The sequence below is a fragment of the Empidonax traillii genome, unplaced genomic scaffold, assembly GCF_003031625.1.
Source record: "Empidonax traillii isolate 1590-97213 ecotype Southwest subspecies unplaced genomic scaffold, ASM303162v1 scaffold609:size479882, whole genome shotgun sequence".
NCBI lineage: Eukaryota > Metazoa > Chordata > Aves > Passeriformes > Tyrannidae > Empidonax > Empidonax traillii.
In genome coordinates, this window is record NW_020955802.1 from 127988 (window position 1) to 199517 (window position 71530).

The window sequence follows — 71530 nt, forward strand, 5'->3', positions numbered from 1 at the left end:
GAAAAGGCAAAAAAAAAAAAACACAAAAGGAAGAAAAAAATTGCTGTTACTCAGCTGAAATCTTTATTTGCTATGTGGCAATTCAACAGCTGCAATTTCCTTCCCTCCTCTGAGGGAATCTGATGGGAAGGTTTTCACCACTTATGGGCAGCTGTGATTTTCAGGTGTGAGTTCCCTGGAGCTGTGGAATTGTTTTGCTTGCAAAGCCAAATGCTTTGATTTCGTGTCTTTCTTCTATCGGTGATTCGGGCATCACTACCATGCTGTGCCCTTCCATGGGACAGAGAGAAGAAGCATCCCTGCTCTGAGGACACAGAATAGGCTGGGGCAAAAGGCAGGAGTGAGTGGTTTTCTCTGGGGGAAACAGGGACTAAAGATGGAGGATGAGCCTGTTGGCTCATCTCTGGAGCTGGGCCTTCTTCCCAGCTGCTTTTGCTGAAATGGGGCAAGAGGAAGGCAAATGGTCTAACCAGGGAGCCAGCAGCCCCATAGATTTATTTCCAGCTCAAAAACTAGCTTAAAGGGCAAATTAATTATTGGAAAGCATGGTTTGGGAGCGCTGCCTCCATCCTTCCCCTTTTGCAGCACTTCACATCCCAAATCTTACCCATACATTCCTCAAGGGAGGCTGGTGCAGGGGCTGGTGGAGCAAGACTTTTTTCTGAATTTTATCCTGATTTTTTTTTTTTTTTTTATCAGTTTGACTATGGGGAATTGCATCTCTGTCCTTCAAGTTTCCCCACCCAGAAAATGACAGTAACCCCACCAGCCTCAGCTGTCAGGCACCTGAATTCTGTTCATTTCTCATCAGGAGAGTGGTAAGAACTGGTTATTTTTAAAATAAATTAATATTATCAGTAGAGAAGAAGCAGTTACCACAAAAAGCACTCATCAGCTATTGAAAGACCCTGGAAGATCAATGGTTTAGTTAATATCATTCTCACCAAGTACTAGCCTGGAGAGATCAGAGCTGCCAGAAGCAAAGTCAGGTAGATTAATGTCCTGATCTGGTCCAGGTTTCCTGCTGAGCCTGACTGATCCTGGCAAAAGCTCATGTGCCTAGAAACATACTCTGAGATCAGCATGCTTACAGAGTAACTAATTTCCTTCAAATTAAATCAAAGTGAAGGTAATCTCATAAACAGTGGGCAGGGATCAGACAGATAAAACTGGCGTGGCAGCCAAGGGGTCCCTGAGGGGCTTGGAGCAGAAAGCAGGGAGCAGGAACACAGATACAAGGGTGCTTTGGCTACAAGGGCTTGGGGTGCCGTGCAACAACCCTGAGCTGCCAGAAACACCCACAGCTGCCCCAGCAGGCAGGTCCTCCATCATCCCCCCTAGGTCCCTCCTACCCACCCCAGAAAGAAAGGAACATCAAATTACAGCATCCCAAAGGAGACTGTGCAGCTCATGGATGCTCACAGGGAGGCAGCAGGTGTGTCCTAAAGGCTGGTGTGATAAACACCTCAGGGGGTGCCACCAGGCATGTATTCAATGAATACATAAATGATGGCTCCTCTTATTTCTCCTCCATCTTCCCATTTCCTACCAGTTGCCCTGGAAACTTCCCCGTCACGGCACTTACAGGAGCAAAGTCCAAGAGAAGAAAAAAAACAGCTGCAAAGCCTTCGTGATGTAAAAGCTCGTGGCCAAGCAATTCCAGAGGAAGATTTCGGAGAGAGCTGTCCCTGTACCAACCTGCCTCCCTCCCACACACTGCACAGCTTGGCCCTGTGTGATGGGCACAGACCCCCTCCCCGGAATAAGCCCCACACCCCACACAGAGCCCTCGGGGCATCCTCGGCGGGATCACCATGGATCCTCCCGCCCGTTCTTCACACAAAAGGCTGCACAGACGATCCCTCCTACGCAGACACTGTTGCAATCCACAGAGAATTGGCTGATATACAAAAAAACAGAGGGGTGAATGACCTCCCAGGAGACCCGGGTGCTTTTCCAACCGGGATTCAAGCAGCCACACCCAGAGGCTTGTAATTAATTCCCCATTAGGATAAACTCCAATTTGGCTGAGGTAGGAGGAAAGTGTACAAGATGTCTTGTTCTTCTGCAGAGAGCACCTGCAATTCATGGTGGAATAAAAAAAAAAAAAAGAAAAGAGAGTTAAAAAATACAATCCCAATCCTCAGTTCTACTGAAGGAATTAAAAGGCACTGGAACAGCAGAGCCAGCCTGTCCTGAGGATGCCAGGCCGTGCTGGAGGTGTCTCTGGAGCGTTTTGCCCCAGCGAACGCTGTGACCTCGGAGGGAGATGCAATGTCCACACCTCGTGTCCAAGCCCCATCATCCAGGACTGGAGCAGCTGATGTTCTGTGTGACCCACACTAGAAATTTCTGTCTCTGCTCTGAAGCGAGATGCCCTCAGTAGGCAGAGAGGGGCACGACTGTGCTCAACATGCTTCCTGTCCCCTCTGGTTTCACAGGCTCTGCCATCTAGGACTGCCACCTCAGAACCCAAATCTAACTCCTCTTGCCTGTCCCGAGGTGGGGACACCACACAAGGAGCAAACACCATAACTGAGCGAGGCCAAGCAAGGGGCAAATCCCACCTCTCACTTGCAGTGCATGCTCAGATATATGTTTAATGTAGATTTTGTATAGAATGCATTTTTTATGGATATTGCATGTATTTATAAAGATCTTTATATTCACACCTTTACCCTGCTTAGCCAAAGATCGACCCATTTGAGTTGCACATCACAGCTGGTTCTGCACAGTGCACAGTTTGTGCATTGCCCACAGTGCCTTGAATAAGCCCACGATGAGAACAAACCCAGTCTACCCTCCCATGGAGTTTTGCCTCCAGGTCATGAACCCATCGATCCCACCTGCCTGGTTTATTTTCTTAAGGCTCAAGAGAGCTGGCTCAGAGGAAGGGTGGGGGCACAGGCCTTGTGGCTCCTCACACCTCCCACGTGTCCAGGAAATACCCTGCCCGTATGTGGGGCTCAGCTGCTCTCAGACACTTCCCCTGCACACCCCCAGAGAAAGAAAATATTTATATATTATACACCTGTAAAAATACATAGCAACAATATAGGAAAGATATGTAAATATATAAATAGCATAATATAAAAAAGCTTATGTTGTGTATACAAACATATGTTTATAAAAATACATAACAAATAAATATATTTCACACGCATACACACGCATACAGCAAAAGACTGAAAATCTGAAATGATGGAGCCAGGGAGAAGGCCCAACATCCAGGTGCAAACAGAGGAGAGAGCAATGCTGGAAGAGTGTGCACAGCACAGATGGAGCCAAGGATTGCCCCAATCCTGGCCTGTTCCACAACTTGCCATCAAGATAAGTTAAATGCAACCCACAGCTTCCTTGTGCTTCTTTGGCATCTCCTGACCAAGGCACCTTCTCAACATGCCTGCTTTGTGGTGTCTCTTCAGCTGACTCTTCAGTCCTTCCCAGGACTGTTTTTCTTTTCGCTTTTCCTTCAAATCCCATCAGAAAATGTGAGCAGCTGCCAGGATGGGAAGCAGAGCTGCAGGATAGGGCTGGTGGTTCCCTGGCAGGGTGGTCTGGTGGCTCTACTGCTTTAGCTGGGAGAACCTGGCCCACCAAAAAAGGACAAATTCTTAATTTCCCAGCTGGACTTGATCCCAAAGCCTGGAAAGGATAATTTAAAGCCAGCTATCGAATGAGCCCACAATTGCACACGTTCCCTCCCCGTATCAGTTCTTGCTCAGGTGGATTGACAGCCACCAACACAGCTCCCAACATGGAGCCCAGCTCGTACTGGGCTCCACCTCAGCATACAGCTTTTAGCAACCCAGTCTATGCCAGGCACATGAGCCACACTCACTATTTCTTTGTGATGCTTTGAAGACACATTGCAGGCACCAAATGTTCAATGCTTCATTGCCAGCAAGGGAAAACTCCAGAACTCCCAATAAAGGCTCTTGCTATTTCACACTATATTTCATCTGTCCATGTGTTGAAGAGTTTTAATCCTGCACCTATGTATAGTCCTGTACCAGCAATTTCCAACGCCAGCCAGAAAGAAAACACAGCACCCTAGTTAACTGAAAAGACTCTGGAGCCAAGTAAACAAAATGACAGTCTTATAAACCAGAAGCATTTGTCCCATTAAGGGTTCCCATTTGTAGACAGAATAACAAGGGATGAGTTCTCTGGAAGCAGAGACTTTTAAGGACATGGGTAATGTAACAGCAATAGAAATGCTGTAACTGCAAGACCTTCGCTCAGGAGTGACTCAGCACAGCAGCTGCATCCTGGAAAATTAATACTTCAGCCTCCCCAAAATGCCTGCAAAGCCTTTGAGAGCTTGCAAAAACCAACCCTGGAAGCCCCATCAGCCATCTGATCTGGCACAGCTATGGGGATTAACACACATCCCCACCCTGGCGCAGGGCGGGGACCTGCAGAGAGCTCCAACAGCAACCGTGGGGACTCAAGGCACTGCTGTCAACAGAAAGCAATCATATCTTGGAGTCAAAGCTAAAGGAAACAACCCCTTCACCACCCCCAAACCTCCAAAATGTCTCTCATCACCCTACCATGGGCCCCCTGCTCCAAACCCAGGGGTCCCCAAGCAGAAGCAGCTGTTAAGGAGGTTAACGCAGAATCATGTCAAATAACAAACACCTAGTATTTATTAATAAATTAGTACACTGGAAGGCAATTTTTCAATTCATTTCCCTCTTCCCCCACTCCCACCCCCTTCCCACGGGGCAGCTCATGCCACCCTCGTATCATTACTTCTTCAGATTGAGCGTAGTACAGACTGTTCGTTACGGGAGCATAATAATTGCAAATATAATCAGACAGACTTCTTACAATGCAGCTTTTCCTCCCCCCTCCCCCCCCCAAAACCTCTTTTAATAAAAAGTGAAGTGTGATTCGAAGAGACTATTAGAGACCACGTAAGGTCTTCGAAGAACTTATCGGCCACGTCTGTATAAAAAACAAGAGACACGAGTGTAAAAGCAGAGCTTGGTTTAAGTCTTACAGCAAGAGGAGAGCGGGACCACCGGTGGCCACCTTCGCCTCCCCACATCCAGCACCGGCTCCTTTGGGGGCCCCACCATTCCCACAAGGCAAGATAACTCCTTACATTCGACTGGAGGCAAAGGACCTTTCCATCACCTCGGAGGCTGGTGGGGCTCGACCCTTTTTTCTTTTGCGGTTAAAGCGCTTCTGCTGTAGCGTAATAGGAGCGCGATGCATTGTCCGGGTTAAAACCATACAATAAATAACCGTGCTAGTAAAATCTCAGCAATGGATATGAGCCAAACAATAGTACATTAATAAAAAAGTCAGCTCGGGTGGGAAGCTTAGCTGCGTTAAGAGACAGTAACCAGCAACAATTGGGGGGGTTTTTTTTTGCGTGTTTTTGCCATTTACTGCTCCGAGGCGAAGGGAGGTGATGGGAGACGGTCACTCTGAGCGACAGCTTTGACAGAGGAAGGGGGTTACAGAGCAATCCCCAATTCCATGTCTTAAATTACACCAGATCCGTGGTCTTTTAGTTCATTATCTGTGGTTTTTTTTGTTGTGTTTCTTTTTTTTTTTTTTTTTTCTAAAGTGCATCGGCTGATCTGATTGGAATGAGAGAGGTTCGGGAAGGGGGCAGATACTTGGACTGAGAGCGATAGTTACGGTGGAGGGGTGCAACGCTGGCAAACTGCCCCCCCTCCAAAAACCAAGGACACCTCAACAAAAATACTGGCCATATATTCTACAACAAAACCTGCCTGCGTATTGTCGTTCATCTTAACGAGTGCCAAGCTAGCTCTAGCAGATATTCGGAGAGTGTGTGGTGACCCAGTGCCTACAGTAAATCGGGAAGGTGGCTATAGACAGAGTCCAGGAGGGTCTGGCTGGCTTCCTGGCTTTTGACTCCGGCGATCTCAAATAGCCTGTCCAGCTTGTCTTCGGCCTGCGGGATCTCCTCTATCACGTGGAGCTCCTCGGGATTGAGGATGTGCAGCATGTCGTCAAAGATGGGCTGCAGGTCGCAAGGGTCCAAGCGCACCTGGCGCAGGACAGTGTCCTTCTTTTCTGTGGGAGGAAAGGAGAGGGTGGTCAAGAAAACTCCTTAAGGAACCTCTGCTAACCCAGCATTTGTTCTCCTCGGACCATCCTCTCGCGCCACCTCTGGAGAGGGACACGGCACAAGGAGAACTGAGGGAAAAGGTGGAGAATGATTGGGAGGAGAGAAGATGGAGAAGCCAGGGCTGCTGAGGCACCTCAGCCAGGATCCTGCAAGAGCAAACACAGCACTTGTAAATGCTGAATGGCCAATGCAGAAAAGTGAGGGCAGGAGGGGAGCCAAAAAAGCTGAATTCTGCTCTTTCAAGTTGTTTTCGTTGGGTCAGCTTTATTTACGCAACCAAGTATAAATTCGGTAGATTGACTGAGCTCAGTGTTTCACCTTCATCAGAAGTTAAAGACTGATTAAATGCAGCAGGTTAAATACAGTAAATTAAGCCCTCTGAAAAAAAGGGGGGGTGGCTAATGGTACTTTACATACCAAGTCAAATGCTGCAACAAACAGGACAAAGAGTGAAAAAAATTAAAAAAAAAAAGCAGTCTTGAAATTACAAATTACATTCTCTGGTTTCAACTCCTAAAGTAACACACAGGCCAATGCAATAGCAAAAGTCAGGAGAGATGTCCAAGGATGCTACCACTTTAAATATGTTTTTTAGTCTGAAATCTTCATCCTCTTTGCCAACAGGATACTCTGGTCTAGAATGCGGATGTGATAAACATATCCTGGAGGGCCAGTTCTTCTAGTTATTTGTTTAATGATATCGTACATTGAGCAGCTTTACAACATGTGCTGACCACATGGGACATGTCGTGGCAACCCTTCAGTCCTCCCATTCCCCGCCAGGCTGATTTTGGTACCTTTGGTAATAAAAGAGCCTGTCCGGCTGAGCGCGGAGGAGCCGCTGGAGGTGGAGTCGCACCGCAGGAGGGGCTCTGCTTCATCCACGAAGAAGCATTTCTTCTCAGAAGGAGAGGGCTCCACGGTGAGCACGGCAGCCTCTGGGGGCTTGGGGCTGGGGGTGGGCGCGGGGCTCACCGGGCTGGGGCTCACCGGCAGCTCCAGCTTGTCACCTTCCAGCTTTGGGGGGAGGAAACGGAGGGAAAATTAACTTGGGGGGGATGCCATGCAACAGACCCACACTCAAAAACAGCTGCACTCTGGCTTCCAACACGCCCCAGCACACCCTCAGCGAGTGGTCCCCATATTTGGTGGCTGCCTCATCCCAGGGGACCTGGAGTCCCAGAACAGGCACTGGAGATGACCTGGGGTGGACATCAGCACTGGCATTCGGCACATCAGGAGGGTCAACACAACCCGCGCCCTTGGTACCTTGGGTAGGACCAACCACTGCACCAGGATGGTGCCTGCAAGCACAGTAGAGCATTTTAGCTCAGTTTTCCTTCTCATCCTCAGTTTGTTAAAGCTCAAAAGCACAGCTCTCGGGGGCAAAGGGCGATGATGCCCAAGCAGGGAAGCTCTCGCCAAAACCTGCTCCACAGCTACTGTTTGGTTAAAAGCAAGGTACAGCCTGGATCCACAGCTCCAACCAGTGCCAAGGCTGCAGGGCAAGAGCTGTGTGACCCCTCAGTGATTCCCACTGCAGCACGTGGCTCTGACCAGCCACACCGGTCACACTTCGAGTTAATTATTTGTTTGCCCCTTTTGTCTGCCCTTGATCCCATGAGCACCCCGTTAAAGCCTGATGGAGAAGTCTGTTCCACCAGACTGTAAGTTCAGAGCAGGGAAGGACAGGCAGGTGATGGCACTGACCACAATGTCACTCAAGTGCCTTTGCTTTTTCCTACCCTGATGTGAGCCAAGGGCAAGCGTTTGGCTCCACAGTCCCAAAGACACAGGCACAGGCACTGCTGGGAAGCACTGCACTGGGAAGCAGCACCGTTTGACAAGTGACAGGTGACAAGTTACAGGACGAGAAGAAATGGCCCCAAGCTGTGCCAGGGGAGGCTTAGATTGGATATTAGGAACACTTTATTTACCAAAAGGGTGGTGAGGAATTGCAATAGGCTGCTCAGCAAAGAGATGGAATCACCATCCCTGAAGGCATTAAAAAACCTTGTGGATGTGGCCTTGAGGACATGATGCGGTGGGTGGGTTAACAATTGGACCTGATGACCTTTGAGGTCTTTCCAACCTTAACAATTCCATGATTCTATGATTGTGAATCCACTTCCTAATTTGACTCTACTCTGCATCTTCCTTCTTGGATCTCCTTCCCACCTGCATGGCAGCAGCCAACACTATCTACCCTCATCCACCTCCCAACATCCCCTCGAGGGGCAAATCTCAAGCACATCATTTCTTTGTTCCCATTCCCTGCAGGGATGAGGTGCCCTGGGCAGCATCCCTGCATCCCTGCCTGGCAGCTTGGGCACCTCTAAAGGTCACCAGGTCCTTCTGAGCAGGTTGCTTTAAGGGCCATCCAATATTTAACCATCTTCACAAACCCTGCGTCCCTGCTCGACCTGCCAGAGAACAGAATTTCAAGCCCTGTCCACATGCAGTTCCCTCTCCCAACAGCATTTTACATCCATTTTCTCCTTCTGCCGAGGAAAGACCAGGCTACTCCTGCTAACAAGCTTTTGCCTAGTACACAGGGATAAAATGCAAAATTGGGATTAAAGGCTGTGGGAAAGGGAGCTGCTGAGCCACCTCCGCACCGGCATGGATGTGCCTGAACATTCCTCATCCGTGTCGAGGAATTCAACACCCACAAATCACATGTCTGCTGGGACGCCCATTAGTTCACATTAAATTAACATTGAAGCCTGTTCCTGGTAGAATAAAAGGGTTTTTTTTTCTCCTCTCATTGAAAATAAACAGGGGAGGATTTGTTCTAGCTCAGCACATTACGCAATAGGCACGTTAAAAATAAAAGTCAGCTTTAATTTTTAATTAAAAGAATCTGCCTTCTCCTCTGAAACTCCCTTTCCAGAACAGTTCATCATGGAGAAATCAGCTACTGCCATTAAGGGGGAATATCAAGGGAAGGACCAGAACAGCAGCTGGCCGCTTTCCAAATAGTAATATGCTCTGATAGCCCCTTTAAAAATAACACAGGCTTTAAGGGTTAGTTTTTCCTTGTGCAGCTCATCTACTTAATATCCAACAACAAACCCATCTACTAATTCCCAAAAAGGGGCCTGATGACTGAGCAGCAATTGGCCAAGGGAGGGCAGGGAGCAGACAGCTGCCCTAGCTCTGTCTTCCCAGCAGAAGGGAAAAGCCCTTCCCCAAACCAACTCATTTGGAGTTTAATTAAACAGCTGCTAAAACAGGCTAGGAAAGACAAAATCACCCGAGGTTATTTGACTGTAGCTGTCCCGGGAGCCCAAGGCTTTCCAAATAGCTGAACAGTTGCGAGCTTGAGGCAAAGCAAACAGGATACTCGGATGTGTGTTAATATTTAAACCACGGGAAGAAAGCAAGTGGGAATGAGGGCTTTGAAAGACCAGGGAATGCAGGAGGTTGCTGAGAGGTGAAGCCTGTGGAATATGTCTAAAAACACACTATTCATAGCCCGTGACTCATTTTGTTGAAACCACCTTGGCCATTCCTATTTTTAAGAACAGTGGTGCTTGAGTGAAACCGAGCTCTGTCTGGGAAAAAATCCCACCAAAAAACCCCACAAAACTAAAACCTCTTGCAGCTGTTTTGCCTTTCCAAAGATACCGAATTTCTCACCTTTACGTCCTCGTTGCCAGGGTCCTGCGCTTGCCACTGAGGCTGCATCTGCACCTGCAGAGACAGACACATGGGACACTGTTAGATGGACAGTCCAGAGTGGAAACCAAAGGCACTGTGGTGGCTTTGACACATCAGCAGCCTCCTGCGACCCATCAGTGGCACTGGGGCATTCTGCCAACTTTTTTTAATTTTTTATTTTTTTTGAGCACTGCAGTGAGAGATTTTCAATGCCAAAAAAATATTAATTTAAAAAAAAAATCCTGAAAGCTCCAGTGTACTTGCAGCTCTTAAGATTGCAGTTCAAGCACCTCTTGGATCCCAGTGCGTGTGGGAGGATGCTCTAAGCAGCTCAGGGTGTCTCAAGGTCCTTCCTAAATGGAAGAAAAGGGGACAAAAGGGGATGGGGGCAGAAGAAGACACAGGCTTGGCTTTGTTTTCTTTTCACAGCTGCTCTCAACAGCTCTGTTTGAACTGGTGGGTCCCATTTTCTGCCTCCGTTTTACAGCACCGCAATAAAAGCTTAACTCAGGCAAACAGAAACTGCAGCTGCTGTGCTAATATTAGGAAGGAGCAGCAGTAAGCACTAAAAAACACCCTTCCCTCAGGCGATGCTTCCCAGTAATTCCTCCCGCAGCAACCCGGCGGGAACAAAAGCCGGTGGCAGGTTGGCTGCTGGCGAGGGTGGCTGTACACCCTCCTGGATGTGGGGGGGATAAATTTAGCACCGAGGCAGCCCATTTCCCGGATTCCCTGCCAAAAGATGACACCCAGCTGACACCAGCCCTATTCCCAGGTCTGTTATGCCTCCGTAGGGCATGTGGGAAGAAAAGCCCCCACACAAGAAGCAGGGTGGGCTGGGTGGCACCCTGGAATAGGCGATGCTGCAGGCACAGGGTGGTGTTGAGGGGGGATGCTCTCACTATGGGCCCCACAGGCACAGGGAGGATGGATCAATAGCTTCATGGTGATCATGGTGTTTGGGGATCCACCTTAAGGGCAGACCAGATTTTGGCAGGAGAAACACCACTGGGCAGGCCAGGAGGTCTCATTGAGGTGGCTTAGACAGTGATACTGTGTGGTGTGGCAGAGAAGGAGGGGAAGGGCACGAGGATGTTGGGGTGGGAAAGCCCAAACTTCCTCTGTGCCCTTTATATCACAGCCAGGTTTCAGAAGAATGCTCGACCCATCTCTGTGGTGGAGCTGCATCCCTCAACACAAGGCAGCTCTGGAGAAGAGCTCCTCAAATCAAGCCCCACACAACCCAGAATGGGCAATGCTGGGTCTGGGGAAGGTTTAGATGACTAAAGCACAGCCACCCACAGAGGAAGCAGCTCTTCCCCTTCTGTCCTGGCCATTTGAGGGCAAGGTGCTTCTCCAAGCAGGAGGTGCTGTCTCCAAGAGAGCTTCTGGTGGTTTCTCCTTTCTATGGATTTGCCTACCCACTTTTTCAATTCAAACCATAATGAAGAGTTGACGAAATTCTGATAAAGAGTTTCCAAACTCAATTACAGGCTGAGTAAGTTGATGCTGAGTTTGGCTAGTACAAGGAACAATCTTCTAGTTTCTTCTCAAGCACCCAAACCCATTACACTGCAAACACACGGACCCCAGTAGATGTGGCCACAACAGCAGGGAAACCCCAAATATCACTGCACCTATAAAGTTTCTATCTTCGTGTTTATGTTATTTATATTTGTATTACTTTATAAATAATTACATTTTTTTGTTTATTGCACGTTTCCAGCGTAGTTCAAGCTCAAGCTGAAAATCAAGCTGTGGTTTAGAGCAAACTCGGAGTGATGCTCACTCCAGCAAAACCCAACCAGCCCCTACCCCTTCCCCAGGGCTCTGGCCACTTCACCCTACAGCTTTGTGCCTCAAATAAAACCTGATGTAAGTCCAGAAGGAAAATTCTGTTCCTTTCCTGGGCATTTCCCAGCCCTCTAACCACAGCCTCCTCCAGCTGGGAAATCCATCCAACCACTTTACCCTCACTCCCACTGCTGACACATGAAGTGAACATAGAACAAATTTAATTCCTAATTACTGGGCCCAGCCCAGTTCTGCACTGCCAAAAGAGGAAATGAAGGGGATAGGTAGGAGCTGACAGTGGCTGGAGTTGAGGAACGCTGCTCCAGGCTCAACAACCCACCCCACCTCCCGCGGGGTTTTCATCTGTGAAAGAGCAAGAAAAGGAGCCACAATGCATTGCTACAGCTGCAAGCCTGGACATGGGGCTGCTTTCACATCCTCTTCTCCTCCGGCACCCCCGAAAACCCGACAGCTTAACCTCACACCAGCCCCTGCCTCAACACATCTGCTGACTCATGGGATTATTCACAACATGAAATTAGCAGGGAACCTAAACCTCGGTGGGCTCGGGGTTACAGCCTCCCCCTTTCCACTTTCAACATCTCCCTTATTCTTTTTTTTCCCCAGCTTTGCTGAGGCTGCGCTGCTGAACTGAGGCTGTTTGCTTCCCTTCCATCCAGTCCCTGAAACGTTTCAGCCGAGGCCAGCAGAGCCATAAATAAAACGGTAAGAGCTTAAAGCACTGCTCACAGCAGGGCACTCAGAGTAGCTAATAGGGCCGGCTGTGCCGGCTCCACCCCAGGCCAGCCCAGGTGAGCACAGACTCCCCCGGTAGCTGCAAAATGCTGTTATGCACCACAAACAACAAAAAAAATCTCTCATTACCCAGTGAATTCACTGAGCTTTTCTGATTTTAACCCCAAAAATTGAGAACTGCAGTTTGCTGGGATAGCAGTGAGAGACCTCTCCCTTTTTCTCTCCCCTTCTGTCCCCTACTTTTGTTGTTGTCAGCACCATTAATTTGTGTGCCCATGCTCGCTAAGCAGTGCCCAGGCTCACATGCTGCTGTCCAGCAAACCTGCCTGCAAGGGGAGAGATTTTGCAAACCTTGAGCCCAACAAACATTAATGGCCAGGCCAGGCTTTAACAGGAGCCCTCTGAGTTAAAAGCACCTCAGAGAACCTTCCCACAGCTGCCACTCTCACCGTATTTTCTGGCTCAGCGGCAAAAAACCCTGAGCAAAATGATTCAGAGGGCTAATCTCGGTTTAACCTAAATTCATCCAGCGCCATGCAAAACCAGCATAATCTCCCACAGCTAAAAAAGCCGGCAAGTCTGCAGCAGAGCTGTTCCTTACCCGAAGGAAAATGTTCGTGCCACGTACCGTAACGCTCCACAGAGTCCCATTAATTCCCCTATTCCTATCAGGGATTGTAAATATTTGGATTTTGGAGCACAAAAGGCTGCCAAGGGAATAGGGCTCTAGAGAAGAGAGCAGCTTTGCCTCCATACGTTTTACAAGGCGAAGCCAGACACCAGATACAGGATTTAGGACAAGGATGCGATAGGAGGTGGGATGGGACAGGGAAGGGAGGCTGGATGCGTTTAGGGTATTGATTTGCCATCTGAGAACTACATTATTCAACAACACAATTTTTACTTGTGAGTTGGGGGTGTTGGTGCTTTCTTATGACACAGGATCAGGGGAGAGATGGGGAAACTTTTGCACCCAGGGATGCTGGGCAGGTCCAAAGGCATCACAGACAGCATAGTCACCCATGCATCCATCCCTCCTGGGCTCATGTAGGACACACCAGCATGCATTAAGAGACTTGCTGCTGGCTCAGGTCACCCCAAGGGCATCATGCTGTTACTCAGAATCACAGAATGGTTTGGGCTGCAAGACACCTTAAAGCTCATGTTGTTCCCATGGGCAGGGACACCTTCCACTAGACAAGGTTGCTCCAAGCCGTGTCCAACCTGGCCTTGAACATTTCCAGGGATGGGAAATTTACAATCTCTCTGGGCAACTCAGCCATAGGGAGGATGCATGCATTTGCATTGCTTTTGAGAGTTTGTGTTCCCCCCACATCACAAAAAGCTCTTTTTATTCTTCTTTGTTGTTGTTTCAGGGTTTTTTTGCAAGACTACTTCTGCAGGGGTGGAGGGGCCCATGCCAGCCACCAACAGGGCAACCCACTCCTTTGGATCAAACCAGTTTGGTGGGGAGAAAAATTGCCTCGATTTGTCTGCATTTCGACAGACAAATCAGCGTGAGTCAAACCTCAATTAGCTCTAATTAAAGACTTTCCAACTAGCAGATTAAGAATAAAAAAAAAAAACAAAGATCAACCTCCCTGCCTACTCCTGGCAGTGATCTCTTGGCTCCCTAGACCGCTGCGATGCAGATCAACCGTCAGCACAATTCCCCAGGGATTCATCTCCCATGCACAAGCTGCTTCCCACAGACTTCCTGCATCCCGCCCAGAGCCATTCTATCACCACCCACATCGACAGTGCAGGAGCCAGCTCAGGGAGAGGAGGCAGACAGGTTACAGCAGGTAACACCTCGCAGAAACACAATGTGCTGCCGTGCTGAATGTGCACCCCCGGGTGCTTTCAGGCTTTGGCATCCCACACACAGCTTCGGGATCTCCAGGGCAGGGCAATGGCCAACTCCTAAGGTTGATCATGAGGGAGGCTCATCTGAAAAACCCCAATCAGATGCACGGGAAAAGAGGATGTGCCAGCTTGGGTGAATTTGTTAAAAAAACAACTCCTTTGCTCAAACAAGCCAAATTTCTCACGTGGATCCACTTGAGCCACCTGCTCAAAAGATCAACAACCCAATTTTACTCATTTCTAGAAAAACAAGTGAAACTGCTGGGGAACCACCACGGTCCAGGTGCTGATGGACACTGGAGAATACACCACCACACTCTTTTAAAAAACAAAGAGACACAGGAAAGGTGGTTGGGAAATCCAGAAGACTTGTGTATGTACAGTTATCCATGAGAACAGGGTTTGCTCATTCTCTGGAGAATCCGCTTGATGTATTTTCAGAGTTATGGGCACAGCCTGTGGTTACTCCATCAGCAGGAGTCCACCATCCCAACAAGTCACACAATAAACCCTGCTCCTGGAGCTACCACCTGCATTTTTGTGCTATTTGATAAGCACAACCTGATGGTCTTGGTCTTGGCCAAAAGAGCGCAAGGCTCGGGAGCGTTTAGCACTGCACAGCCCAAGCCTGTTAATCAGGCATCATTCTGATTCATCATTGATGAACAAGCCCCATGTTTTTATCTGATGCCCTTGCCCAGCACTTTGCCATAGAATTCAAAGTCAAAGCAGTAACTAGGAGGACAGAAGTTACTACCTACTCCAGGAGAGCAAGAGGACAATGTGTCCTTCTGGGACACTGCACATACCAGAAACTTTTATTCACATATGCAAAATGACAAATTTCTCCACCTTCCTCCTCTCCCTAACCATAGCTTTGTCTTGGGCTTTTCATTTCACTTTCTGCCATCCATGAGAAGGCCTTATGCTGCTTAGTTACCAGGAGCTGTAAGGAAAAAAACAGTAATTGAATGGGAGCAGGAGAGCTGAGGCAGCTGGCAAAGGGAACCTATCCAAGACGTGGGCAGGGCAGGCAGGGTGATGCTCGGCACGCTCCTGACACAGGGTCTCTCGAAAACACAAGCCCAGGGCTCCTGTCAGTGCATCAAACCCCGTGATTTCACATGATGGTTACAAGGGACCAAGATGTTTCATACTCTGAGTGAAGTGATTTAAGATATGCAAGACAGTGAAGGGACAACAGTCTCCCTCATAGGGTGAAGTCTGTGAGGGTCAAATCAGGATTTGGAAATCCCCTGCCCTAACAAATGCTATGCCCCATAAGCTTTACTGTCTGTCAAGGTCCACCTTGCCAGGCCCCCACCAAGTGCCCAGAGAGGTCTGCAGGCACCCATCAGCTCCCATTTGGGTCTGGGTCACTGCTGAGGCAACAGGAAATGTTTCAGCAACCAGTTTAGGGAGAAGAGCCCTCCCTCAACCTCCCCCACTCCCTCAAACTCCCCCACTTTATCCATGTGTGCCCAATTAGTGTCCACGTTCAGAAAAAGCCCCATCCATCACCTTTACAAAAGATTCCAGACCACTGACTTACCAGAGCCAAAAAAACGAAACAAGTAAAGCAGCAGTGGCCAAAATAAACTGCAAAGGTCACTGAGGCACCTTCCAATAATTTACACCCAGCTGAGAACCTACCGCAGGAGTGTTCTGCTGCAATTTATTTATTCTCCCAAAATATGGGACAGGTTGTTTTAAGGCCAGGGCTGCCAAAGGGCAACAACTCTGGAGGAGTGCACTCATGGACTCCCCCAGGCTACTGGTCACCATCTCAGAGGAAGCAGCTCATTTAGCACTCAGGCTTACTTGGCCCTTCTCACAAAATCCATGGCTTTTAATTGCAGCATTTAAGAGCAAGTTTAAAGGGGGATGCTTTTTCCTCCATGTCCCTGACACAAGGGCTCAGGTACCAGGTCCTCCTGGCGATCTTAAAAGATAATGTGCAAAGCAACAACACGCGGGACTTAAGAGCTCCTCAAAACTTTGACTAAGATTTGTTGGGCAGAACTTTGCTCCACAGCAACGTACAACTTAAAATAATCCCCCTGAGGAGCTCTGTGGAGAGGGGAAGCCCAGCTTAGCTCTCAGCTAAGCTCCAGGCCACAGCTGGGTGCCCTGCCACCACACGCTCTCCAAGCCCACGCGGAGCCCAGCCCGTCGTTACCGGCGTGGTGTCCTCCATCAGGCCGCGGATCTTCTCCACGACGTCGTTGCGGCGGTGCTGGCGGAGCGCGCTGATGAGCTGGGCCAGGCTGGCCTCGGGCCCACGGATGGTCCAGTGCTGCAGGGCGGCGTAGGCACGCTCGTGGTCGGCCGCGTAGCCGTTGGAGAACGCCGCCACCTCCCGCTCGCTGGCGTTGCACAGGAACTGGTAGATGTCCTTCCACTGGCTCCCCACCTGGGCGGCCACCAGCTTCAGGATGTCGATGCCTGCGGGGGGAAGGGAGGGGGGCAGAGAAGCTACAGGTGAGATTAGGGGGTCTGCAGGCTTTAGCAAAGCTTCTCTCCTTCCCAAATAGCCATGCTTTGCTTTTCTTGGGTTGATCTTTGAGATTTTGTTGTTGTTATTATTATTTTAAGACCTTTTATGAGTCCAGGCTGCAGAGAAGCACCACCCATAGCATGCTCAACAGCTGCCTATGCACGTAAAGGGTGACAGACCCACCAGATGCCCCAGCACACTCTAAAATCAATCTCATAATTTAGCTGTGAAGTTTCCTGCACTCTTCGGCACAGGAAGACCCCTGGCACTCAGCCAGTGCACGGCCGCAGGAACAGGGCAGAGGGCCACGTGTTCATCCCCACACCTGCGTGGCAGCCACTGCTTTGAACAGGAGCTGGATTAAGAGGTGAGTCACCAAAGCACCTCTATAAAGATGAGTATTTCCATAACAGAGCACCTACAGCAGCTCTGATTGCATTTAGAGCCATTTCCAGCGCGGACCGGCAGGATGACTCAGTTATGGGCTGCACCGGGTAAGCACTGGGTGAATGGAAGATCTGGTAGGAATTTTGCTCTAGGGAGGGCAAAAAGGCAGAGTTTCCCCCAGAAAAGCCCTTGACACATGCTGCTTTGAGATGGTGAGGTTTTTCTCCATGAAGGTTAGGGAGCAACACAAACAGCACACTTGTCTTTGAGTCTCCTGACCTAGAAGTCAGGAGTTGCACCTTCAAGTAAAGCCGTATCTCCTTCATAACAACTAATGAACCCTGTTTTATCAAGCTGAGCAACACCTTTTTTCCAACAACTACATGCAGGGTCAGCATAGGTGAGCTGCAAAGAGAAACTCACTTTTTCCAGAGAGACAACTGCACCTCAGGTTTCCAAGTGAGCCAGCATGCCCCCATCCCTACAGGGAGCACTTCTCTTTCCCCCTGTAGGCACAACAGCTGTGTCAGCACACACAGCTGCTTCCAGAAGAATATCACAGCCATGTTTTTTCCATCTGGCTTAAAATCTAACAATTTCTAACGCTGTTTAGGTCAAACCTCCCAACTCCAAGTCACAGGTCTGATATAGCCAAAAAGTACATAAAAAAAAATACATACACATATATATAAACTATACAGCCTTATATAGATTTATTGCTATCTCCTTTTTATATATAAATATACATTTACAGATATGTGGAGGGTTGATCCTAGCTGGACACCAGTTGCTCACTAAAGCCACTCTATCCCTGCCCTCCTCAGCTGGACAGGGGAGAGAAAATATAACAAAAGGCTCGTGGGTTGAGATAAGGGCAGGGAAAGATCCCTTACCAGAGACTGCCACTGGCAAAACAGACTCAGCTTGGGGAAATTAGTTTAACTTATTACCAGTGAAACCAGAGTAGGGTAATGAGAAATAAAAACTAAATCACTTCCCACCCACCCCTCCCTTTTTCCCAGGCTCAACTTCACTCCTGAATTGTCTCCTTCTTCTCCTCAGCAGCACAGGGGGACAGGGAGTGGGAGCTGCAGTCAGTTCATCACACAGTGTCTCTGCAGCTCCTTCCTCCTCAGGAGGAGGAATCCTCACACTCTTTCCCTGCTCCAGCACGGGTCCCTTCCACAGGTCACAAGTCCTGTCAGCAAAACTGCTCTAGGCGTGGGCCCCTCACTCCCTCTCCTTCTTCACTGACCTTGGTCTCTGGGGAGTTGTTGCTCTCACATATTCTCACTCCTTTTTCTATTGTCTGAAGTTATGGTGCTTTTTTGTCCCCTTCTTAAATCTGTTATCCCAGAGGCACTATCATTATCCCTGATGGGCTCAGCCTTGGACAGTGGTGGGTCTGTCTTGGAGCCAACAGGCACTGGCTCTGTCAGACATGGGGGAAGCTTCTGGCAGCTTCTGACAGAACCCACCCCTGTAGCCCCCTGCTACCAAACCCTTACCAAGCAAACCCAATACAATATACACACACCTGTATAAAACATCTATTCAGCCTGATATTACATATACTTTTCTATATTCTAATATACGATACAGCTATTTTTCATATATGTGTATATAAGCTTATATAAAAAAATACACATACAAAACCGATACAGTTTTGTGATATTTTTGACCAAACCTCGTCTCACTTAAGGGACGCTTATCAAGACCTGCTATATATAGACTTTAGTTTTCACTTCCAAACTAGATAACACAGCCATGAGCCCACATTGCTTGGTGCATTCCCAGCCAGTGTTCACCTCCTCTAAGTCAGAAACACCAAGAAACACAAAGTACAAACCACATTTTGTACTTCCCCACCCTCCTCCCACCACAACCACACTTCCCTCCTGAGCTGTTTACCAGTCATGTGCATGTACTATCTCACATGGGTTGTAAGAGTCAAAGTTTCTCCTACCGGAAAAGCTCAGCTCACCAGCCCAGCATGGTGGATGCAGCCAACCCAAAAAACCCCAAACCAACCTTGGGCTTGGTTTTAAATATGGAGAAAAAGGCTGCAGACCTGCTGTTGAGATTTATGATGGGGTTACTGATGTGTCTCAGATCATTAGATGCTGTTGCCCATCACGTTACAAGAGTGTAGCAGGAATTGTTAATGCTTCCCAGATGAAGACCCAGTGGTCCTCAGTTCGAGGGACACAGGTTGCCTGCGTGCTTCCAGGCAAATCCCAAATTCTCATCCACTGATGACTTTGCAACCAGGCTGGCTGTCGGTTCCTGTGCAGGAAGGACAGACAGCCCAAACCACACTGGCAGCCAAGCCCTTGTGCCTTCCCATGTCACATACCTTGGTCAGTAAGAAGCCCAAAAAACAACTTAGGCTTGGAGTTAGGCCCTTTAAACCAGCAAATCCAACTGCTTTTGGCATAAGAGCAGGAAAATGCCAGGTTTATGCAGCTGCCACTTGATTTTATCACTCAATCCAGGGGATAAAAAATCCCTAAAAATCCCTGAATACAAGGGCAGAAAAAGCTCTGCAAGGCTTGTGCACCAAGGTAAAATAAGCAATGCAAAGAGGGATGAGCAGGTTTGACACTACCTATTACATATGTCTATATAGAGAGAGATAATGATTTAGGCACTTAGATATATATATATAGTGCATAAGTCGTTATCTCACTGTATAAATCTTGCAGAGCTTTTTTTACTCTTGTATTCAGGAATTTATTCTTGCTGGGTTGAGTGGCATATATATAGATATATGGATAGAGATAATGCTGCCAATTTTTTTAGAGACACACACACATAAAATGAGCAGCATCAGGTCCCCCTACCAGCACCTCCCCTCCAGCAAGACAACACGTTATAGCTGGGTGGGGGCTTTGCCCACACCCACTTCCATGTGCATCAGTCACACAGAAGTATGATAACATAATTTGCTGGTTTATGATCCCTTCATGGAACATCTAATCCACCCAGAAAAAGAAAAACCCGTATACTACCTGCTCCCATCCAGGTATTTAATGCTGATAAATCCCAGTGTTTACAGCTGCTGTACTGGTGAGAAAAGTTTTCAACTGCTCACAACTTGATTTGCACCGGTTTTATGTGGCGGCACGACGTTTATGTCCTAATGTTCTCACACAGGATTTATGGCAAAGTGCTCATGCTCCTACTGACATTTTCAAGTTTAGTATATTTAATCTCACCATTCAATAAACTGGGCCCATAAACATGTTTATATCCCTTGGCAATAACATCCCAGGGCACGAGAACACACCAGGCAGCAGAGGACTTAATGGGGCGTAATAATCTTTGAAGAACAAATGTTCCATTAAAAATGAATTTGGAAATGCCTACCTTAATACTGTAAGAACCTTAAACTCATTTTCTTGCGACTATTAAATGAATTTAAGCCCCATATGTTCTCTACATCCACTACAATATTGTGCAAACAAAACCCCAGAGAGATATGGAAGAGACACAGACATGAGCGCAGATTTGGCTCCAGTCAGTAAGAAAAACACTGCTTCCTCTGTTCTTGAAAAATAAGATTAAAACCATTACATGACAAGTTGTGGCTGCACGCTGCCAAGTATTATTGCTCCAACTAAAATAAAATGGTAATGCATATAATAAGCTTACCATCCTACTATTTCCATATTTCCAGAAGTCCTATGAGTTAACAACGCAGAGCACTAATAATGCCAGAGCATCCTATCATGGTGGGAAGTGCCCACCAAGGTGTGTGGAGCACAAATCCCAGCTGCATCTTAGGTCCTGGGTCCTCCCCAATCCCTGAACCACGAGGTCCTTCTCCAAGCAAACTTATCTGCACATGGAGGCTGGAGATGATGCTCAAAGCTCTCCAGACCCGCTGACACTAAAGCTGCTCTGAGCTTGCAAGAGCCTGAATTGTCTTCCTTTTTTATCACAGGCCATAGGAACAGCCTGGGAGAGCTGTCACCGCCCTGCTGCAAATGCAGGAGACACCACCACCCCTCTACATTATCACCACTGATGACTCAGCTTTGCTTGCCTCAGACAGTGGAAATGAAAAGGAACCCCCACATCTGAATCCAGCTGAGCTGTGTTTTCCATGGCCACTACAGAGCAGGCAACAATCTGAAGGATCCAGGACATCCATGTGTGTCTTAGGTACCTGGGCAGGTGGCATTTCAATTGCCATTACCTTAACATTGCAAGTCTCTAAATGTTGTGATGGGCTACTCCCTGTAGCCACCTACGATTTTAAGGTAGTGATAACCCCGGAGCAATGATGAGCTCCATTTCAAGCCCAGACAAGGTCAACATGTTGTGCATAGGCAAGTGTAAAGCCCAAGGGTGGATGCACAAACATGGTAACAAGGGCACAACCAGGCCCATCTACAGCCAGGGCACACTGGGAGAAATAGAGACAAGTCTGGAAAGGGAAAATTGCTTCTGGAGTGGCACAAGCAAACAGCACTGCTGAACACACATCCAGCTCATCTACAAAGATGCTGAGCTGAAGGGAGGACCTTCCTGAAGAGGCAGGACAAAGAGATCGACCTCCACCTCTCTACAACCTCCTTTCAGGCACTCTCAGAGAGCGATAAAGTCCCCCCTGAGTCTCATCTTCTCCAGGCTAAACACCTCCAGCTCCCTCAGCTGCTCCTCATCAAACTTGTGCTCCAGCCCCTTCACCAGCTCCATTGCCCTTCTCTGGACACTGCTCACCTCTGCCTTCCCTTCCCCATAAACACCATTTGAGTTTATTTAAGTGACTTCCATTTGCTTATTTTGAATCTGGTTCAAGATTTTTCCCACCCATTTCCAGCTCCTTCAGATATGTCCCGCCTCACTGCAGCACACTTTGATGTAGTCAGAGCAGTCAGACTCCTTCCACGACACCAAGGTGGTCATCAAACACGCACATAAGACTTGGCCAGGCTTTAAAGGCTTGTTCTGGACAAGCCTCACTGGTCTCCCGTAATCCTGCTATTTGCAGGTTGGACACAGACCCAATTCTTCAGCATCATTTGGCCTCCAGCAGGGCAAGAAGCCAGTGTGGCGCGGGGCCGTGACCGGCAGCGCTGGCACGCTGACGTACAGTACCTGCAAGGGGCCATTCCTCTTCTCTGCCGTTATTTTTTCACATCTTTAAGCAAACTCAAGAGCAGAGGAAGAGCCACCCAGCCAAGGCTACACCCCAGCACCTGGCAGCAGATACAGTGAGGTCTAACCACAGCCTGGCCACAAAGCAGCTGCAGTTCCTTCCTCTCATGAACAAAAAGACAACACTGTTTTCATTTTCAGAACTCAGGCCAAACATAACTGGTGTTTTTCAGAAGAGTGCTCCTTAAGAAATTGCCACCTTCAGGGGGAAATCTCATACTCAGAGCTCTCCCAAGCCATGTGTTCTCTCATCCCATTAATAATGAAGAATGAAGGGACACAGCACAGAGAAAATGTTTAACTCAAAATCAGTTCAAGTCTTATAAGGGGTCTTATACAGCTAGAAAGGAAAGCTCAGCAGATTGTCCAGGACCCATGGCATACATACAAAGTCTCATTGAGTGAGCAGCTCATCTGCCAAGGATTCCAGAGACTGTTTCATGAAGTTTCAGAAAGTCTAGATTTCAAGAGACTCCATGCTCCAGCCCTTCATCATCAGGGACAGGTCCCACCAGTTCACCCATAACATCTGGGGAAACCGACCCCTACCATCCCAGTACCCATCTGAGCTGGAGCACCTGGAGCTTCCACCACCTACATACTGACACAGGTATTCCAGAGATGGTTGATATTAGTCTGTGCACCACATGCAGTGACAAATCCTGACTGTGACAGGCTGTCTGGATGAGGCATCACAGGCAGAGTGCACAGCCCAAGGGCACACACAAGTCAGACAGAAAAACCTCGGTGATGCAGCCCAGCCCTCCCCTACATTCAGATAAAAGCTCCGAATCACTGCAAAGCCAGCTCTGCTCCTGAGCTCAGCCCACCTCCCTCCCTCAAATATCCTCCTGACTCATGCGAAACACAGCCAGAGCAGCCTATTTTTACCTCTGAGCACACACCAAGAGCCTGCATGCACAAGCGAGCCAGGATGCGGCGCATCCACACTCCAGCTGACAAGATACCACAGCTCAGCCAAACCAGGGCTTAGAAATCCCAAATCCCCGACGCAAATACCTTTCCAAAATATAAAAATTTCACCAACCTCTGCCAAAAAGGGGAGATTACTGGAAACTCAAACTCCTCACCCTGCCCTCCAAATATATTTCAGGTCCTACACAAGCTCTGGAAGATGTGGGAGAGTCCTGCAGCTGGGTCAGGGCAATTGCCAGTATCGGCACAGGCTTGGGGAGGAAGGGATTGAGAGCAGCCCTGCCAAGAAGGACTTGGGGGTGCTGGTGGATGAAAAATTGACCATGAGCTGCCAATGTGCCCACCAGAAAGCCAACCATGTTCTGGGTTTCATAAGAAGCAGAGTGACCAGCAGGTCGAGGGAGGTGATTTTCTCCCTCTATTCCTCACTCATGAGATCCCACCATCCAGCCCTAGGGTGCCCAGCATAAGAAGGACATGGATCTGTTAGATCAGGTCCAGAGGTGGCCACAAAAATGGTCTGAGAGCTGGAGCAGTTGCCCTAAGAAGACAGGAGTAGAGAGTTGGGGTCGTTCAGCCGATAGAATAGAAAGCTCCAGGGTGACCTTACAGCACCTTCCAGTACTCAAAGGCGCTACAACAGAACTGCAGAAGGACTTTTGACAAGGGCGGGGAGTGATAGGACAAGAGAGAGGCTTTAAACTGACAGAAAGCCGGTTTAGATTATATATTAGTAAGAAATTCACTGGCACAGATAGGTTGCCCAGTAAAGTTGTGGCTGCCCCATCTCCCGAAGCGTTCAAGGTCAGGCTGGATGGGGCTAGGAGCAACCTGGTCTAGTGGAAGGTGTCCCTGCCCACGGCAGGGGTGTTGGAACTATATGATCTTTAAGGTCCCTTCCAACCCACACACTTCCATGAATCCAACAAGAGCCGTTGTCAGACAGGAAGAAAGGACACACTCACAAAGACTTGTTAACGATCTGCTAGTCTTTGCAACCAGGGAGGACAGTGATGCTATCAGACCCTCCCAGAAGCCAGTGATTCACATCCTCAGCAAGTGCTGTTTGGGCAACAAACCACTAAATCCTTATGTTTGGACTTGTTTTGTTGTTTGTTTCTTTTTTTAAAAAAAAATAAGGCAAAACCAAAACTCTTGCAAGGCAGGAAGAGACTCCTGACAAACACTTCCTACGTGCTCTATGGAAAACCAAACCAAGGAAAGGTCTGCAATCAGCCACACGCAGTTAGGAACATGTTTCTGACCTGGGAACTTGTAGGTCAGCAAGAGACAAGACTTTCCTTCTCAACACAAGTTAAGTGCAAACCACCTCTGTAACAGCAACTTGGTCCAACCCTCCCAGGACCCACGCAAGCTCCTGCACGCTACCACGGGATGCTATGCTGGGCACCCACAGAGTGGACTTGCTCTTCTTTCAGTTTGCATGGGAATGGCCAGCATAAGTATTTTATGTAATTATTAAATTTTAAACAGCTTTTGCAGAGTTAATCTTCATTATAACCCTCTGGGACAGCTGGTAACCCTGAGCACGCACGCTGCCGCAGCCAGAGCCTTATAAATATCCAGACACCCACAGATGCCAACCTGAGGATTAAATTCACCTCCTGCATTTCCCCCCCCCCCCCAGTCTTAGAGAGCAAGTTAAAAAAAAAAAAAAATCTGCCTTGTTATTCGAGGAGTGATGTGTGAGAGCCTTACTGAAGTGCGAAATCACAGCCCTCCCGGTGCAGAAACTGGTGTCGGGTTTTTGGCAAAAAAACCACACTGGGCTTGGACTGTTTTTCTCCAAGGACAATCCTCCTCTCCTGCAGAGCTGCCCTGCTTCTGACACTCGGCCCTACACCTTAATGGGCAGGCACAAATCCCAATCCCTCATTAAATTAATACAGGGGCCACCCAGGAATTTTGGCCATGGGGTAATTTGGTTTTTTTCTCTTCTATTTTGAAGCAAATTTGGGAGCAAATGTTCCAACTTTCCAGGGTAGCTCCACACAGACTTGCTCATGCTGTGGATAGACGGCTTGTGTAGTAACATACATTAAAAGTGATCAAGCACCAGTCTTTGGTGCTAATGCAGTAAGGTCGAGGAACAAGAGATGATAAACCTGTACATTATTAGGTTTCCTCCTGTCTAAGCAGAACAGCAGCCTCCCACGTTTGCATTTTCCAAGGCACCCTTTCACCATCAAGTCCTGGTCAGCTCTTGCATGTGCCCTTTGGAAACCACAGAGCTTCTGAAAAGGACAAAGAGGATTTTTGGGCAAACCTGAACAATGTTTTAAGTTGGGCAGTTCACAGAAGATGGTGTTCTGAACTCATCAGATGTCAGCCCAACGCTGCTATGGCAGAGGTTTGTGCTGCAGATGCAGAGTTGCTTCACCCCACCTAAAGCAGAACATTGTGCCCATGTTGGGGCAAACACAGCACAAAATGCAGCAGAACAAGCTCCAGTGAGGAAGCAGTCCTGTTTTAAGGCTCAGCCAGTACCACAGCATCCATATTCGTTGTGGTGCCCAGCACAAACCTGCCTCTTCCAATTTAACCAGCTCCCTTTCTGCCTGGGTCTGACTCTGCGGAGGCGGACAGGCTGTCATCAGAGGACCGGGAGTCATCTGCAGATCATCAAGCTGCAGATGCCAGAGGAGAGGCTGCTTTGGAAAACAAAAACAAAACACACCACCTTCTGCCTCTCCGTTTTGGCAGGTAGACAGACATTAATCCCTCATCTCATGCTCTGCCTGCCAGAGTCACATCAGGGTTTGCACACAAGCCCAGGGCTGCTCCTCTCCAGGCGTAACCGCAATTACCCAATTATGTCAGCAGCAATGGGCACACCTGCCCTCCTGAGATGCTGTGGACATCTCTGCCCTACCTGTGGTCTGGGCACAAAACCTCGAGGCCACCACAGTTTGAGGCTGGTGAAGCTTTTAACCCCATCACTCCTTCCCATGCTCTGCAGCCAGAAGAGATAGTCTCCAGGGCTGTGTTTCCACAGCAGCTCCTGCCACCAAGATGGGACCTGTTCAGGAGCTGACGACAGGGTAAATGACCTCTACCAAACAAAACCATTACACTAAGTGGCTCATTTACCCACACAAGCACAAGGAGGGGTCCTAAAGTAGCACCAGTCACCACGGAGACCTGTGAGTGCCAAGCCTGCAGTTGGATTTCCTTTGTTAGGGCAGCAGTTAAATAGCCTTGAGGAATGACATCCTCAGCTACGTGGCTTCCAGACACTTACTTCCCTTCAGCAAGGATGGACCTATAGAAAAGAATGACTTAAAAAGCCCACACATAACCTTAAATTGCTGTCTCTTGAAAAGAATCAAGTAATTTTACTCCAATAGGCATCTTCCAACATTAACCATGAGTACCTGATCCCATGTGAGGACAAGCCTGCAGTGACCCAGCTGTCCCTATACATACTGCCCACACCCCCATTGGTTATTTTCGCGTGGGGATGCTTTGGAGCTGCAGTACAACATCAGGCTCTCCAAGGTGTAGTCTCTCTTTAACATCCTCAATGTCTTCCTTGGAAGCAGACCAAGCTCAAGCCTAGCCCTGGTCCCTCAGCAAGCAATATGCAAGCCAAGGACTATTCCTCAACTCCCCACTTTGATCTTGAGCCATTTTCAGCACAGAACTTCTACCTGCAGTCAAGCCTCAGCTCCATCCCAGCTGCAAACAGCTCTTGCAGAACAGTTAATTTATCTGATTATTTAACCAGAGGCTTCCTGGCCTTGCTCTCACCACCCACTGCAATAATGTGCAATTACAAGACTTGAAGAAAAATAAAAGGGAAGTGGCATCTCATGCCAGGCCAGCACTGCCAAGATCTGTTTCTCTGGTCTTTTGACTTCAAAAAACAAAAATCACCAAACTCTTTTCTTGCCTCTTGGCATATCAATTCAGGAAGCTGCTTCTATACACAGGTTTTACCCTAACATTTTACAGTCTTTATGTTTCATCTGCTGCTATTAAATGTGTGAAAATCAAAGGCAGCATTATCAGCAAATTCTGCAAGAAGAATTCAAGCCCATCTTCATGTTTGGCATAGAGTGATGGCAAATTTGGCATTTCCATGACATTTGACAGACAGGCTTCAGTTCTCAGTTTTTATTGAAAGGTTTCTGCCAAGCTCAATTCCTTGCCTCTGAAAACATCTGAAGAAAGGAAATGGGTATTTGCTAAAATAAAAGGATTATTTATAAGCAAGTCCAGTGTGTAGGTTGCTCTTGATCTTCTAAAAGAAAGAAGTTCCACAAGGTTAAACCACAGAGCCCTATCAGCCCAGTACCCACATCACTCAGGCACCATGTGGATAATTTCTTGGGAAATCTCTGGCAAACTGTTTTTCTCCTTCGGATTCCCACCTGCAGGGCTGCAAAGTAAGAGCCAGATGAAGCAGCAAGAGATCCAGCTTCTCCAGCCACAGCTGCACTGCTGGCACTGCTTTACCTTCTCAATCCCCTGTAGATAAGACCTCAGGGCTCTGGGAAGAGCCCCTGTTGTGTGGGTGGACACGAGGACAGATGTGGAGGTAGGCTGGCTGCTAACTCAGGCCACTAGTCATTGCAAGCTCTTCCCAGACCTCTGAACCATTTAATCCAGTGAGAATCCTTGGCATTTGCTGCCTTGGCTGGAACATATCCACGTTAAGGACATGGGTCTAGTTTTAACACCAGCCTCCCAAGCTACTTCTATTTTTATGTTTGGGCTGTTATTTAAGGCCTGTATTATGCCAGAGAGAGGATGGGGCACAGATACCAGCTCACGGGGAGATGAGGACAAGTGACAAGTGACAACCCAGTGACAACAACTGCTGACCAGGATAGCAAACCTATCTCAATTATTTAAACAATTCAGATTCAGGAATCAAGTGCCTTCAGGAACTAGGGAAGAGCTCGAGCCCCTGCTTCCACCCTAAAATCCTCCTCTTTTGGTAAGGAGCCCAAGCACAGTGAGACGTCTTTGCTCTAGCACAGAGCAGTGCTGCTGCCACCCTGACCATGCTTCACCCAGCACCCATGGCCTTGAAGCAACCAGTAATAAAATCCTCCAAAGAGGCAAGGCCTTGGATGCCCTCCTGGTGCCACAGGAGGCTCGGGGGGGGGGTTGCTGGCGTGAGGGCAGATGCCCAAGCACAGCTCCTCCAGGAGAGGCTCCAGAGCCTACGTCAGACCCGGACTTTCCTTTCAAAGGTTAAAGCTGTTTACTGAAAGGATTACGAGGGAGGAGATGGTAAACTAGGAAAAAGTTGGGGGAGACTATTTGCAACAGCTACGTAAACAGGCAATAAACACACCCCAACCCCTCGCTGGTGTGCGGCCAACTTACAGGTGGGGAGGTCACAGGGATGTGGGTGCACTGCCTGCACCCAGCCCAGGGGCTTCACCCCCAGCCACAGAACATAATTTAAAACCTAATTGCTTGCTCTCCACAGCCTTAGTGCAACCACAAACCAGGTTGGCACCTGGGGAGCAGCTGTGGTCCTCACATCTAAGGAGGCTCTGCTCTGGCTCCCACCACAGAGGGATCTACACAGCAGCACAGGAGGGGAAAGATATCCTCTCTGCAACAGCCTGAAGTTTAGCCCTGGCTGTACTCACCCCTGTCCAAAACGCTGCTTCAGGACGAAGCGTGATTTGGTACAAACACTGCTGGAGCAGCAGAAAGCTAAGCCATGACACGGCAGCTCTGCAGTTCATCTCAGCTGTACGGCCAGTTATTAAATGAAAGGTCAATTCCTTTATGGCACTACACCTCTCCTTTCAAGTAAACAGCCTTAAGAGCCAGACGTTCCAACTGGAAAAGCAAAGAGGAATTTATACACTGCCGCAGAGGAGAATAATGAGAATAATTTCCATATCTGACACAACAGAGCAGCACCACCAAGCAAGAACTAATGAGCAAGGCCCTTCCAGCTAATGTAACAGTATTTAGTTTGCACTAAAAGCAAGACAAAGCATTAACTGTTTTGCACTCATCTGTTTGCCTTGATTGCACAAAGTTCAGCTGAGGACATTGGGCAGGAGGAAGTCACGAAGCCACCCGTGCCAAGGGGGAACCAGCGTGACTATTGCAAGAATGACTGGGAATAACAGGGTAATTCACCTCCAGACTCAAACTAGGCTGGTTTATCACCTAAGAGTGGTTTTGCTATTACATTCAGATTATTTCCCAATCTGGAAATCTTGCAAAATTGATGCACTAGCTGAATTCAGCGGTTAACGGATGACAGAAATGACAACTCATCCTGGGAAGCATAGGATGACCCATGAATGATGCTGCCCCCCCCAAGGATTACAAGATCTGGGAAGTGAGGTTACAGCCTAAATATTTAGGGTTATACCTAAATACAGCCTTATTGCTCACCGCATAAACCTCTTATCTGCATGGTTTTTTAATGTGAATCATGCTTGGAGACCAAACACACAGCAGTGCCCACAAAGGCAGCTCTAATGTGTAGTTTTTTTCTGCTAGCACCCGTAAATAAGGATGTCTAATGGAGCTCTGCCACTTCACTGCAGATCATTCACCACAGCCTCACGGACCATGCTTCAGGTACCATAGATTTTAGGGACAATGGAGTGCAGGGGTTATGGGAAAATGTTATTACAAATGGGAAAAAGTTATCACAAACAGAAAAAGGGTTAAGAAACTGCAGCCCAAGAACTCGAAAGAGTTAAAAGGAAACTGATAAGCAACACAAATACAAGAGAAGGCAGAAAACTAATTCCAACAAGACCTTACTGGTTCTATAAATGCATTAATGAAGGCAAACAAAGTGTAGGTCTGTTAATCAGCAAGAAGGTGAAGAGAGTACACGACAGAAGACGCCCTATTCAAAACCTTCTTTGCTTTGTACTTGAGCACTCAAGGATGACTTTTCATCAAGGACTGATCTCTCTTAAACCTTCTAATCTTTGTTCAATCCATTATTTGTTTGCCCCCCCCTTCCTTGTTAAATGTGCTTTTCTAAAGGTTAACTGTGAACGGATGTTTAAGGTTGAGCAAAGTCAGCTCAGACCAAGGACTTATCAGTGCTGTCTGCACAGGACAAGGAGGGGTCAAAACTGCCACTGTAGCTCTGCAGAGGAAGAAGCAAGCACCCTTCTCAGTGCTCACAGTCATGCCACCATTAATTTATCACTGATTTCAATTTAATGATCACAACACGTCATCTTTAAAGTCTCATCAGAAAGCTGACGGCAAATCATCCACTAAATGAACAGAAAACACTACCAAAAAGAGCGGCCAGGCAGACCTGATGACACTCGTGGAGCTGTACACGTCCACAACACGGCCTTTAAGGACAACCTTCCTGCTCCAGCATGGGCAAAGGGCTGGGGACACAAGCCAGAAGCTGGGATTTAGGGCTAAGAACCTGCAATTGAAGCGCTGCCAAGAGGCAGGGGATGACTCAGCCTCCCAGAAACTGATGGGGTGAGGGCAAAAGGACAACACGAAAGATAACCAGACCCTGAGTCACCAAGAAAATTAGGACAGTGTAACAGAGAAGAAAAGTCGAAAGAGGAAAAAAAAACAGGTGCCTTCACTTAAGATCCTTCTACCAAGGATGGATGGGAAGAAGGAGAGAAGTGGAGCGAGCAGGTGACATTCCCTCCATTAACCCTTCCTCCAGGAGCAGGGACACACCATGGGAACTGGAAGGAGAAGCCAAGGATGAAGAAACATCTGAGGAGCCACTATATGAGCTTTGTCCTCACTACAAGACCCAGAAAGTTAGAAAAGCCATCACTGGATGTGTGGGCAGCCCCTCCAAAGCCCAGTCACTGCTGCTCACCGTGCCCGTTGCAGTAATAGATCCACTTCTCTCTGTTCTGCGTGGGGGTGGTGGACTTTTTCATAATAGCTTTTTCCACAATGGCACTGGGATCTTGCCTGGGCCCTTTCTTCAGAGTCCGTGAGCTCTTCCTGACGCTGCAGACGACGATCACCACCAGGACCAGCAGCAGGAAGAGGACGATCATCCACGGCAAGTGTTCATTGATGTCGAAGTGCTGGTGGACGTTCTGCGAACCTCGCCGGGGGGGCCTGTACGGGACGCTGGACTTCTCTCCCCCCATCATCTCCAGCGACGGCTGCTTCTCCAGCACTTGGCTGGTCTGCTTGTGCCGGTAGCTCTGTGCCTGGCTGGTGGTGCCAGAGCCCACGAGGGTCCTGCCGGCGCCGTCCGTCCCGTTGGCCGAGGTCTCATTGTCGTAGCGCGCTGGCTCCACCATGCTGCTGGACGCGCGCGGCGCTGGAGAGGGGACAAAATCGGGAACTGAAGAGTTCAGACCTGCGAAAGGAGAGGAGAGTTCAGTGTCACAGCACCGGAGACGTGATATGGCAGGTCTAAGACCCTGCTTGGCCAGCAGGCAGAAACCCAACGCCAGGCAGCGAGAAAGAGTAGAGGTGAAGTTGAGGTTTGTCTCTGGGAACAGGTGGGTATGGTTACAGAGGGAGGCTCGAGGTAAAACTGACCCTTGGTGGTTAAGGCTAGCAGCTTATTAAAAAAAAATGAGTTATTACAGGCATGTTGTCAATCTGTGTTTGTCCCATAGTCAGCATTTCTCAGAAAGCTCCCAACTTTGAGCAAGTTGGTTTTCCTTTCTTAAGTTCACAAAAAATAGTTTTAGTTCAGTTGTGGAATTTCAAATTTGGGTTAAAAGTACAAAAATACATGACAATTTGTAGGCTTAGTATCTCTCCACTGGGTTTTGTTAAGGACGCACAAACCCTTTATCAGCACTGCAAGCACTTGCAGGTGCATCAACTACAAAATAGGTTTCCGAAGCAACCAAACCTCGCCCTAAGAGCTACCTTCCATCTTTACTGAGCTTCCTTATCAACCAACAGCTCTCAGGTCCCCATCAGTTGCACCACCAAAGCCTGGCGAGAAGAGGAAGAAGGGCTGTTGTGGAAAAAACTACAGCTTATTTTGGGAACTCATCTTTTGAAGATCGTGTCTCATGCCAGATGAGACAGAGAGTGGGTGTAACCATTTGTAACCTGGTTTTGCCCCTGACTTGGTTACTCAAAACACTCTGACCAGGATACAAACAGGGAAAACCCTTTAACTTTTACGTAATTGTCTGCAGTTGGTTTCAAAGTTCAGGAACCACTGTCCTCTCCCAATGATAAAACAATGTCAGAGAAAACATTGAGACCTAACAAGGGTGAAGCACTGGAAGCTTACCAGTGTCAACACTTCCCTGCAATTATATTTACCAGCTGACATGTTAAGGTTACCAAAGGTCGCATTTTTCAATTAAAATGATCAATATGAGATACTGTAGGGAAGCTGCTTCCCAGGGAGTGCAGAGTACCACCTTGAGTGGGGTCCTGCAGCAGCAGCCCCAAAACTAGCCACATCATTATAAAGACTGTGATGATGAACCACTCCCAATTAAGCAAGAGAATGGGGAGCTCCAGCTGGTTCTCCCCACTATTGGTAACTTGTGGAAATCTTAGAGATTGAATAAAGTAAAGTTACAGGACAGCCCAGGCTCCTGCAAGGCTGTTCCAGAAATGGTTCCCATTCAACCAATGCTCTGGCTGAGAACAGAGCGAAACACAGCAAGGAAAGCACAGGCATGAAAGCAATGAATCCACAAGAACAGGAGTCTCCCTGCTGCAGCAGGGGCTTTCCTGCTGCATCCCAACTCAGGTTCACCACAACTGCACAACGACTTGTGCCAGCGCATCACAGAGATGAGGAAAGAGGCTGGGGAACGTGATGCCCTTTCAGCCCAAACAGCAGGACAGCCAAGAGTCTGATCATGACTGCAGTCTCACTGAAAATGTTATTAAATGTGGTTTAATATAAGTGAGGGCAACCCAATGTACTCTGCAGCTGCCTTCTGGCCAAGAAGCAGAAGCACCACCCTGGCTTTAGACCAGGTTGTTTTTTAACAGCCTAAAACCAGCCCTGACCGAGGCAGGAACACACTCCCACAACCAAACCCACATCTGTGTTTACGTGGTGGACGTTACCTTTGGGAAGATCAGCGGTTGGTGGAACTTCATAGGGCTGCTCACCCTCTTCGGTGCTCGACGAAGTCAAAGACATGTTCGGAAGAGACGCCGGAGAACCACAGACGTTGTCGCTCTCCTTCGTCCCTGGCTTGATGACCACCATGTTTTTCCCAAAGCAGTCAGTGTATGGTTTGCACTTCATCACACTAGAAGGCACATCAGAAAAGGTACCACGAGGGCAAGGCTTGCACCTCACGTCTTCCGTGTCGGTTCCTTTCTTGCGGACGCCCCAGCCGACCGGGCACACCGTGTAAGGGACGCAGGTATCGTTCGTCTGAAACGTACCAGACAGGCAAGTGCACTCGCGGTCAGTCAAGGCAGTACAATGAGTTTTCTCAATCATTGGCAGTTCACAGGGTTTCCTACAAGCGTGGCACCGCTCTATGCCGTTCTCATGCTTGGTGAAGGTCCCATCTGGACAAGGGCTGCACTCTCTTAAGGTACTCTTCGTGCAGTGCTTAGACACGTAGGTTCCTGCGGGACATTTGTCACAGGTCAGCTCTTCGTTGGTGGCACGGTCGAGGTGGCGGTACTTGCCAGGGGAGAGGTTGATGGCATTCTGCTCGGAGGTCAGCTTCGACTGACCATCAGCGGTGCCAAGGAGCATGAGCAGCTGGAAAACAAACACGAGGTATCAGTCAACAACAGCGTGCAACTGGAGCCCTCTCTGCCAGCGACCCCTTGTAGGTTCACAAGGGATGTCCCAGAGCCATGTCCCAGAGCCACGAGAACATGGGCAAGTTACTATGCCCAGGGTAGGGACCTCAGTGAGGCTGGAGTGGAATAGAACCAGGGGAGGTGGAAGCACACTCTCCCGACACATTGCCAGTTACAATTATAATTCCTTAAACTTGACACCACACTTCTCAGTGAGACTAAGCATCATTTACACTGCAACCCTGCCAGGGTGGTAAATACTGCTAATTGAGTTTCAGCAGTACGTGCTACCTGGGCACCCCAGGAGAATTCAGACTAGCTTTGCATTTCAAGGCTGAGAGGCTCCAGCATGAGGCAGGCGCTTGCCAAGAAGACAAAAAACACACACACGGGTGGAAGCTCTGACCTGTAAAACTTTCCTCCTCTATTTGTTAATCTGCACTTGTTCAAATAGTTACCTTTCTAAGTAACGCAAACCAGGACAAAATCCGGGCTAGCAGCTGTTTCTGAACCATTTCTCAGCCCCTCTTGCCCTTCCGCGAGTTTTTATGGCCCAGTGCAAGCGCTGGGTTGGTGGAGACCACAAGGGATGTTCTGCTTTGAGTCTCCAACCACATCTGAACTCACTCTAAACCAGCTTCATTAGCAAGAGGAGAGAAAACCCGATGCTATTTTTACAGCTGTGCTGTAACTCAGCTCCTCATTGCATCAGATGCAGGTAAACGGACACCAGTTTTTAGACACTGAACTGAAACCAGCTGGACTTGGCCATATGATGGCTATAAATCTGTTTATCTTCGCTGACTTCCAGTCTTAAGGTTTTATTCCCTTAATTCCTTCACATCAACGCTGCTCCATCCTTAAGAGAAACCCCATCTACCAAGAAGGATCTTTGCTTCCCCCAGATCATCTCTGGTCCATGGATTTAATGTTAGTTATGGCAGTGGAGATAAGATACCAAGAACAAAAGGCATATCAAAAGAAAGGCTGACACAACCTCACACAGCATGCAAAGCAATAGGAAACACATTTTCAAGCAGCTGCAGGATAAATTCAGAGGGCAGAGGTAACAAGTCAACATTACCTTGAATTTTCAAAGGCGCTTTCCTACACTGAAGGTAAAAAGACCAGAGACCCTAATGCTGTTCAGCTGCACAGCCAAGCACATAAATCACTTGGCTGTGTTATACAATCCCTCGCCTCCCGCTCTGCTACCTATTCTGGGCTATCAGCCAACACGAATATATTCAGAAGGAAAAAAAAAAAATAAAACAAGGCTCCCAACAACATGACTCTGCAGAAGGCACATCGCGGCAGAGCCGCAAGCCGCGCCGCGTCATTTTTTGGTGCAGTCTCTCTCTTCCTGGAAACACACGGCACATTCCTGTTTCACCTGCTAAATAATTTACAGCTTGGGATTTGTACAAAACACTTCATATTTTTATTTATTTTTTTTTTTTTTATTTTGTTAGCTTTCTCCCCCTGAAGCAGCAATTACAGAGCAGGCAGAAGCAGGCAAGCCCGCAGGAGCTGATGAGGATCCTGCAGCGGCCAGACTAATTACAGCACGTCAAATTAAAAAGCGGGGCTGCCCTGGCAGGCAGCAAAGGCTTACAGGATGCATTTTATTTTTCTCCTCCCCTAAGACATGATTTAACAAAGCGCTTAGCTGGCTCTAAGGAAATCTGCCACCCTCCCCTGTAATCTCCATGACGCATCCCTGAATTAGCAATCCAGCCTCTCGAGGTGGCGTGGGGGGTCACCTGTGTTACTCACCCTCCTCCTGTGCCAGCACTGAACGGGACAGGTTGTTGGGAGAGGCAGGACAGGCAGTGGCTCTCCTGCCTCACCAGGGGTGAGCTGTGTACTGCTGTCTCAGACTCTGATTTCTCCCTCAGCAACAAGCCAGACCTCGGGAAACCCATGGACAGCCCTGCTACAAGCATGTGCCATGGGTTCCCTCCTGCTCTCCCTGTTTTTCCCATCTCCAGCATCTTCCCATCACTCACCCAGGTAACTAAAGTCTGTAACTGCACCAGGTTTAGATTAGGCTTTTTTTAAACCCTATCTCAAGCAAAGCAGTGCTGGTATTTTTGAACGTCTCAAGATCTTCAGCTGCACATGCACTTCCAAGCTTAGGGAGAACAGCAAGTTCCAGTGGGGGAAGGCTAAGCAGCTTTGTGCATCTGCTATTTATTCAGATTGGCATTTCTGGTCTCTGAAATAATTCAGCTGCTCAGGTTTTGCACCCCTTGGATCTTTGAAAGCAAAGGCCAGGAGCAGGAGGACATCTTCAGCAAAAAGGGGTGTCTGTTGGTTTGTTCCGTCACCCTTAGGGCTGCCCACTAGCACACAGAACAAGACCTTTCTGGCTGGCAACACCAGTGCCAGTGAAAAAAGCAACCAAGTAACAAAGCGAGCTCCGCTGAGCCACTGCACTTCAGTTCATTTACTCCGGTACCAAAGGAAGAGTATAAGGTAACAAAAAAACCAGGGGAAACAGGAATTGGTGCAAGACAACACTACGCAGCAGATTTGGTTTCAGCAGTTTCAGTGATGCGCCCTGTGCCCGAGGCAGGAGCAGCTCTTAACAACGAAGGGTTAAAAGGGTCCCTTTCCGAAAGGGTCAAGTTGAACAGGGCGGCCATAATCCCAAAGAGCATCCCCAACTCAGCACCAACACCCTGCAGTGCACGGGTAAAGACACTTCCTGGTCACCTTCACCTGTTTCAACACATGAAGGTTTTATGGTATGAGGAGAGGGTTGAGGGGCACTACCATTCTCACCTCCCCACATCAGGAAACACTCAGACAAAGAGACCTTCATGTTCAGCTGCAGACAACCCCTTGAGGCAGCAGCATCCCACAGCTGGTATGGGCATAACCCACCTCACCACCACCCAGCTTGAGGACTCCACCTCAGTAGTCACCTCTGTGCTGTGTCTCCATCCCCCTCCTTCAATAACTGCGTGCTGCAGGGGGACCCAGTGGGCAACCTGCACAGTAAACAGCTTTTGGGGGTCCACAAGCTACCTGGGCACTTGCACAGAGGACGCTGCTGAGAACACCTGAGTAACCTGGTCTAGGGGTTGGCATTCCTGCCCATGGCAGGGAGGTTGGAACTAGATGATCTTTGAGGCCCCCATCCAACACAAGCCGTTCTATGATTCTACGAATACACATCTCACTCAGGACCCAAACCTGCCTGTCAAAGCACCAGCAGAAAGCTGGTGAATCAACTTTCTGTCGTGAAATTTGTGTCCTGAAATGCTGTGACACCGAGCCTGTTGCAATCTTACGTTGTGTACAGTGATGCCCTGCTGCCAGTCCTGCGGGGACACAGCAATAAACCTAAAACTAAAGTAAAAATAAAATAAAATAAAATAAAATAAAATAAAATAAAGTAAAATAAAATAAAATAAAATAAAATAAAATAAAATAGACAAAAGGTAGCTAAATGCAGAGCACTTGATCCCAGTAGAGGAGAAAAGGAGTAGAGCTGTAAGCGAGTGCAGGGACCAACAGTGCTAAACTGATACTCTGGGAGTGATTTCCAAGCAAAACCAAGAGAATTTGGTAGAAACAGCAGCTGGCTCCATGGTGATGCCTTGGCATAGGTTGGGGATGAGCTGTGCTGCCCCCCACCCTTCTCAAAGATCAGCTGCACCCTTTGCCGACAGCACCGGGAAAGCGCTTGCAACATTAAAGTAAAAAAAAAATAAATATATAAAAACCCCAGAAAGACAAATAAACTGGTCTGGAAGTTTTACGGTAACTTGGCAGACAGGAGAAGTCCATCTCCTGCCCCACTCTCAGTAAAAAGGATCAAGTTACTCAGACCAAAAAAAAGTTCCTGTGAGGAGAGTATCGAAGAGAAAAGCAAGTTTCTGCATCTTGCAACACGACCAGCTATTTCATCTGGTTTGGGGTTTGTGAAACCAGAGTCCGGGAGTCACCGCTCAGCAGTTCCTTTACTACGTCTCAAGAGTGAAACTCAGGCAGATGAGCGAGCCAGAACAGCAGCACTGCAACATCTGGTCCCCATGAAGGAAAACCCAGCAGCCACCCCTTCAGCCAGCGCAGACCCAAGCTTGCCAGCATCCCTGCCAGCCATGGTTTTGCTGCAAACAGATGAAATCCCCCAGATTTCCAAAAGCCCCAAGTTGAAACAAGGTGACATCGTGCTGGTTCCAGGTGAGGGCAGTGGGGGCAATGGTGAAAACCACCTTGCAGCAGCTGGTGGGTGCCCAAAAAATCAGCCAAGCAAATGAAACCATAGCCAACACCAGCCTCCACACAACCGCTACCGCTCCAAAAACAAGCAGCCAGAAGGATTCGGGTTTGCTGCACCAGTAAAAGAACCACCAGCTATGGATTAGAACACACTTCCCTCAGGCTGGGAAGACATTAACTCCTTGTTGGGCCAAAGGGAGATGCCCAAAATGTTGAAAATATTGGATGAAAACCCTGAAAGCATCCTGCCAGCTCACAAGCAAATGGGAATAGCTCATTTGCTCATACACACACAGAAGTGTGAGACCACGCAAATAATATACATCTGTGTTTGCTCAGAGTCTCCCTTTATTCTCCAGAATTTTATTTCCCCACACCTTTACATCATCCCTTTTCCTCCCCTCTACACCCGTCATTCCCGACTGACCTCCAGGATCCTAGCTGGAGCTGCATATCTCAAGCTCCCCATCAGCATCTCATCTTCCAGACAGCACTCGCCTCTCCCAGCGTGAACCCGGCGCTCGGGAGCGCACGGCCGGCACCGTGCACGGACCCGTCTGCTCCGCCGCTGCCCCAAGTTACCCTTTGCCTTCAGAGGCTGTTTCCCAGCTAATGCCCTTCCAGCTTCAGATTATTTGTTGTTTACTCGGATTCCTGTCGAGCCAGCGCCAGCTTGCTCAGATCCACCTTGAGTTCAAGAGCAAGTGCTCTACTCGGTTACACAACTCAGCCGCAGCAGCTGCGGCGTCTGCCTGACACACCGAATTACCATCTCTCCCCAAAATAGACGGGATGTAGCCCTAAAGCGCTGATTGGGAAGGGCCGTACCTGGGAAGGTAGATGCGGAGATGAAGCTGCCGGAAAAACATTTCCCTGATAAATCGAGGCAGCTGCCTGCCACTCGCAACGGGGAGTTTTGCTGCCTGGCCAAAGGGTGGCAAGAAAAGCAGCTAGGACGGATGGGTGGATGATGGATGGATCCCTGCTCAGTGCCGAGCTCCAGGAGCGGGACAGAGGGCAGAGCAGGGATCCGCTCAGCCCTGGCTGTGCGGCACAGCCCTGGATGGAGGATGCCTCCGCCTGCGCTAACACGGGGATGGGAAGGATGGATATCGCAGGGAATAGCGCACCCAGGCAGCGTCCCCTGCCAGGACCTGGGGCTGCGGGACTGGGGTGGGCAGCACACGGCGGGGAAGACACAAGGGAGCCCCGCACAACCCCCCGGCGCGGAGGGGGTGCCGCAGGACACCCAGATACACCATCCCCTGCCCACCTGCCCCCGCACTGCAGCACGTCCCCACCCACCCCGCGGACACGCGGATGCTGCGCGGGCGGCGCAGCCTCGCACCGATCCCCCCTCGCCCCGCACACACACACACATACACTCACCGTGAGGACACGGGCGAACCCGGCGGCGCTCCGGGTCGCCTCGGCGGCCCCCATGGTGGCGGGGCCGGGGGGGCTGCGGGCGAGGCGCTGCCCGTGCAGCCGCGCTGCCTCAGGCGGCGGGGCGCGGGGCCGGCGGCGGCCGGGCGCCCATGGCGGGGGCCGGGCCGGGCCGGGCCGAGCCGGGGCCGGGGCCGGGGCCGGGCGGGGCGGGGGCCCTGCCGCCCGCCGCGCTCCCACCTGCCTGCGGGGCCGCCGGGCTCTGCCGGCCGGGCGGCGCCACGTGGGGGCGGCGCGGCGGGGCCGGGGCGGGGCGGCGGCCGTGGCGTCACCCGCCCGCGCGGCGGCGGCGGCCGAGGGCGCCCTCGCGTGCCCCCGAAATATCCCGTGGCCCCCAAAATAATATCCCGTGCCCCCACCGACCCTGCCGGACCGGACCGGACCGTCCTCTGCCCCTCAAAATATCCCATGCCCCCCACCGACCCTGCCGGACCAGACCGGACCTTACCGGACCATCCTCTGTCTCCACAGCCCCTGCGCCCTCAAACGCCCAGCAAACGCCGTGTCCCCACAGTCCATGTGGGCACGAACCATCCTATGCTCCCCCCCCCCCCAAAAAAAAAACATTCTGTGCCCTCAAAAACATCCTGTACCACCAAGCCGTCCTGTGATCCCAAACCCCCTGTGATCCCAAACCCCCTGTGTCTCCAAGTCATCCTCTGCCCCCACGGCCCATGTCCCCAAATAATCCTGTGCCCTGACAGCCCCCTGTGCCCTTAAACCACCCTGTAGCCTCACAGCCCCTGTGGGCACAAACTATCCTGTGCCTCCACAGTCTCCTGTGTCCCCACAACCCTGTGCCCCTGAACCATCCTGTGGCTCTGCATCCCCTGTGGGCCCCAACCATTCTGTGTCCCCAAACCATCCTGTGCCCCCAGAGCTCCCGTGTTCCTAAAACCCTGTGCCCCCAGAGCCCTCTGTGCCCTTAAATCCCCTATGCCCCCACACCCTCCTGCGCCCCCCACCTGTGTCCACCCAATCCATGGGACAGCAGTGGTTTCTGTTCCCTGGGTGGTTTTGGTTGGGTGGAGCTCAATTGTTCCATGGCTGAGAGCACAGAGAAATTGCAGCAGGATGGGTGCTCAGCACCATGAAATCTTGGGGTGGCATTTTTGTTTGTTTTATTTTTCTTGTTCTCTGGTATCAGATATGCAGAAGAATGTTTTTACAACAAGGGTAAAAACATTGTTGTGGTGAGGGGCTGTCGCAGGCTGCCCAGAGAAGCTGTGGATGCCTCATCCCTGGTAGTGTTCAAGGTGAGGTTGGATGGGGTTCTCAGCAACCTGGTCTAGTGGAAGGTGTCCCTGCCCATGGCAGGGGGGTTGGAACTCGGTGGCCTTTCACTGTCCCTCCCAACCCAACCTATTCTATGACTCTATGAACGTGCAGCACATTCCCTGTGGTGGAGGAATGCATCGGGGAGCAGACATAACCCTCCATGGAGAAGGATTAGCTGGGTGCTGAGGGTGACCCCAGCACAGACAGTGCTCTCTCAGCCCATCCTGCAGCGTCTGAGCAGGGTGCTGGTCAGTGTCCATCAATAGCTGTGGCAAGTGATGGAAACAGGTCTAGGGCTATCCAAAAAAATCAGGAAGAACAGGAGATGGGGCCAGAGTTGCAAGATAAGTACAAGGTCCTTAAAGAGATGAGGCTTCAGGTTTATTCCAAAATCTGACCAGAAGATCAGAGCATCCCCAGGTACGGCTAATCAGGGCCTTCAAGGTTTGCTGGTTGTCTACTGAGGAAAACACTTAAACAGCTGATTTCCAGAGCATGCAGAAATCCTACTGACCAACAGTCACCTTCTGGGCATATCCTGAAGGCAGTTGAACCAAGGGAGAATTTCAGTGCCACGCCAAAGTAAGCAGCACAGAACCTATAAAAATCCATCAGAAAAAAAGGGGGGGAAAAAAAGAAAAAAGGAAAATAAAAGGTGGTGTTCTTCCTCTACAGGAATGTGGGTTTCATCCAAGCCCTTTGGAAGCCCACAAGAAGCCCCATTCTGGTTTGAGGGAGGTTTCAATCCAGCTAGAAGGCTTCTCTCCCAGACAAAGGGGACTTTTTCTCCCCATACTTTCTCTCCATACTTTCTCTATCTCTAATTCTGGAAGGGAGCTGAAAGGCAGTAATGACCCTTGGGAGCCTGGGAATGAGTCTGGAGAAGAGCTTCCCTCCCAGAGCTGGGGTGGCAGTGGCAGGACTGCTGTTCCCAGGAGGGGAGAAGATCGACCATGTCACATGTGCAGGGAGAAGATGTTCCTCCACAGCTGGCTGTGCTGCTGTGCTAGTGCTGCAGAGCCCTTTTTTGGGCTTTGCCTTCCCTTGGGGCCCCCAAACCTGGGAACAACATGCTCTTCCCAGGAGGTCAACGAAGGGGACCGTCATCCCAAATAGAGGTCACAGTGCAAACCAAGGCACAGTAAGGTTGTTCAGAAGAAATGGGATGCCCATTGCTGTTTTTAACTTAAAAGAAAATTGAGCAAATAATGGGCAGTAACACAACTGGGTTAACACCAGGCTGGTGGATGTTGGAGGGGATTTTAAGTTTGAAAGTGTGTAGCTCTCCAGTGAAATACAGGGCAAATCTTGGTGCAGAGCTAACCAGGCTAATTGTGTCCAGGTTAGAAGAGGGTTTCAAATACCCTGGCAGCACAAACCCACACTGGATCCACCAGCAGTGGGAAAGGTAGCATTCAGATTTTATTAGGGAAAAACAGAAAAATAATCATCTGGAGGACAGAGTGACTCAGGGGATTGGCAATAAGATGGATTGTGTTACTGCTGTGGAATGGATTCCAATTAGTTACATCCGCTTTTAATTATTATTATTTATACAGAACGTAAAGGCAGTCCACAGATTATCCAAAAATGTGCAGGCTGATCTGTAAATCCCCCACATCACTCCCCCCCCGTCACAGCTCTTATAATGACAAACCCCAGTCACGCTGCCTAGACTGGTTCATACTGGCTGAGACATAAATTGTTTATTAACAACCGACTTGCTGCTTCTCCGCTTTTGTCAGTCTTCGAAAGGAAAATAGGGAAGCGGGTGACTGAGTTCGGAGTTTCGTGTTAAGTGTTTTTGGTGGCAGCAGTGGCTCAAGAAGTTCCTCATTGCCTCCCTGCATGTGGTTCCTTTTCCCTCTTGAGCCACCCTGTGAGTCATGCAAATACACCCAGGTCACAGAACTGCTAACTCTGAAAAACAAGAAGGAGGATTTTTTTTTTAATCACAGTTGGTGAACCTCACTGCTCGTGTTGACCAGAGACTTAATGTCTTTGCTTAGTGGTCTTTAGATGGTGGTGGGGATCTGAATGAGCGATGCAGAGGCATCCACTGACCTGGTTTGCCACTAGAAATCATCTTCTCTCCAATAGCAAACTTCTTCCTCTTGCAAGGAGAAACCAGTGGTCCTGCTCAGTCATCTGAGGCTGATTAAAGCACGTCCATGAAGTCAGAGGAATTGTTTCAATGAAAGAAGGTTTTTGGGAAATATTAAAGAATATGCTACAGAACCATGGAATCATAGAATGGTTTGGGTTGGAAGGGACCTTAAAGGTTCTCTAGTTCCAAGCCTCTTGAAATGGGCAGAGACACCTATCACTAGACTATTTTGCTCAAAGCTCCATCCAGCCTGTCCTTGAACGCTTCTAGGGATTTGGCCCCATCACTTTCTTCATCCTGTAGAAACCAGGAGCATTCTGGGAAGCGATTTCTCATCACTTATTTGCAAGCCAGGCTAATCAGACAGACATCATTTACTTCCAGAATTTCTCGTTCTCTGCACATGGACCATCGCTTGCACATCTCCCGTAGATATAGAACATTTCTATGTCCTGTAGTTTTTATGGGAAAGTAGCTGCTGCTTGGGAAAATTCACAGCACCTACTCATATAGAAACCACGATTATAACTTGCATTAACATAAAGTGGGAAGCTAAAATCAACAAAGCCCATAGACTTCCCTGGGTGAGGGAAACAAGAGTTTGGGTGGGCGTTCTCACCCTTTTGGCCCTCCTTATGATCTCCAGGAAATTGGAAAGGGAAATGTCTACCAAGAGCAGATGTTCCCAGCAGGAATATATGTATATATATATACACACACACATGTATATAAACACAGTGGTTTCGAGCCACTGATGGATTTCCTGCCTCTGTACTCCTTGGTACCAACAAGGACCGGAGCCAGGGAGCCAGGGGTGGCAGCTGGGAAGTGAAGTGTGGCTCTGTTGGATGCAGGTTTGATTGCCATCACTCCTGAGCTGATCTCTCTCTTCTAGAAAAAGTGGATACACAGCTGAAGAGCCTGTTTTCCCAAAGGACCTTAAGAAGGGAGAATCTGAGCAGTTGATGGCCAGGCTAAGTACACGAACACCACCCTGTGCCCAGGGAAAGGGCTGTGAGATAACCAGCAGATGGGGAGGTGAGGCTGCAGCTGAAGCACAGCTGGCCCTGTATCTTCACCCCTGGTAAGAAAGGGGCAACAGAGCGGGCATCTCAAATCATTTCCAGGTCAATGGCTTACTTCAAAGAAGTTTTCTTCCTGCTCCCCGAGCAGTACAGCAATGCATGTGCTGTAACGCAGAACAGCTTATCTCCATCTGAAAGCCACAGCTGCCTGCACGCCCAGCCCAGGGCACGTGGAGCAAGCCCAGCAGTCACACCTGCACATTTCCAAGGAAAAATATGAAAGGAGAAATATACAGCTAATGCTTCTTGTTTTGGGAGTTTATCCCTTTGACTATATGGAGTCTTATGCTGCAGGAGGTTCTTGGGCTCTGCTGGGGAGGGAGGTCCAGATATTGAAACATCTCAACTTCACCAAAAGCACTGTGACTCTGGGCACATCATACAGTGCCCTCGTTCACCTTCCTACTCCCTTCCTCATTCCCTTTGTTCTCCTTGGAGGAAGTGGTCTGGGTCTGAGGCTTGAACAACGCCTAACAAAGCTGAGCCTTGCTCTCAGCCAGGGTTTCTTGATGGTCATGAAGATGGAAATAAAAAATAATGAAGATGATTTTTATGGGTGTATCTGAAACTGGAGAAACTGAACCAGCAAATTAAGTGGTATAGCTATGATCAGAGCATTGGCAGCAGAGCCAAGAGCTTCATGGTAAGCAAAGGATCACGTCTTGCCTTGCTCCTCTGAGCACAACCTGAGTGGCACCGGGAAGTGGCAAGGGGGATGGTGGGGTTGAGGTGGGACAGAGCCCTCGGAGAGCACTGCAAAGATCAGTATGAGTTTCCCAAAGCCAATTGCTTCCCTGAAAAAGTTGTGCTTTCTTGTAAGTTCAGCAACAAATATAGATACCAAAACAACTCCCCCTGCAAATTCCCCCTGTGATTCGTGTCAGATGTGGATGCAAGATCCCTCCTGTGTCAGATTACCCAGCACACGTGGTGTGCCAGCTTTATGCCTTGTGTCACCTGCAGGACTGTCAGAGTAGCACGAGCAGCCACTGCCTAATCCAGCCTAAATCCTCCTGATACGGAGATGATCCAGCAAATAACTCTTACCGCCCCTACCCCAACAGGCTTCATTTCACTCAGCACAGCATGGTGCTTTCTTTGCTTGAGTGAGAGCTCAAAGCCAGCTGTGCAGCCTTGGGGTTGCGTTTGGAGCCCCTGGAAAATGCCACTTCCCAACTGGCCATGCTCAGCATCCCAGCTTGCACCCAGCAGGGCAAATCTCATTGCTGAGTGATCACGGAAAACCTTAGTCACAGCTTAAGATCTCCTCCCATCCCCCTGATGTAAGGGTAGGCTCCATGGCTCTGTTGCTTTCAGGTTGAGGGCACAAAGGGCATAAATCCATATCAAATATACATCAAATATGATGTGCAGGGCAGGGCCAGCAGAGCCCCTGTGAGCTACCCAGGTAATGGTATTCATGGAGGGAGGATTGTCAGGGTGAGAAGTAGCTCTCAGGGGCTCTGCTGGCCATGCACTGTACATCATATTTGATATATATTTGATACAGAGTTATTCAGGACAGTTAAAGAAAACATAGTGCCTGACCAGGCAATACAAGCACACGTAACTCTCAGTGTCCTTGAAGAGGGGCAAGAACTGCCTCCAGATGGGTTACTGCCACCCAGGAATGAGATCCCATAGCCTTTCAGAGGGTCCCATGGGTATCAGGTCACAGCACAGCGGTGGGTGAGGAAGCCAAAGAAGCCTCCTCTGCATCCGTGAGGATGGTGAGGGGTGTGGAGGAGCCCCTGGATGGGGAGGGCTCAGCAGGCGAGTGACGGTGGGAACATAGGGCTGAAATCAGAGATGACACAGAGAAAACCAACAGGGGAATTAGTAACACGTCACTCACAGCAGATGTAGGTGACAGAGCCTGGGAACATGCCGAGTCTCTGAATCACCAGGATTTGTGCAACCTCAGTCCTGGCGGTGCTGGGTGTTCCCCTCTGCATCGGCCGAGTGCTGCTGGGCAGCCTTTCTGCTGGAGCGGTCAGAAGTGTGCACGGAGCACCCTGCTGAGGCTGTAGGCAGCTGCCTGGGGCCCAGGAAGTGACTGGATGTCCTCAGCACCACAGGGAGAAGGGCAAAGTGACTTGGAGGTAGCAAAGTGTTCACATCTTCAGTAGGCTACTGCGGTCCAGCACAGCTATTTAAAAGCCTCACCCGAGCTTGGCTGATTTAAATCACTCCAGGCTATTTAATCATCACATAGGCAGACTTAGCTTGAAGACTAATTTATAGACTTTACATTGGTTAGAGTAAATCTGTGGGTTATGTAAGGAGGTGGTTATGCCATGATAAGCTTTCAATGGAGATGAAGACCCAGGGAGCAAGACCTCCATCACGAGGGAGCTCCAGCCTTGTGTTACACACCAGTTTAGGAGGCAAGAGGAATCTGCAGGAAATTCCCTGCAGTCTGGCACTCTCCTGCCTTCACACATTTTAACTGAGTGCAAATCCTCCTCCAGGAAACTGAAAATTAGCCTCGGTGCTAAATGACTTTGGAAGAGAGGATCTTTAGTGGGAATTATTGCTGGAGAGAGTAACACGGCTGGATGTGTAAACCAGTGAAGAGGTCATGGGCCAGCTCATGGGAGGGACATGTTCCTTCCATCTCACCAGCCTCCAGGTCCTCCCTATAGACTGGGCGATTTCTCTGTTCCCTTGGCAGCTTTTCAGACCCTCTCCTGTGATGATTTCCACTGTTTGCCACCACGGTTATGCTCCAGCTGGATAAAAGGGAGAAGAGAGGATAAGTCCCACTCTCTGAGCTCAAAGCACTTTCAGCCATGACTTAAACACATCGTCTTGAACCAGCCTAAGAGCTTGCCAACATGCAGGTCTCATTCCTGTCTTTTCTCCTGCAGCTCCGGGCCACCAACCCATCCTCCCCTCTGTCTTAGCCTTTGCACTGGATAATTCAGCGCTGACTTAGCAGAAACCTGTTCCCTTTTTTCACTCAGTTATTTTTGCTCCAGATTCGTAGTTTGGGTGCGTGGGGGCTGCGCAGCACCAAAGCTGATGCAAGGCAGCCGATAGGGTGGGGGTGGAGGATGGTTTCAGGCAGCCTGTGGATGAAGGATACTCGCTGTGTGTATGACTGCTGCATCAGAGCTGATTCCAGGGTCATGTGGGATCAGAGGAGAAATGGAGATGGTCATTTGGGACTACAGTGATAACCACAGTTAAAGGCCTGAGACTGAGGGAACTGGGCAAGCTGCTAGAGTGTCTGTGGAGCAAGTTGTCCTTGAAAATGAGCCAGGTCACAGCCCTCAAAACTCAGTATGCTGCATCTGGGGCAATTCTGTAATAAATACAGCCTTCCTGGCAGCAGGAAGGGAACGATTAAGGAACCCTTAATTTCTAAAGGATCTTCAAAAGCACATCACTAATTTCCAGCCAGAAACCTGGGAAAATTTAGTCATACTAGCTTGGGTACTCCAGGGACTATCCTGCCCTGCAAGCCTTCCCCCACCATTCTGCCTCTGCTCTCCTTCCCTCACCCCATGTCTCAACCATCCTTTCCCAGCTTTCCTTCCCAGCTATCCTTCCCCACTTGCAAACAAAGGAACTTATCAAAACAGTATTTCACTGAAAGGACGGGAAGCCAGGGAAACAGGAAAGCAGATAATATAACAACAAACAACCACCCCATCCAAAGTACACAGAAAAGCATTCATCTCTCCCTTTCTCTTTGCATTTCCTTGGCCCCTAGGAAAACTGGCTACTGCCTCCATCCCTCAGTCTTCCACTATGTCAGTTCACTGATCTCAAACTTCAGACTATTAATTTCTCCCAGGAATCAGGTATCCATCCATCCATCCATCCATCCATCCATCCATCCATCCACCCACCCACCCACCCCCATTAGCCGCTACTCATCATTAGCTGTTCAGTGATGCCCTTAGCAAGAACCCCATATTGTTGTCCCTCAGAATAAGACTTACTAAATAAAGTCAAAACCCAAGGGCAGCCCATTTTTTATGGACACAATTTCTGATATGGGTTGTGCTGAGCTAAGGTCTCGAGCACAGAGGAATTTTACTTAGGAACTTGCAGACCTCCAGTTTCCATCTCTGGGCTCGTGTTGTGCTCAAGGAGGAGTGGAAAAGGTGTGACTTGGAACCACAGAATCACTTGGGCTGGAAAAGATCTCTGAGATCACCACGTCCAACTTTAGACCAATCATCACCTTGGCAACTAGACACTTCCAGTCTTTCCTTAAACACCTCCAGGGATGGTGACTCCATCACCTCCCTGGGCAGCCTGTTCCAATGTTTAACAACCCTTTCCATGAAGAAATTCCTCCTGATGTCCAACCTGAACCTCCCCTGGTACAGCTTGAGGCCATGTCCTGTCGCTAGTTGCCTGGGAGAAGAGGCTGACCCTCTCCTTTCAGGTAGCTGTAGAGGATGGGTCAGGACTGGGAGCACAGGGAGGTGCACTCTGGCTGCATTGCCTGGTGAGTGCCGTGGTGCCAGACAAGGACAAGCTGTTCCCTGGCTCATTATTGTTACCAGATGAGTGGGGGACTTTTACAATCGCTGGGTTTGGATAATGAAATGCTGACCGTGACAGAGGAAAGAGGGCTGTGCTCCTCGTCCCTCCTGCGCCCCACGCTGGGCACACAGCCCCCTGCCCTCCCGCAAGGCTTTGTTCCTGGGGGTGACGCGCAGCAGCCGGGACGTGACTGTGGGTCCCACCCCCCCACGACGCCCTGCTCTGTCTGGGGTTATTGTGCGATGCCCAGAACAATATGTTGTGGTTAGGGATGCCTGGGAGAGCGCCGGGAGGCTCCCTGCTCCCCCTCTCTCTGCTAGTGCTGGGGGAAGGCAGCTTTTGGCCATCTGGTATCTGTGGGTTTGGTGGAGGTCCCCCAGTGAGGGAGAAGATTCAGTCACCAGTCCTGTTCCTAGAGAGGAACGGCAGTGTTTGGCACTGCTGAGCCACAGATACACTGTGTGTCTTGGGCACAGGATGGCCTTGGGCACTGTAGGATGACAGGATAGCTTGTGTGGGAAGGGACTGCAGGAGGCCTCCAGCCTAACCTCTTCATCATAAGGGGCCAACTGTGGGGTCAGACCAGGTTGCTGAGGGCTTTACGCAGCTGGGTCTTGGAAACCTCTGGGGTTGGAGGCAGCACAGCCTTTCTGGGCATCCTCTATCAGTGCTGAACTGCCCTCCTCATAGTGGGAACACTTTTCCGCATATCCAGCCTGAACCTCCCTGGTTTCAGCTTATGTGCAGTGTCTTTGTGTTCCATTTGTGTACCTCTGTGTTTGTTCAGCCTGAAGAAGAGGAGACTGAGGGAAAACCTCATAGCTGTCTATAACTTCCTCACAATCAAAAGTGGAGGGGCAGGCACTGATCCCTTCTCTCTGGTGACCAGGACCCAAAGCGATGGCATGAAGCTATGTCAGGGGAGGTTAAGTTTGGGTATTAGGAAAAGGTTCTTCAACCAGAGGGTGGTTGAGCACTGGAACAGCCTCCCTGGGGAAGTGGTCACAGCACCAAGCCTGATGGAGTTCAAGAAATGTTTGGACAATGTTCTCAGGCACATGGTAGGATTGTTGGGGTTGTCTTGTGCAGGGTCAAGAGTTGGACTCAATCATCCTTGTGGGTCCCTTCCAACACAGGATATTCTGTGATTCTATGATCATCTTCATAACCCTCCTTGCAGGTATTGGAAGTCACTCTCAGATCCCCACCTGAGCTCTCTCTCCTCCAGCCCTGCACCCTCAGCCTCCTCCCCCAGGCTGTGTGCTCCCATGCCCTGATCATCTTGATGGCCTTGCTCTGGACCTTCCCAGGTGCTGGACTTGGCATTTGCCCTGGATGAAGTTCATAAATATCCTTGAAGTATCAAGTCAGAGAGAGTGACCATCCAGCAGGTGCCTTGTGGACTTGCCCTAGTGACAGGGACTTCTCCTTCACAGTGGTTTGGAAAGTCCCTTTTAGGGCTTAACCACACCTTTGGGGGGAGAATATGTTTATTTGGGATGTTGTGATGGCTGGAAGGTCAGTCAGTGATGTAACGCAGTGATATAACCAGGAACAACAGAAACAGTCTCACAAGAAAAACTGCACCAGCCAGTGCCAAGAGAAGGAGAGTTAGGGGCTTGTGTGTCCTCCAGTGCCCACGGTACTGACAGGAGGGAAGAGAAAATGTGTCCCTTCTTGCTTTTGGAGTCTAGTTGGGTGCCTGGGTGAGATGTCCCTCAACACATGTTCTGTTTGCGCAGCCGTTCTGAGCAGTCAGGGGAAGATGCTTGTGCACGGCAACAGGCTGGGCTTTGGGTGGTCTGGAGTTCTCTGTCCTGGCTTGCTGGTTGATTCCCCTTGTGCCTGGGTGCCCCCAGACTCAGCCAAACCTCATAGACAGTTTAGTGTGGAGTGTGTTTGATCCAGGATCTTTTAGTCACTTAGTTTGCCGTGTGAGAGTCCTTTGGCCAACGAGTGTGTCTGGAGATGGGCATCACCTTTGGTAGAGACAAGGTGGAATAATGTTCTTCCCCATTAAATATCCAGGGAGTAACAGGATTTTTACAGGTCCTTGTGAGACCCCACCTGGGGTACTGTGTCCAGGTCTGGGGTCCTCAGAACAAGAAAAACATGGACCTATTGACGTGCGTCCAGAGGAGGCCACGAAGATGCTCAGAGGGCTGGAGCACCTCTGCTATGGAGACAGGTTGAAAGAGTTGGGGTTGTTCATCCTGGAGAACAGAAGGCTCTGGGGAGACCTTAGAGCACCTTCCAGTAATTAAAGAGGGTTTATGAAAAGAGAGAGTGACTTTTTACAGAGGTAGATAGTGATAGGACAGTGGGGAATGTTTTTAAACAGAGAGATGAGAGATTTAGATCAGATGTTAGGGAGAAATTCTTTACTGTGGGGGTGGTGAGGCACTGGCACAGTTGCCTGAAGAAGATGAGGCTGCCCCGTTCCTGGAAGTGTTCAAGATCAGGTTGGATGGGGTTTGGAGCAACCTGGTCTAGTGGGTGGCATCCCTGCCCATGGCAGGGGGGTTGGAACAAGATGATCTTTAATGTCCCTTCCAACTCAAACCATTCTATGATTCTATGATTAATGTGAAGCGAAACATATAGGAACATACCATTTGTTTTCTCTGGATGAAGACAAAGACCCCCTTGGCTCCTTTGACAGGAGCTCCCATTCTTCTCCAGCTTACCACAGCAGCAGTGCAGGGTCTCAGCCTCACCATACAAAGGTCCCTTCCCAAGACCAGAGTATTTATTCCCAGGACTTCCCCGCCCCAGGGCTGCTCATTCATCTCTCGCAGACAGAATGGAGCCTGTCACAAGAGCAGATGCAGAGCAAGCAGAGCTCCCCATGAGACCCTTCACCACCAGAGATGATAAACAGATGGGGAAATCTGCTGGGAAATGCATTGACGTAAGGAGGTGAGAGGCTGGAGCTCTGTCCCCAAGGAGGTGGAAACACGCTGAGAAAGCAGAGCCCGGTGCACAATGGCTCTTTGATTCCCCCAGACGCTGCTAATGGACCGTTTCCTCTCCCAGCCCTCCCTGTGGGTCCAAGATGTCTTGCCCTCCTGTTATCTCTCTCCCTGACTTCTCTCTGGGATTTCCTCTGACCCCCTTCAGCACACTGCTGGTCATCCCAGGCTAGCATCCCTCACAGCATCCCTCTGTCCCCAGAGCTGCTGTGGCCAAAGGCATTGCTCTTCAAAGGATAAACTACTGCTGCAACATGTGTGTATGCAGCATGGAGAAGCCTCAGCCTTCCCATCTCAGGTACTCCTGCAAGACCTCAGTCTGACCTGACAGCCCTCCCTGGAGGAGTTTTCACACCAAGGCTGCACCCCACTGCATCAATCCTTCTTGGAAGGATGGATCCATGTATGCAATTGCCATCCATACAGTTATTTGTATGTTCTATGTGATATACCTCTCCCTTTCCCTCCAAAAATTAAATGGGGAATAGGGCCCCATGGAAGCCCCCTCCTCCATCCAGGAATCCAGCTACCAGAAGAGCAAGGCCTTGGACCACCACGCTGGGCACAGGAGGGACAGGCATGTGCCCAAGAAATTCATCTCCATAGCACTGAGGTGCTGAGCTGGTCTTTATTGTCAAATTTTAACTATCGGGACTGAATTTTAATAGAGAAACCGTTCAATTCCACTTTACATCCCATCCCCCAGGCCAGGTCTCTCACATCAGAGTCCCTGATGTTGAGGCTATGGGTTCTTTTGGCTAATGCAGCAAAAATTCTTATTGGATTTAGAAATACAAGAAATGAGTTGCCCCAGGGAAGGGGAGGCAGAGCTGCCAGGAGGCTCTGACAGCCAGACATATATTGCTGTTTATAATACTTAATAGCGAGCAACACTACAAAGTCCTTTCTTTATTCATTTCTCTCCCTAGCACTTCACAGCATGCAATAACTTGGATTTATAAATTAAACATGCCCCTTGTTTTAATATATCATCCACTTCTTATTCCACAGTCCCATAATGGGATTTTTAATTGCCTGTCATAGAATCGTGCATCCTCCTGGCAGCCTGGGAGTGCGAGTGCAACCATGAGCTCATTGGCCCATGTTGGTATTAAATGGTGCATTTAAATCTTCACATTAACAAAAGCGAGGAACACGAGCGGGAATGTGGAACAGTCATCATTAAGGAGAATTGTTTTCTGTGGCAGAAAATGAGGAAAACCAGGCCAAAAATACAAACAGATTTTTTTTTTTTTTTTTTTTTTTTTTTTTTTTTTGTCCTCAGAGGGAAAGGCATTGCACAGTGTTTTAATTATTGCTGGGTTTGTTTTCAGCTGATGCATATCCAACAGCTTGAACCTAGATTAGAGTCCAAAAGGCTAAGGCAGGGGGCTAGAAGACCCACTCCAAGGGTGACCACACACACACATTATCTGCTGTTTAAGTTGGACCATCCAGCTCCAGGTGCCTGTCCTGCTACATTCGCTGCAGGACCTGTGGCCTTTTGTCCCTGCTTCTGTGCTTACCAGTGCTCAAATCTGTGCTGCTGATTCAGTCAGTCCAGCCAAGATGCCCCTGCCAGAGCCTGGGAATCCCGGGAAGGACAGGACATCAAGGAGGGAGATGGACAACAGGGCAGTGGTTCTGACGTTCTGATGTCGTCTTCAGCCTTGGTGCACCCAGTGAGCACTGTGTGCTGCTCAGGTCTCTGCACCCCAGGATGGGCCGGAAAAAGGAGAAAAAAAGGCAGTTAAATGGTTAACAGGGAAGGAGCTGCTGCCCTAATGCAATTTAATGTGATTTCCTCTTGCAACACTCGAATATCTGTTCCTTGTAAGAGTTGGCTGTATATGAGAGGTTTTATCACAGCTTCTCCTTCCTGGCAAAACAAAGTTAAATATTTCAACCTTTCTACTTTTTCATATCTTAATCTTTTTCAGTTAATTAACATCTTTGTCGAAGTGTAACCCTAAATAGGAGAGTTGGTCCAGCTGAGACCTTATCAGCATGGAGGCGAGTTGAATAATTACCTCCTCTGGCTTACACACAGCAGTCTTCATACTGCATCCTGGAAAGAGATTTGCTTCTGTTGGTGTTTTCCCAATGGCAGATTTCTCATCCCCATGCTTTGTGAATTGCCATCCCTCTTCCAATTCTGCTGTGCCATCACTAGGTAAGAGCTCCCTGGTGGGTACCGTGTGTTTGATATTGCTCCTGTAAGAGCCACAGTTTTTGCTGTTATTTATTGGATTTCATCTTGTTTCATTCAGGCTTATCTCCAATTTTTCTGGGTAATTTTGAATTCTCATCCAGTCCTCCCAGGTGCTTGCCATCCAGCACAACCCACATATTTTAGAAGTACGTTCCCTGGACCATCACTTGAATCAGTAAATGAAAATACTGAATAGAATCACTTTATGCCTGATCCAGGGGTACACTGCTCAAAATCTCCTCCTTGTCTGGCTGAAAACTATCTGCAGGGACTCCAAGTGTATTTTATTCAATTGTTCCTATATTCACTTTCTCATATTTCCTTAATTTAAGAGAATTGTTAAAATGTCAGATGGGACTGTTTTGAAAGCTTTACCTAAATCATAGTACATTTCAGCTGCCCAAGAGGGAGCCTGAGCTGAACATTACTCTGATTTGGGCAATTTATTTCTGACAAATTCACCTTTCTTCTTATCCCCATGTTCTCCTCTGGCTTCGTATCAACTGTTTGTTTAATAATTCGATCTGGGACTCTTCCAGGGCTCAGAGTTAGGCTCCTGGTATATAAATCCTACTTTTTAAAGGGAGATATTGTGCCTGAAGGTTTCTGCTCCATGGGACATTTCCCAGCCTGGAATGCCTGGGAAGAGCATCGCAACTCCTTCCTCCACTCACCTCCCATGGGACCATCCTCCGCCTGTGCTGTCTCCATCTCCTCTGTCCCACCTAAACTGTCTCCAGATGTTTTTTTTCTGTTCCATGCCTTGGTTTGATTAACTAGTAATTGCAGTAAACCAGCTGATGACAAGGAACCTTTTTTGTGGTCCTTTTCTGAGTCATCCCTTGGTTACTTTCCTCCCTCTTTCTTCTCCTTCTGACGTTTTCTTTTGCCTTCCCACCCTTCTTAGGTGAAACTCATTCAAGCCTTCCCTTGTGGTTTCGCAATGGGGTGGGTTTGGCTGTAAATATATAACGAGTTCTCATGGTTCCCACCTCCCTCTGCCCTGCGTTTGCAGCAGGACCTCTGGTGTTGGGGTCAGTGGTCATGCTTTCTGCCTTCCTCCTGGCAGGATAAACCACCCAGTGGCTTTAGGGCTTTTCCCCCCTGTGCTGGCTCTCCTGCTTCCCCAGGAGCCATCCACAGCTTCCCCAGGTCTGCCAAAGTCACATGGCTTGGATCCAGCATCCCTCTGCCCCTGCTCTTGAATCTCCCTGTTTGTGAGAAAAATTCATTCTGCCACTTTGTGATCACGGTCCTGAAAATCACTCTCCATCCAGTTCCCAGCTGGTTCCTCATGGTCAGAGTCTGATGTAGGTACTGTTTGTCCATCTGAGCTGAAATGTTGTCCCCAGCATCCAAGGGATGTAGCGGACTGGGCCTCTGCCAGTCTCATTTCCAGTTACAAGTAGTTAAAATAGCATCCCTTGCTTTCAGTGTTCTTGATAATTGGAAGAACCTCTTCTGCCTCCTCCTCCTCCTCGTGTCTCCTGCCATGGCCACAACCCAGGCACCACTATGTGCCCTCCTGGCCCTGCTTTCCTTTCCTCTGCTCTTCCCAGATTTCCTCCATAAGGACAGAAATAGGTTTCTGTGCTGTGCATTCACTGTGCATTATGTCATTATTGTGGCTGTGTCTTAAGGATTCATGTTGTATTTATTTGTGTCCTAGACTCTTGTGGGAGATTGTACAGACATAGTAGACAATCCCTGTATTGCCCTTTTCCCTTTGTCGGGTTGCCCTGAGATCAGCACTGTGATTTCTCCAAGAAAACTGGATCCTCCCCCATATCCTGTAATTATGTACCTCTGCCCAGGGTGGGGGGGCTCTCAGTTGTGGAAATTCAGCCACCAAATTCTTCATTCCCAGCCAGAGTTGGCTGACCTGTCTCACGATGCTCATCCCAGTGATCACACAGTTTGAAGGGTGAGTTTGTTTGGGATGAGGACCACGCAGCTCCCAGCTTTGGTGTCCCATGGGCATCCAAGCCTAAGCACTGAGCCCTCTTCTTTTCCACTGCCACCCTGGGAGCCCTGAGCTCCTCTGAACCACACGGGCACCAGAGGCTGGGGCTCACAGGTTTCATCTTCCACCCAAACCAGCTGGTTAAACCAACCTGCATCCCAAACAGGAGACCAGGGATATAGGAGAGGGGTATTTAAAGCAGAAATTTGGTATCGAGATTGGCCTCAAACAGTTCAGAAAAATTTTATAATCAACTGTGAGACATCTCTGCGAATGTTGCTGGCTGTAGCAAGAGACTCGAGTATCCTTTCTCTGGTCTTATTCTGCTATGCAAGAGTTTATTTACTGTACATTGCAAAATAGAGCCCTTCCCCCCTCCCCATTTGGAGTGGAACAAACAATGCTATGTCTCTCCTGCCACTGCAGTATTAGAAAAAAGTGGGTCATGCATATAATTCTGCAGAGGGAAACAAAAGGCCATTCTGCCCCTCTTGGATCTCGTATTTATGGATTCTGTGGCACATTATGGTAATTTTTGCTCAAATCCAGCATATAATTAATAGCTAATAATTTATCTGTGGCATTTTTACATGGGAGAGATTCATGACACTGTGGACAAGACAGTAAAATATGACTGACACATCAAACTGCTTGCAGACTTTCCAAGGCACCAGATTCCCATCTCCACTTTGCCTTCTGGCTTTTCACACACTTGTATGTGAAAAAAATTCTCTCATTTTAGAGAGTGTTGTTGATGTCTGCATGCAAAACTGGGTGGTTGATGAATTTATTAGAATTATCATGTCGACATCTGTTCTGGACTCACAGAGGGGCCATTTCAGGAAGGTGGTAAATTGTGGGGACACAGGAATATGCTCACATATAAGTTGCTTGTAGGCTGTACATGTTGATGTACAAAGTGGAAAAAATCAGCTTTGGCTTGATGGATAGGCTGAAAGTACCAGAAACAAAAACTGATGTAAATATATTGATTTCTGACAAATTTTCATGTTTATCTGTGCTTTTCTGTGCATTTAGCCAAGTATTATCTCTTCTATATGTACTCAGTGACTCACTGCAGTAAGAGCAACCTCAGGCTGAAGGGATGAAAATAAAATAAACAGAAAAATCCCTAGAAAACTGTTTCCATGGCTGTGACTGAGAACAGAAGTGTTCCTGCTTTGCTGGGGTCAGGATGTGACATAAACCCCTCCCCTCCCAGCAAAGCTGAAGCAAAGAAGGTGATGAAGCAAAAATCACTCCCATTATCACTCTGGGATTATCAGACATAATCCTGTGGGGTGAGATGAGGTCTCAGGGAATAAACCTTGTCCTCTAAGCGTGTCCATCTCTGCAGGCTGCTGCATTTCCCTGGCAAATCTGGGGTAACATATGGTCGAGGAAATCAGAGCTACAGACCCCCCTCTGACTTCCCGAGGCACACACACAGCTCTGCGTCATTACATGTCACCTTAACACTAAATATCTGCTGCACCTTTTTTGTTTGCGGGTTTAATTTTCAAATAACAGCCAGTTAAGGCTGTGGGGCTGCCTTTCCCCATGCCAGCATCTCCTGGTACAGCAGTGCCCCTATACACCTTACCTGGGAAAACCCTATGTGTATTATTTATATAATCATGGAATGGTTTGGAAAGATCATGTATTTCCAACCCCCTGCCATGGGCAGGGACACCTTCCACTAGGCCAGGTTGCTCAAAGCCCCATCCAGCCTGTCGGTGAACACTTCCAGGGATGGGGCATCCCCAATTTTTTGGGCAACCTGTTCCAGTGTCTGACTATTTCTCCTCACAGACGCTCCAGTTGTGTGACTCAAGGCACCAGAAGGAATTGTGGAATAATTAAAAGCACCAGCATTAGAGCTGACGTCACTCTACAGCATTCAGAAGGATTTTAAGCAGCGTGGGGCAAGTTTGCTCCTACTGACCTGGACAGCAAAACAGAGGGACTGCACTGGGAGTGATGGCTACAACGTTCCTGCTCCTGGAGAACCACGACAAACACATCCAGCTTCCCTGCCACCCCTCGTTACACATGGGACTGGGGGATACAGGTCCTTGAGATCGCCAGGGAGGGCAGGAGGTGTGTGGGGCTGCGGTGAGGAGGAATGGCCAGACCCTGCATACCCTGCCCTGGAGGGGAGAGAACAGTTTGGCTCTGCTGCTCTGATTAAACAGACCCTCTAATATGCTGGCACTAAAACAAGCATTTTGGCATGCTAATGCACCTGCTTTCTGGGCTTAGGCAAACAACTTGACATTCCCTGTTTCTCGCCTGCTGTATGCCCAGTTCCTTCCTTGCTGGTTTTGCTCCTGCAGTAGCTGCTTCACTCTAGATGCAAAGAAAGAAAAATGTGAGTAGAAAAGAGGGGGAGTGAGGCACACACACATTTCATTTTTATGGGCCTTTTGCTGCATTTCATCTTTCATTTAAACACACCGGTGACATTTGCGCGTTTCCCGAAATGCCACCTAGGAAAGAAAACAAATTAAGAAAGAGCTTGACATAAAGAGTGAGGCGTCCTTCAGTGGGATTGGCGGGGAATGAGCAAGGCAGGCTGCAGGCACCGGCATCCCTCTGTGCTGAGCCTTCCCTGGATCTCTGGGTTGCAGTGTCGAGATGCACCAGCTTGATGGGGCAAATCAAAGCAGCTCCTGCCCCTCAGTTTTGTCTTATGTGACCCAGCTGCCACTTGGAAGCAAAGCTGATGTCTGGAAAGGAGGAAACATTCACGCAGGGAAGTGCTCTCCCGCTTCCTCCAGCTGTGCTTGCTCTGTGTGCTCTTCCTCGACAATTTAATGACCTGCCCTTTCTAGGAAACTGCAGAAGGCATAGAGGAGACAACAACAATAATAATGATGATGATGATGATAATGATGAAGACAGTGCTGGGATGCAGATAGCTCCTGGTTCTGGGAAGCTCCCTGGGCCAGGCACACCAAGGCAACAGGAACAGGCTGGTGATTTATTTTACCCTTCAGACACAAGAGCTTTGGAGTTAATAACACCCATCCTTCACCAAGGAACTTCTGGTTAGAGCCTTAATTTGGGTGATTGATGGTCTCTGCTGGGAACAAAACATCTCTGCAGTTGTAGCTGACAGGTTTGTTACAGGGAGGCAGGACCACCCTTCTCATTCCCTGTATGGTATATGGCTTTAGACCTGCTGTGGCACTTTGGGTGTGCAGCTTAGCCCATACAGGCCACCAGCCCTCTGTCCCCTAACCCTGGATGAAGCCCTTACTCACCATTTGTGTGTGCCCTTCCCGGGGGAAGGGGTGGGATGCTCCACAAGTACCCATCTGCCCTGAGCACAGCCCTGGGCTCTCTGGTTCCAGGCTAAAGACCAGCTCTGGAGCTGACCTGTTTCATGCTCTTGGGCAAATCCCTGCCACGGGGATAATCATGCCTGATGCCAGTCTCCAAGGGGAGCACAGAAGCTTCATTAGCTGATGTTTAGGAAAGGCTTTGAGCAGGAAAAGCGTATTCAGCGTTAAAAATGAATGAACATCAGTAATGTCAAAAATGTGTGTGATAAAGAGGGAGAGAAAGACAATATTGGAGGACAAAATGCTCAGGGAGCTGGGAGCTGGCCCAGACAGAGCCAGAGCTTTGCTGGTGCCCAGGCAGAGGGCATGGCTGTAGCCCTGGCCGTGGCACAGTGTCCTTCAGGGACAAGTGGCCCAGCTGGCTTGTCCCACCTTGTCCTGGCAGGTGGGACAAGGATATTTCCACAGAGCAGTGGAAATATCTCAGCACTCTCCTGGGGAGTAGCAAGCAGGAGATATGCCAGTACCACTGTCCTTCCGTCACCCCCTCATCCCAGTCCTCAGACTTGCTGGGCTGAAGACACCTCCCTTCCCCTGAGAACTGGGTGGTCCAGGAAACATCTCATGCTTCCTTCCCCACCTCTGCCCAGTTTTGTACCTCCAAGGCCACACTGAGGAACGACAGTCATAAAACAACACCAGACACCTTGAAATGGGAACACGAGCCTCTACCTACCATGTTCATCAAGCAGATTTGCTTATACAGGTTTTGTAGCAAAACTACCAAGCATTCAGCAGGTCTCTTACAAGGAGCAGCCCTGAAAAGCCTCATTCTTCCTCCCACTTTTTCTAGGATCGAACATCAACCTTGGTCCAAACCAAGAGGCTGCACTTTCCTTGGCTACCAGAGCAGGTCAGTGTGGAGACCTCACCACAGGGGTGCTTTTGCTGACATTAGCTCAGGGTTTGCCATGTGAAAAGACATGGAAAGGAGGATGTTTCCTACAGCCATGAGCCTGAGCTCAGCTGTGACTGAAGAGGCAAACCTGCTGACTCACATGGTTTCCTGATGCTCTTTAGGGTCCATCTCACACTGCAAGGAACCTGCTGGCACCACTGTCCAGAGCACTGCTCCATGGAGTTCCTCCTGTCTCTCCCAGGCAGCTCAGTTCTTGGCCAGCAGGAGCACAGACGCTCTTTCTGCAACTCCAGATTTCCCAAAGGCTTGGATGGGAAAGGACCTTTATAACCCTTCTCTTCCCAGCCCTCTAGCAAAAAATGTCCTTTATCTCATGTGTATTGCTGCTATATCTCCCTTGTGATGTGGTTCTGTGAGAGAGAAGGAAATGTCCTTTGGTCTCAGTAGCCAGGTGAAGGTGCAGCTCTCATGGACACATGCTAAAAGTACACTGTGCCTCGTGCTCCCGGGGAAATGAGGACACTTCCTACTCTCTCCCTGAGGAGCACAGCTGAACTGCTTGCAGTGAAAGTACTGCCAAGCTTTCCAGATGAACCACATGTCACTTCCCACGTCCCTGGAGTAGCAGCTCTGACATTGAGTTAACAAGTGCTGCCAGCGTGCCAGGAGCATTCCCCCTTTTGGATGTTTTTCCAAACAGAATCCTAGCTCTGAGCCCCTTTAACTGGTGACCCACTGTTACTGCAGGGCAGTGAGGCAGAGAAAACTGTGTGAGGAGCAGGACAGTTATAGTAGGGACCAGGAGAACCTTTGGAGCAAGACCTATGTTTCACATTGCACTGAGTGCCCACAGCAGTGGGATCTTGCAGAAGGTTGGTACTATAGGATCCAGGGAGGAATGAGCATAAAGTGCAGCAGGACAAGGTTGTGCTGTAATCAGAATTTCTGCTCAGTAGCAGCTTTCCCATTACCAGCACTGGGTGCAGCCTTACACAACCACAGCTTTCCCAGCCAGCCCCCTCTTTTTCTAAGGGGAGGGGAAGGAAGGGAAAGGGAGTGAAAACTGTTTGATATTTCTCATTTAAGAGAGGATTCAGAAGATGGATGTTGGCCATGGGGCTTCAAAGGCATGTCTTCAAATTTCTTCTTTATGATAAATATCATGTGTGGCTCTTGGCAGATAAAGAACTTAGACTCTTTTGGAACATCTAGTTTGATTTCTTGTTTGACACAGAATTGTAAGATGTAACCAGCTCCTCCTGTTGAGTCCAACAGCTTGTGTTTGACTAAAGCACAGATTTCCCATCTGTTCTTTGGTCTCAGTCCTTTTTGCTGCAACATCACACTGTGAGCTGGTACAGATGATCCCCCTAAATCCCTCAAATCTTTTTCTAGACACAGTGAGTCTCAATTCTATAGGCACTGCCTGTTTTTCTTATTCTCCTGCATGTCCCACTGCAAGGAACAATATTCCTCCTATGCCACTGGAGGAGATACAGGGCACTGTACTACTGCTCTGTCACTGCACTTACTGATTATCCCACCAGTCTTTCTGCAATCCTCAGCTTTTAACAGCAATTATATTTGTTTTTCCCTCTAACTAGTGGCAGAGTTGAACAGTACTGGAATTAGCAGCTCTGTCTCCAGTTTTCCAGTTAAGGAAACCAAGTATTTTATTTTGCCTGGAGGTATCTGCACCATCTCAGGCTAACTGGGTCACTCCTTCTGGTAGGCCTGTATTGTTCTACACCCAGTGAGGCTTTGACACATGGGCTCCTGCCCTACAGCAGCCCCTCCATGGGAAGAGCTCAAGCAGAGCCCATCTTTAAAAGAAAAAGGGAAGGAAGCTGCTGGGAGCAACACAACAGAAGGATATGGAAAATCTTGGGCTTTGGCTTAGTGTAAGACTTCATTGTCCTCTCCTACAGCCTCGCTCCTTGCCCTTTTGGAAAGCTGGCATGGTGTTCCCTAAAACCAGCAGAGTGGTGCCTCTGTGTCTCAGCAAGGAGGTGAGGGGAGGTAAGAGGGCTGACAATGCCAGAGCTGACCAGAAAGCTCCATTTCCTTGATATTAATCTGGGATTTGCAGAGTTATTTTCATGTGGAGTTAGAAGGAAACCTCCAACAACATTAATGGAACCAAAATCCTGCAGTTTTGTTTTGGAAACACAGAATTTTCTGAAGATGAATATGGCTTCCAAGATACCTGGCAGTTTTTGGATAAAAATAACAGGATTCCCAGGGGTTTTAGGGCTGCTCAGGGGAGGGGGAGCTGCCAAGACAGACCATGGCAGATGCCTCCATTCAATACAACAGGTACAAGGAGACTTGTTACCAATTGCTGGGTTTGTTATTCGAATTAGACATAAGATTTTGAAGGAGGTCAGTGATGGAAGTCATTAAGAGGGGAAGGAAAGCTGGTAGGGAAAAGAATAACCGATTTCATACCCCTCAGGGGCATTTAATGAGGCCCACCTGAAATTATCATGATGCCAGCAGAGCATGTAAGTGCAGACAAGGCTGGGAATAAGACTTATATGGATGAACAAGTATTTCTTTCCAATGTGGTTTTTCCCTTTCATTCATGGGCAGCACCCTGCACCACTGAAATACTCCTTTACATCACTCCCACTCTTGCTGAGGGTCTCTGAGACGTGAAATGTTCCAATTATCCAACACGTGGGAAGGAGCTGCCATGAGACAAACTCCAAACTCCACCACCCCTGCCTCTGCTCCCCCACCCTGCAGGCCCTTGTTGTGCACAAGCCAGGCTACTTTGAGCCTGGGGGACTCTGCTAGGAGTAAATGTGACTGTTTAAATAGTGACAGGTTAAATCTTCCAAAGATTTTAGTCTCCCATAGCTTGGCCCTTTACATGGCATCAAGAATCTTCCTTGTGCAGCCTTCACCCTGTCCCACCCTGCCCAAGCTGGATGAGTAATGATAAATTCGAGGCTAGGGACTGCTGCAGTGTGACTGGTTGAACAGGGACAAGGGTTTTACTGCTGAGAAGAGCAGCTCCATATCAACTTGTCCATAACAGAACTTAAAATGACAGCTATGCACAGCTATGCTAGTACTGCTCAGCAATAAAGGAGCTGATGCATTCCCTGCTGCTGATGTGAAGAGGATGCTCAAAGAGGGAGATGTTTTAAGGAAAGTGGAGCCTCAACTGAGCTTTTGATTACATATTTCAGCCCTTGAGTGATAACTCGGTGGGGGTCCTGAAACAAATTGACACGTTAAGGCTGTTATCCTTTGGGGGTGATTTGAAACAGATCTTGAGGGCTAATTCTAAAATAGTGGAACACATTGCACAGCAGGGTACAGCAGGCATTAACATGTTAAAGCCTAGTCAGCAAACACACCTTTAAGTCGTAAATGCCTGAGAAGTTTTGCCATTTACAAGTCAGCCCAGCCCAGGATGCCTTTGGGATACCTTTGTATGGCACACCGGGCCCCAGTACAGAGTGCCAGACTCCTTGTTGCCATGAGTCAGGAAGGCATCCTTAGGCAATAGATCCTCCAAAGACTTTAGGCCCTTCCAGGCTGGCCCTTTATATGCTATCAAGCATCTTCCTTGTGCAAACTTTACCCTGTCCCATCCTGCCCAAGCTGGATGAGTAACGATAAAACACAGCAAGGAGGCCAGATCCTGTTTGCTTTGATTTTCAACTAACAAGACTGAGCCTGGGGAGAGTGAAGGTTTTGACCATGGTGTCAGTCTGGAGCCTGCAAAGGCAAAGGCAGAGCAGTGGTTTGCAGCTCAGCTCAGTGACAAGGAGACAGGGACAAGAGAAAGAGGAAAGGAGCGACTGCAGAACACAGAGAGATAGAAAGGAAGAGAGGAACTGCTGTTCTTTCCTGAGGCTATTGTCCACTGTGTAGGGCTGTCCTGGTTTGAGTTATGGGGTTGCTGAGCCCTGTCTTATTTCTCCTACACAGCCTGATCAAATGGCACAAGGATGTCTCCTTCCCTGCGCTCAGGAGTGAAGAAGTGAAGCATGGAAAGGCTGAGGACCACAGGGTGTGACAGCCCCTGCAGCAGCAGGTTGCTCATGGCTTGGGGGGCCCTTTTGGAGCTGTGGGGCTGCTCCAGCTTCTGCCCAATCCAGCCATGGTGCCTGACAGTGCTCCTGTGTCCCCCTGCTGTGACTGTGCCTCCTACCAAAGCAGAGCAGGTGGGACAGAAGGGAAGGCACCTGCTGCCTTTCTTGCTCTAGTTCACAACTTCACGTTTCCACCAAACTCCTCCGTGAAAGTGAATTTGCACTGGGATGCCTGAGCTACAGTCCTGCCCAGCCAAGTGAGACACAGGTTCTGCACAGTCAGATCTGACTGGGGAGCTGTAGCTCCAGTGGGATCGTGGGACTGAGTTGAAAAGCAGGGCAAGGACTCTGTAGATGGATGTAGCTATTTTTATAATGCGTGTGAGCTGGAGCTCTTTGCATTTCCCTTTCAAATGGTGCTCCACAACTGCCCATGAGACATCCCCTGGAGAAGCTGACCCTGCTGAATGCTGAGCTGTGTTGGGCAGGTGGGAATATGCAAAGCATGGTTTGTTCTGTGTGCTGGGCAGGCTGTGCCAGCTTCCCTGAAGGAATGGCTTTCAGCCACTGTCTGTCCAAATGAGCACGCTCTTGCCTTGATTTGTCTGGAATTTGTCAAGGGAGCCAAAACTCAGCATTGCTGAGAGAGATTATTTTTATTTTCATTTTGAAACATCATCACTTTCAATTTTGTCCTACAAAACTCTTCTTTGCCTTTTCCCTGACCTTGAGGCTTCCTGGTATGATAAAGCTGCATTCATACTATTACACTTTTACCTTTTCAAAGGAGTGTGTGCATCCAGTTTGCTGCTGGGAATTGTCTCTGTGCTGAGTTAAGTCCTGAATCCAACCCAGGAATTGTTTGGCCAGAGCTGGGGCCAAATATGTGCTGAGGACTGTCCCACCAAGATGAGCGTGCAGACAACTGGGCACCAGTGCCTGTACATTGCATTCACACAGATGGGGCCTTTGTGTCCCTCTTTGGTACCAGGCACACTGCCACCATGCCAGTATCTACTCTGGCAGCTCAGGGTCAAGGATTTTCCTTTGTGGAAATTCAAGTGGGAAAGTTTCTCCCTTCACTTCTCTGTGGCTTTTATCTCCATAAATGAAAAAACACTCAGACATAGAGGAAATAAATAGAAAAGTGGAGGTAGTGGGAGGAAAGGCAACACAGTTTAAAAAGAAATAACAAAATATTGATAGCAGGGTTGTAGTACCAGTGTAAGGTGAGGTTGCAGCTGAGAAATGCTCTGAGCAGGCAGAACAATGTGTGTCCCTTGGGGATGGAAGGGCTCTGAAGGAGCACAGCACGGGAAAAGAAGGGGCTTTTTCAGCCCAGATCTGATGACGTGACCATGTTCCCCACTCACAGGCAACCTCCTGCAAGGCAGTTTCAACTCCATGAGAAAAATTCTTCTGCACCTCTTCGGTGTAGAAAAGGTGCAATCCCCTACCTGAACAACTTCAGAGACCCTTTTTTAATCATTCCCTGTGTGGTGAGAGGACACGTAGCACTGCAGAAGTGTAGTACTAGATTCCTGAAAGGCAAAGGGGTCCAGGAAAGCTGGTCATTCTTCTGGAAGGAAGTCCTAAAAGTGCAGGTATAAGCTGTCCCCTTGAGATGAAAAATGAGCAGGTAGAGAAGACTAGCATGGCTGAGGAGATAGTTTTGGCCGGAATTCTGGGGAAAAAAGAGTTTACCAGCTCTGGAAGAAGGGGCAGGCAACTCAGGAGAACTACAAGGACATCATGAGTTTTTGCAGGGAGAAAATTAGAAGCACCAAAGCTCAACCAGACATTTATCTGGCTACTGCCTTAACAGACAACATCAAATGTTTCTATAAATACATTCACAACAAAAGGAGGACAAAGGAAAATCTCCATCCTTTATTGGATGCAGGGGGACACACAGTGACCAAGGATGAGGTACTTAATGCCTTTTCTGCCTCAGTCTTTAAGTGTAAGACGAGTTGTCCTGAGGGTACCCAAGCCCCTGAGCTGGAAGACAAGGAGCAGAATAAAGCCCCATTAATCCAAGGGGAGATGGTGAGTGACCTTCTACAGCACTTAGACAAACAGAAATAAATGGAGCTGGATGGGATCACCATCCCTGGAGTAATTTAAAAGATGTGTGGATGTGGCACTTGGGAACATGGTTTAATGGTGGACTTGGCAGTGCTGGGTTAATGACTGGACTTAATGATTTTAAGAGTGTTTTCCAACTTAAATGATTCCATGATCATAATTTTAGAGAACAAGTTCATCTTTTTAGATAACAGATAAAGCTACAGCCCCTTTTGCCCAGCCTGGATGCTACTGTGTAGGTAAAGATCTATTTACATGATTTAAACTCCCCAGGCACTTGCCACCCATGACAAATCTTCCCAAATCTCCATAGCAATCTGCTGCAAAGCACGTTAGCTGGAAAGGATGCACCTTTTCCCTGACTGTTCCGAGCCTGTGCTGTTCCCTAAGAGTGCTTTTGGCTTGCATCCCCAACCTAAATGTGTTATCTATATAATGCGATTTTTGACTCTGTGAGGTCACAGGAGACAAACGCCAGTAAAATTGAGTTGCCAGATAGGAAAAAAAAGTCAAGCAGATTGGACCTCTAGAGGCTTCCAGCATCAGAAAAGAGATGACACAACTGTTCTGAGCTGCATTTTCTCCAGTGTGGTACATGTCAGATGCTCATTTAACCTGCTCAGCACCTGGCAGAGCACCACAGTGAAGTGCTGAGTCTCCGGAGCTGTCAGGGATGTGATGCAGAACGTGTGACTGCAGGTGAGGTGTCTGGGATGCTGCAGGTAGGAGGGCAGGGCTGCAGCGCTGGGGCTGCAGGAGCTGCCTTTCTGACGTGCTCACCCAGCGAATGCCATCAGCGTTCAGCTAACAGACATGGGAGACAGGGATGGAATGACCGTGTGCTCACCGTGGGCTGAACCTCCAGAGTGAACAGGATGGGACGGGTATCTTGTGAAAAAAACACAAGATCATGTTGGGAAAGATGCCAGGAAGAACATGGGTTAGGCAAAATCCGTGGTTTATTACAGGTTTTGGGGCACCTCGAATTCCCCCAGGCAGAAAGCAAGAAGCGCAGCAGCGCACGCAGCCAGGCTCCCTCCCACTCATCCGGAGCCTCGGCTGCCTCCACAAGGCAATGGTTAACCAGGCAGCACCACGGCTTGCAGAGCCATCTGCTGACAGCGGGGATGCAGGACAACGAATTATTCTTTGTCTCTCGTGTAGGTTTCTTACAACTTTGTCCATGCACTTGAGAGGTTTCTTGTCATATAGTCCATGGGTAGTACAGCCGGTATGGTCTGGCTCCTGCACACAACTCAGCACAGGAATTGCCAGCCTGATACCTGCTCTTTTCTATAAGAAATATTGCAATATTGCTCCATTTTTAGGAGCTTTGGATCTGTCATGCAAGACAAAGAAGAAATGAAACATTTTTTCAAAAGATATCTGGGAGACAGACCCTTCTCTTCTCAAACAGGGGCCCTGCTTGGAATACGACACGGTAAAATAGCACATCATGTGGATGCAGGCCTGGAAGTTGATTGAGGACACAGCAGTGTCAGGAGCAAGAGGGACAGGCTGAACAGAAACGTGCTGAGGCCACAGGGTCGTGGACCCTGAGTTACCAGGAAGGCAAGCGTGCATCTTCTCTAACAAAGTTTCTTTCCATGCCCTTTATTGGGGTAACTTTTATCTGTAAATGTACACAAGCCCCAGAACTTTTATTTTACATCAGATCATACGGATCACTGCCACTCTGCCTTCTCTCCAATAGCTGCAGAAACAAACCTTTTCTGCCTGACCTGAGTCTGAAAAACAGGCTGTGTGTTTATTCCACGACAATACCCACTTCTTTATTTGTGTGCAAACAACAGGCTTCAGAAAGAGCATGATTCCCATTTTCAAAGTGCTCCTTGCCTTCGGGGTAGAAATGCACCTTTTCTATAAAGCTATAAATAGATGCTGCAATTCTTATGTTGGCAGAGTGGATGCTTCACGGACAGCAGAGCTCACAGCTCTGCTTACAGCCCGAAAGAGCTGCTTCTGTGGCAAAACGTGGATGCCTTCAACAGCACATTAGCAGGATGGAGCTTGAGAGGGTCATAGAATCACAGAATGGTTTGGGTTGGAAGGAACCTTTAAAGATCACTTTGTTCCAACTCCCTTGCCATGAAATTTTTGACTAGATCAGGTTGCTCAAGTGACCTTGAACTTAGGGTGAGTGTCACTCTCATAACTGCTGTAGTTGGCACTCATCACATCCCAGATGACCATCCATGGATGGCCCATCTCTTCTCTGCTCCCACTCTGTCCCACACTGTTGGTTCAAGTTGTTCCTGATACCAATCCACTGCACCTACCTGCCTCTACAATCCTCTTTCCCAGCAGGATCTGGGCTTGATTTTACAGTTTGGAGGACCACTGGGGATTCAGCTTGTGATGCTTTGGGCAGAGGTGATAAAAAATAAAGAAATAAAGATGAAAAACAAAAGAAATAAAGATGAAAAAAAAGCAGGAACCAGGCTTGAAAAGTTAATGGTCATAATTACCATTCCCCAAAGAAAAACAGAGTGGGGTGAAGAAAGCTTTTAAAGGAAGGTGACTGAGAGCACCAGATCTTTGTGCCATTTTTGGCTTGCCCAGAGTGATGCAGAAAAGGTGAAACTGGATCACGACACTCCTGACGCAAAGGTTGTCCCCACGGCACAGAGCAGATGTCTGATCTCTTTTCCCTGAGCCTGGCTTTCACACTGGCATATCTACACTTCCATGAACGGGGCTGCGCAGATATGTATGAAACAAATATTTCAGTTCTGTGTCTCTACAGTGCAAATATGGGAATCCCAATAGGAATGGACAGGTGCTATATATTATAATAATAAATTCAAAAAAAATCAACCATGTCTGAAATAGCACATTACATACTCCAAAAAAGAGGCTTAACTTTGCCCATCATATTGAAATGCAACTTCATGATGTGTGTCATCATTTCTTTTCAAGACCAAAATGTGCAGGATGCCCTTCATGTGTTGATTACCTACTTGTAACTTTGTATTTGTTTGGTTTTAGTGATTTTTTTTTTTTTTATGGTCCCATAGCAAGCCTGAGCTGAAACACAGAATTTCTGGAGCACTTTCATTAAGGCAGCTATCACTGGAGTGCTTCATTTGCCTGAGTGACACATCTCTCTCTTGCACAACATTCCCTCTAAGTTTTATTGTCTCACTTGGTGTTACATTAGAGAGCAATTATAAGTCAGAGACATCCCTCAGTACCATCAAACAACAGGCTCAATGTGACAGTGCTGTTCTCAGCCTGCTGCCAGTGGGAGACACTCAAAGGGACATGATGCTGGAGGTGAGAAGCTACACATTCCACATCACATCATCCCCTTCTGGGAGGGCCTGTATGGCTAAGGAGAATATGGAGCTGGTAAAGAACTAGGTTCAGAAAAATCCTGGAGCAAGTCAGGCAGCAGATCATAGAATCATTTAGTTTGGAAAGGAGCAGTGAGATCTAGTCCAGCCATTAACCTAACACCACCACACCCACCACTAGCCCATGTCCCTAAGCACCATGTCTACACATCTCTTAAAGAGGGATGGTGACTCTACCACTTTCGTGGACAGCCTGGGCATCAGTCTGAGCTGGGCCAGTTGTCCTGCCTCCTTTAAGTCAGCTTGGTCTGAATTGTGAATACAGACTGTTTCCAATTTTCACTTGACCCCCTTCCTACAGAACCCTGCTCTGTGTCAAGGACATGAGGTGGCAAACACTTGGTAGGGCCACCTGCTTCCCGTCAGCCCTGCTGAGATCTCCCTGCGTTCCCAGAAGAGACTGGGTCACCATAGGCTGCTGTGACATTTGCTGCTGATCAGCTTGCAGCCTCCCGTCTCTTCTTTGTCCCTCTGCCAGAGTGCAGTGGAGAACACCGAGATCATAAGAAGCAAGTGTTAGTGTAGAAAGCAGAGGACATCACTTCAGTCTCCCACATATTTCCTTGCAGCCAGCCCTGTTCAGCTTTCATCTTAGATCTATGGGAAGCCCTCAATTTTCCCGGTGAGCTTCGCTCATGTTCCCTGGATCAAGCTGCAGCACTTCAAGACAACCATCAACAACATCAGATTCCTTTTGGCCCTGACCCACTGTCCCACACAAAGCAGCAGGATACAGCCTACACAGAGCTGTGCATGAGGACCTTAACCAAACCTGACAGCTCTGCATGATAGGATGCATCAGGTTTGCCACGCCAGCCTCGAGGCAGGTGGGTTTTGATAACGTGCAATGCCCCAAACAGGTACATTGTACGTATGGAATCATAGAATCATAAAATTGGTTGTGTTGGAAGAGACCTTTAAGATCGAGACCAACCAAGGCTTCTAGTGACCACCTCTCCTCCACACTCAAGAGCTAAGGTGGACTTTGCTGCAATAAATACAAGTCCTTTGACATTTCAAATATCTTTCTCCAGGCAGCTTCTCCAGCTAAAATCCTTTCTGAATGAGTGCCATGATCAAGAAACCAAGTAAAAATATGGAGGTTTTTTTTCCCAAATGCTTCTTTCCTCAGGGGAGTACTTGTGAGATCTTGAGTTTGTCCTGGTTTTGGATGTGTTTTTTGAAGTAATGTGACACCACCTTGGACAATGACCAGTGACTGAGCTTTGTGGACCAACCCCCCTGCTGGGCATGATGGATGTGCAAAAATGGCCACAAGGACTCTTAAATGGGGTTGTGATCACATGGAAAGAAATTTTGGCATTAAGCTAACTGTGCCTCCAGTTTTGCTTGGAAAGCTTTCCCAATATTTACACAAAGGAAAGGATGCAGAGAGAGAAACACATTTCTCTAGGGAGCCATGCTGAAAGGAGAATTATTCATGCATTTCCTTAATACAGGATCTTTCCTATATTAAAATAACTTTAATATTCCTATAAGAAATTTTCCATTGGAAACATCACATTCTGTAAAAACACTGTGGTTAATTAAGTGTTGTGCATGACAACATTAATTATACTTTGTTAGATTATATTAAAAAGATTTAATTTCCCAAGTTATGTTCTTAGTACAATATAATCTTTGGATATGAGTTTATTAAATAATTTTCAATAGAAAAAGCATTTTCATAGTTAAAGAAATAATGCTTTTAATGCTCTTCTGAGGTTTACAGGCTTCCAATTTTACTTGACTGAATTTAACATATATCTTAGAAAGAAGATTTCAAAATGACATGAAGCTGTAAAAGTGAACTTCTAGAAGTACATTTGCACATGGAAGCATTTACACTACAAGTATTTATGATGCAAACGTTACCATCAGCTGTCAGCATAGCCCACACCATTCTTCACCACTGGCATATGTAGATGGCATGAATAATAGATGTTTATTTTTTGTATCATCTAATCCCTAGAACAAGAATTTTACTAGTGTGTTATCCTGTTTGACATGAATATCCAATATCTGGCTGGGGAAAAATCCATGCAGACTTTTTACAAAATATGACATAGATATCCGGTTAAAAAATTTAAAGGAAAAATGACTCCTATG

General features: G+C 48.5%; 1 protein-coding gene across 2 annotated transcripts; it reads right to left on the bottom strand.

The window, feature by feature from the left end:
• Positions 1–4629: 4629 nt before the first annotated feature.
• TNFRSF21 (TNF receptor superfamily member 21) lies at positions 4630–39634 on the bottom strand. 2 transcript variants are annotated; one of them, XM_027898625.1, is made up of 7 exons: positions 39525–39634; positions 33204–33858; positions 31009–31506; positions 16374–16639; positions 9758–9811; positions 6913–7132; positions 4630–6060 (listed from the first exon to the last, which is right to left on the bottom strand). In XM_027898625.1, exons 1-7 carry the CDS (start codon positions 39576–39578, stop codon positions 5831–5833), a joined length of 1977 nt encoding a protein of 658 aa, XP_027754426.1. In that variant the 5' UTR covers positions 39579–39634; the 3' UTR covers positions 4630–5830. The 2 variants fall into 2 exon arrangements, with proteins under 2 accessions (XP_027754426.1, XP_027754427.1); XM_027898626.1 differs by lacking the exon at positions 39525–39634 and adding an exon at positions 38563–38625.
• Between the last annotated feature and the right edge of the window lie 31896 nt (positions 39635–71530).

Coding starts and splice junctions, on each gene's coding strand:
- TNFRSF21 (XM_027898625.1), bottom strand. CDS start 39,578: ATGGGGGCCGCCGAGGCGACCCGGAGCGCCGCCGGGTTCGCCCGTGTC. Junction 31,507..33,203: donor AACCGCTGATCTTCCCAAAG/GTAACGTCCACC, acceptor CTCCTTTCGCAG/GTCTGAACTCTTCAGTTCCC. Junction 16,640..31,008: donor CTATTACTGCAACGGGCACG/GTGAGCAGCAGT, acceptor TTCCCCCCGCAG/GCATCGACATCCTGAAGCTG.